At 50.8% G+C, this 71,579-nt stretch overlaps 6 protein-coding genes across 6 annotated transcripts; 3 read left to right on the forward strand and 3 right to left on the reverse strand.

Moving 5' to 3' along the window:
* The first annotated feature begins 1,944 nt into the window (after positions 1-1,944).
* NGA_2053520 (pseudouridine synthase) lies at positions 1,945-3,113 on the forward strand. The gene has a single exon (XM_005855953.1). It carries the CDS (start codon positions 2,051-2,053, stop codon positions 3,002-3,004), a length of 954 nt encoding a protein of 317 aa, XP_005856015.1. The 5' UTR covers positions 1,945-2,050; the 3' UTR covers positions 3,005-3,113.
* A 22,382-nt stretch (positions 3,114-25,495) lies between these two features.
* Positions 25,496-27,257, reverse strand: NGA_2007220 (chloride channel 7; the record flags this gene model as incomplete). Its single annotated transcript, XM_005855952.1, has 1 exon — positions 25,496-27,257. A coding segment is annotated over one exon (1,728 nt), but the record flags the coding sequence as incomplete, so codon positions are not given.
* On the reverse strand, positions 27,241-27,498 carry NGA_2122920 (chloride channel protein 7; the record flags this gene model as incomplete). The annotated part of the gene is made up of 1 exon (XM_005855957.1): positions 27,241-27,498. A coding segment is annotated over one exon (258 nt), but the record flags the coding sequence as incomplete, so codon positions are not given.
* A 1,165-nt stretch (positions 27,499-28,663) lies between these two features.
* On the forward strand, positions 28,664-29,820 carry NGA_2054620 (n6-adenine-specific methylase; the record flags this gene model as incomplete). The annotated part of the gene is made up of 1 exon (XM_005855954.1): positions 28,664-29,820. A coding segment is annotated over one exon (1,092 nt), but the record flags the coding sequence as incomplete, so codon positions are not given.
* Positions 29,821-30,583: 763 nt separating this feature from the next.
* Positions 30,584-30,893, reverse strand: NGA_2122520 (ribosomal rna large subunit methyltransferase f; the record flags this gene model as incomplete). Its single annotated transcript, XM_005855956.1, has 1 exon — positions 30,584-30,893. A coding segment is annotated over one exon (310 nt), but the record flags the coding sequence as incomplete, so codon positions are not given.
* An 8,909-nt stretch (positions 30,894-39,802) lies between these two features.
* PYRB (aspartate carbamoyltransferase catalytic subunit) lies at positions 39,803-40,860 on the forward strand (the record flags this gene model as incomplete). The annotated part of the gene is made up of 1 exon (XM_005855955.1): positions 39,803-40,860. A coding segment is annotated over one exon (1,008 nt), but the record flags the coding sequence as incomplete, so codon positions are not given.
* Positions 40,861-71,579: the final 30,719 nt, after the last annotated feature.

The following is a 71,579-nucleotide window of genomic DNA, read 5'->3' on the forward strand; positions in this document are numbered from 1 at the left end:
GCGGCACATCGCATCCATTTCGGACGGGTACTGAGGTCCGTGAACAACGCAAACGTTGCATAAAAATTACAACTGGCGCTAAAACTTTTGACGCAATTCTGGGCGGTGGTGTTGAAAGTGGAAGTATCACGGAGGCATACGGAGAGTTTCGTACAGGTAAAACCCAGCTTTCCCACACCCTGGCTGTGACTTGTCAGCTAGGGTTTGATCAAGGCGGCGGGCAAGGAAAATGCATCTATCTGGACACAGAGGGCAATTTTCGTCCTGAACGCATCGAGAAAATTGCTGAGCGCTTTGGTTTGGATGCAGATGCTACTTTAGACAACATAATTGTCGCCCGTGCCTATGCATCCGGTACGTATCCTGAAACATGAAGGAAACAGTATTTTACCTAATATTAGCAGGAAGGAACACATAAAAAGTCTTACTTGCGTGCAAACCAAAAGAAGCGATTCTGTTGAAAGTACACGGACAATAACAATTTGATAGATAATTCGTGCGTCAGTGAATATATGCATGCTTCTTTGTCTTTGCAGCCCCTCCGCTTTACCCTGTCCTCAGATATAGCTAAACCCTCTGATTTTAATTTTACCACCCACGGCAAAAATAATTTTCGACAGATCAACAGTGCGAGCTATTAAAACCTCTAGCGGCTTTAATCGCAGAGCATGGTCCTTTCCGGATGCTGATAATCGACTCAATCATCGCCTTGTTCCGGGTCGATTACTCTGGACGCGGCGGTACGTAAATAATTCTTTGATCACCTGTTTCCCCCGTCCCCCTTTTTTTCTTTTTACCTCTGACTTTGCCTTTATATATACTTTGGCTTGAACAACATAAGTGCCCTCATCTGCGGTTAAATTTCTCGTCACAACTCGGTCGCGCTTGATCGAGGTCATGGAACAGTCAAAAAAGTTTTTTCATCAGGCTTTTTTGCCACCCATCCACTCCTACTCATCCCCCTTTCATACACCGCTCATCCTATCAGAACTATCTGAACGTCAGCAGAAGCTTGGACAACACCTTTCCGCACTGACGCGTTTGGCCGAAGACATGAACATTGCCGTCTTTCTTGTCAATCAATGCACCGCCGATCCAGGCGCTATGAGTCTCTTTGCCCCAGTCGTCAAGCCAGTAGGCGGTAACGTGTTAGCACACGCTTCATGTACCCGCATCCATCTTAAAAAGGGTCGTGAAAACTGCCGCGTCGCCAAAGTCGTGGATTCGCCGTCAATGCCCGAGGCTGAAGCACAATTTGCTATTACGGACGGTGGCATCGCTGACGAGTGAGAACTATGTGAATGAAAAGATAAACCCATGTGAGGCCAGTATGTACCTCTACGCAGATTTGGAACGACTTTGTAGCCACTCGGACTGGAGGGAACATGAATGGCCAAGGAAACCCATACGTGAAGACACATAATGCACGACTCTTCAGGGCCTCTGTCATGGGGAAAGAGTCAAGCGTTAAAGAGGATCTATCAGTCTGTGAAAAGTCTGAAGATTCACGACACAGTTTCCCTAGTTGCAATGTTTCCGTTTCCGCTTGAATCCTCATGTGGGATGTTTCTATTTGCCACGCTCACACCAACTGCCACCTCACCAGATAAGGGGAGGTTAAAACGGGCATCGCCGCAAACTTAAACGTTGAGGAAAAAATTATCGATTTACCTATGGTGTCTATTGTAACTGACCATCGGAAGGGACAGTCCTCCTTCACAAACGGAACGAATGAAAGCTGAAATCGGCTGAATGGTTGAAGATAGGAAACAAATGCATTGCTTGTTAGATTCCCAAAATAAGCATGAGTTGTCATTGTGGTTGGAAACCTCACCAATGGCTTCTGGTCTTATTACAGTTTGATTTACGAGAGACAGGTACCTTAAAAATAGATCCCAAACCGAATTTGACATAGAAAGCATCTTATCCGTACTTCCGTCTTATACAGGCAGTGTTTCCAAATAAAGCGGCCTTTGTGATGATGCACGCATCTGTGCATGAAGCGAAGAAGAGCGGGGCATAGGTGTTATTTAATTTGGGAAAGACGAGTATGTCACTCGTATTTCAGTCTTCTTTATTATCTAAACAAAAAGGCATCTTACTGAAGTTCCCCCGCTACAAGGGTGCACATTCTCGCTTAGACCGTCAGTTACATACCCTGTACCGTGATGCCCATATCATTGTCATTAGTAAGGCCGCAGGGATCCTTTCGCAGCCCGACGAGAGAAGCATTGGTGGGGCGACTGACCTACTAGGTCTTGTGCGAGCATACATCAAAAAATCTGCAGGGAAACAGAATGGTGCTTACGTGGGCCTGGTGCATCGTCTCGATAGGAATGTAACAGGTTGCATGGTCTTCGCGTTGCGATCAAAAGCGGCCGCACGCTTATCTTATGACTTCAAAAATAGGTTGGTTCGGAAGATGTACGTGGCAATGGTAGTGGGGACACTGTCTGGCGAGGGTTTGCTCACAAACTCCCTCGTGCACGGCCGAAACAACGTGGCTCGCGTGATGAATCGCGTGAATGAGTCATTGCAACCGCCAAGCGTGCCATCGAACAAGAAATTGGAGCAAGCACAATTATATTTCAAATCTCTGGGCACTTTCTACCATCCACGGGGGGGGGCACAAACATTGCTTCAAATACAACTTATCTCAGGAAAAAAACATCAGATCCGAGCACAACTATCCCATCTCGGCCATCCAATCGTAGGCGATGTCAAATACAAGGCTCCTACTCACTTTCGGGACAAATTTATGGCCTTGCATTGCTACAGTCTTACCCTCCGCCATCCATCGCAGGGAAGTAGGATTGTGAAAGAGCTAACAAGCGGCGAAGGTGTTTGTGGGGACCCCAAGGGGCGAAAACTGGACCACGAGAAACGTCAGATAATGGATTTTTATGCCCCTCTGCCCGAATCGTGGCAAGCGAGGTTCGGAGCGGACGTAGTTAGATGTGTGCACGAGTTGCCAAGGGACATTGGTGATATCGCGCTTGCATAAAATCTTGTAGCCGTGGGGTACCTTAATCAAAGCCAGTTCTCATGGCCACGTGCCCATCCTAGTTCGTTTCCGCGTAAAATCCCTTTCTCGAAAGCAATGGAGGATCACCTGCCATCCTTGAAATTCAAGCCACAAAGAATGTGAAAAAGACAATGCTCTTTACTTTATTCGCTGTCTACAGTTGTACATGGCCTTCCCTCTTAGCCTTAGTGTACAAAGCTATGGTTCAAGAGCATCGCCAAGATTTATACATTGGATAAATACCCGCACAAACTAGCATTTCCGCGTCCTTCTCGACTGGATGTCCTCAGTCTATTTACAAAGTACCGTCAGGAGCCCCTCGAACCCCCTTCCGTCTCTCGCGTACCGTTCTCTTTCTCCTCTGCAGCCCCAAGCCTCCTCGTTAGCAACAGTGGACGAGATACTAATGTTATATTGGAAGCTTCCTCACTTTCATTCATAGCTTTTTTATATAAGGATGAAGAAGCTGGCGAGATGGATGATGGATTGCCGTAAGTGACACATTGTTCAACACCGCTGCAATCTTTCCGTATCTCTGTGTGGAAATACATCAGCATGCACTTTTACCATGCGCTTGACCTTCCTCATGACCAAGAATCCGGCTACCAAAAATAGTAAGGAGCTAACTCCCAGGATGAAACAGCCGGGCTTTAAAGTAGTGACCACGTCAAAACATTTGTCGTCGCCCGCCAACTGGTCATCCATTATTTCCCGGAGGAGCGCGTTGACGGCGTCGCAACGGTCTCCTATCACAAAGCGCACGAAGAGGTACATCTCCCATGTGGATACCACCATGCTTATGAACAATACATCTGGAGCACTCCACGCGTACAGTATTTCTGCAGGCATTACCAACTTTCGAGACTCTCTCGGCTTGAGTATGAGCAGAGCAACAAGTAACGTTAGGCAGCTTATTGGTGCACCGACCACAAAGAAAAAGAATGACGCCTGTAAGAAGAATATGCCTATGCCTTTGCTTTCTGATGATGCAGGAATTTGCTCACCAAGCGAAAGGGCCGACATAGTGCGCAGGGATGCCGACGAATCAGGCGAGTCCTGGGTGACGTTGTCCAGTATCCATCCAGTCAAACCCTTAAACTGAAAGGAAAAAGCGGGCAGGACAAGCCCCATGATGAGGCATACTCCTATGCAGAGCACACCACACACCGTTGGGATCTCCCGCCACATGGAATGCTCCAAGCTGCCTCCCACGCTGGTCAAAGGTTCATCGCTGCCGCAGCAGTCGAAGCGCACTTTGTTTGACAGGAAGCGTTCGTTAATCATACATCGTGCCTTACCACAGTCTTCAGAACTGCTCCCATGGGCTTGTTCATCGCATTCCATTGGCGTAGAGGGAGCGGAGCTCTCTTCACAGCTTAGCGCAGCATGCCAGGCTTGGTCGTAATAAAGGGTCACGCGGCTTAGGAACATGGACAGAATTAGGCCCCCGAGAAATGCAAAAAATCCCGGCTGCGGTGCAACATAAGTCCACACGCCCCAACTCTCATGATTGGGAAGCCGGGCGGTAAAACTGAATGCGGTCATGAGGATGACTAAGGTGATAGTCTCGACGTGACTGAATTTTTGCAGAAAGTACGTGACTTTCAAGGCGCGCCGTCTTGTACAGGGTGAAAGATGCTTCTCACCCACAGTCCAGCATAAGAGGCACAATAAAAGCTTGACGTGTGGCCAAGCACCACTGCAAATTGCTATGAGAGTTGCCATCCAATAAGCCCCGCTCTGCCACATGTCTTTGATGGACCCCGCCAAGCTGACGTTGTAAAGGACAGGCAGCTCCATGGTCCTGCCTTGCCCGTCGTAGACCCTCGCATACACAGAGGCACCAAGCGTAAGGTTTGAATATAGCAAGAGAGCTGTGTTACCTATCAAGAGAAGCGGAAGGCCGTAGCGAATCGTAGCAGGCAATGTCACGTGGCTGCGAAGCAGTGACGGATGAGGAGCAGAAGACATCGCGCTTTCTGCTATACAGCCGTTGTGGCTATCATCATCAAAACAATAAGAAATGTCTTTTACACTTTCGATGTTTGCGACTTGCTTAGCCAGAAGCTTGTGTTGGAGTGTAGACAGCCCCTCCGACTGCAAACACCCCGCAACCATCTTTTCCTGATGCGATGGGGGAAAAGTTTGGGTGAAATATGCTCCACAGCCAAAACCTCGCTCTAGAATTACGGCTTACTTTACTCTTGTGCTTCCTTTTCTGGTAACGGGCGACACATCAGTTGGTTATTTCAAGGAAGAAATTAGCGAGCCCGCGGAAAGGGGGAGGGGAGGTAGGAGTGTCCGATTGTCTTACTGCCATGCCGCAGGGAACACAGGCAATGGTCACATCCAGGAAAAGAAAGCTGTCAACAGTGATTGTGTGGATACGGTGCACTTTCAATTTTCCTATTTACAAATTTTGTTTTACCGCATGCCTCTTCTTCGAGGTCAAAATTGGGTCATGGGAGTCATTTCACCCTCCCCTTTGTGGGTCCTGAAAAATTTCAACAAAATGGCTTTGACCCATCCCTTGGATGCTCAACACATTCTCTTTATGCTTACGAAGGACCGAAGTTACTTTCGCCGGGACTCCGCTGCATCGAGTATACTCCGGTACGGGCCGTAGTACCACCGAACCTGCGGAGATAATGACGCCATCCCCTATCGGGATATTGCCCAGCACTGTAGAGCCTGCCGCCACCAGCACGCCGCTCCCTAGTTTTGGGTGTCGGTCCCCACGCTCTTTGCCATTACCCCCCAGTGTGACGCCCTGCATGATTATGACATCGTCGCCGAGCTTGGCTGTCTCTCCTATGACCACGCATGTCCCGCTAGACAGGTAGAGTGCCTATATAATCATGGATTGAGAATCGCGTCGATTCACAGGGATTGATATTAGGTTGTTGTTCCAAAACATCAAGATCGAACTATTTCAGAACATGTCACACGACAGTGGCACGCACCCGGCCCACGCAGCAAGCTGGATGGATATCGGCCCCAAAGAGCTCAGAATTCAGGGACTGCAGGTAGCGAGCAAGAGACTCCCGACCCTGGCTGTATATGCTGTGGGCAATGCGGTAGGTGGCGACGGCGTGGTAGCCTTTAGAGAAGAGGAAGGCGGCGAGAAGGGAGGGAATGCTCGAGTCCCGCATGGTGGCCACAAGGAGGTCCTCGCGGAGATCCTGCACTATGCCTGGCTCCTCCTGAAAGACCGAGTCTATCAAAAGCTTCATTTTCGTCGCCTAGGTTGCAAAAAGAAATCGAGCGTGAGTCGTATGTCTTCTCAGTGACGGAACAGAAAAGTATAGATTTTAACAGCACAACGGTGGAGACGTTGCGAATAAGTCCCCCTGCACGGTCTGTCTTCTACAACCGCATACCGGCAAGTTGGAGCCTTGTAATTTTGTGGCCAGGAAGTCTCGTGCTGCAGATTGGATGCCGCCTCGATCTAGCACCCGTTGCTGAATTAGGCCGGCCGCCTTCTCGTCCTGGGCCGCGGAGGTCTCGGCTTCAAACTTGACGAGTTCCCAAAGCGGGTCTTCCGATGCATGCAGAAGTCGTACCAAGTCTTGAATCCGAGACGGAGACTTACTTTGCAGCTCCATTGAGAATGAGGCGCCGCTGGACTCTGAAGACACGGTATCCTTGACTGGCGCACGCTGCTCCGCCTCTTTTCCCCCCTCTGTGCCAATCTCTTCATTTGCCGCCCGCGACAACGAGGCCTGTGTTTCTCCTTTCCACAACACAGTGGGAGGAGGCATATGAAAAAAGGCCATTACGTGGCCTAACGCAAAAAATATAAGGAGAAAATGCCACGTTTTCATCGAGAGGGTCATTTGACGACAAGTCTTCAGGTGATCGGCGTCGGAGCATAAGCCGCGCGTCTGTCCACTAGCCTGTAGAACATGGTTATGGACAAGAGATGCGTCAAAATTTGTCCAGATTCCTCAAATATCACCTCAATTATCTCATAAACGGAAATCTAAGAACACACTCATTTCTTTTGGTTGTTTCTCTATGCGTGTTTCATCAAGCCGCACGTCTAAGCGCTGGTGGGACGCATTTCTCCCCCTGAAGCTCTCCTTGCTGCCTCCTCGCCTTCCGTAACAGCGACATTCCATATCGCACAAACCATCCAACACGACCTCACCAACTTCACCAGCTAGGCCGTAATTCTATCCTCATCACCATAGGTAGGGTCATTTTTATTTTATTTTTTTCCAGGCAGGAAGGGACGGATCAGGAAGTGCTCCATTGTCGTCTGGTACAAGGCTGGGAACTGGCTTCGTGTCATTGAACACTCCCACCGCCAGCTTGTCCCTCCATTCCGCCAATACCATGTTTTACCTGGTAAGGATCTTCACCTTGTTTCTCTTACTGAATCGGGGCGCCACCATTAATCTCCCATCTCACCAACCTCTGTACAGAAAACACTGGAGAAAGACTTCATGCTGGAGCCGAAAGACCTGGGCCCGGGTCTCAAGGAAACCATCAAGTACGTACAGGACTCAATACCTACGCCTTAAAGCAGGAACAGTTCACCCTGGGCTCGTATTCGGACGTGTGCGAGTAAACGGAGATAAAAGGGCTGGCCATAGGCATTGGGATGCGGCTGGTCTTCGTCACTAGCTGTGCATCTGTCGGGACGAGCAATTATTTTCTTCCCGCAAGCTGTCAGCCACGGCGTCAGAACTATCGGACCTTGCTTTATGCTCTTGAAAATGCCTGACATTTCATTCTACCCAACCCAGGCGGCGCCTCACTCAAATGATGGAGGGCACGTTGGAGCCAGATCTCGGCTTCGTGATAGCCTTGGTGGCCCTGGATGATCAGCACATTCGGCCAGGAAAGATAGAGTACGAGACTGGAGAAGTGGAGGTGTGGGTAAAGTTTACCGTCATGCTCTTCCGACCCTTTCGGAACGAGATCTTAGACGCCCAAGTGACCACAGTGACGGACATGGGCTTCTTCGCGGACGCAGGACCGGTGCAGGGAATATACGTAAACAAGCATCAGATGCCTCAGGATTACGGCTTCGATGCACAGGACAATGTTTGGCGCACATCTGACATGGAAGTGGAGATCAGGCCGGGCTGCGGGGTGCGGATGCGGGTAGTCGGCGTGGACATCACGCCCGGGAGGATGGTACGTGGTGGGCGGCTGGACGTGGTCGCGTCCGTCTCGCTCGAATATGGATTATAATGCACATTTGGCAGTTGAAAAGGAGCAATTTAGCGCGTATAGATGCCGTGTCCTTGGCAACCTCATCACCTTAAATCTAATACACATAACGCCTACCTGCCCTCATACTTCAGAACGTCGTGGGCTCTATCATGGATGATTACACCGGCCTTATTAGCGGGGAGACAGACTAGGCAGGTTCTTCAAGACACAACAAAGCATGCATCTTCACATTCTTATTGAACGTGGAATCAAGACACGCTCAGTGTCACTTTATATTATGTATACTAAAAAGGAGGTCAATCATGCACGCCCTTTAAAGCCGAAAGAAGATAAAAGACGATTACGATAACCCTAACCCTAACAGCATGACCATATCCATTTCAATTCGTTATAGTTAGGGTTAGGGTCAGGGGTAGAGTTAGGGTTGACCCTAATTTGATTAATATTAGATTAACCTTTACCTTACCTGATTAATTTTTATATTTTTATGCTAATGAACGTTCTTCAACTTCGGTACCTCTACACCTGTGAAGCATTCTGGCTGTGAAGCATTCTGGCTGATTCTCTGATGCCGTTGTGGTTTGGCGAGAGAAGGAAAGAGTGAATAAAGGAGACGTTTAATTAGCATGCCGGCACAATTGATGCTGGACTCAGAGCTCATGACATTTATGTCCAAAAGAGAAACTAGAGGAGAACCTCAGCACAACGTACGTAAGACACATCAGTCAGACAAGAAAAAGCTACCCGGAGCAAGGCCGCTAGGTGCTTTTCCATCAAGTCTGTGCAACCCTTTTTTGCAATGCAGGCCGTATAATCTAGAGTTTATAAATTTTCAATCCCATACGCGAAAGGACAGGGTCTGTCGCCTGAGCATACGTAGAAAAGCATGCCGCCAGAACGAGACTCCTTCGTGATGGTCCGACTCCTAGTCGACGCGCAATTGGAATAATATGTGGCGACGAGCTCGAGATGCTGACGGGAAGAACGGCGTAGCGGTGGACCGTCGGACTTGTAATAATATATCTATGCGTCACGAAAAACATGAACCCTCAGCTGCAGAGGAAAGGGCAGAGGAAGAGGTCTTGCTGGCGCTGCGGATGATGTGCCAGTCCGGTCTGCGGCACCCGTTGCACGGGCATTCGTACGCACGCTATCGAGCTCTGCGGCCGCGCGTCTGTTTTTCTTGCGAGGCTCCTGTATTTGGACCCTTCTCTGTTGCCTGTCACTGCCTCTTATGTGGCATCATTGTGCACCGACAGTGCGTCATGCGCATTACTAAGGTGCCGTGCGGAAACTACCGTGGTCTCCACGACCCTAGTGGCCTCCTCAGTAGCATTGCCACCCCCAGAGAATATGTACACATGGCAAGCACGGAGACAGGTCCCCATGAGACAGCAGTAGCGGATGAGAAGAAGGCTGATAAGAGGGAGTCAAGTGTTTCGCAAACACACGGTCGCGCAGAAGAACCGACGGAGGAGAAGCAGGCACGACGAGAGCGTTTCCAAAAGGATCAATCCACTGCTCGTGATGGACGTTCTGTGATCGAAGACAAGGAAGAGGGAAGAGCAGAGCGGATAGAGATCGGGGACGGGCCTGAGCCTGGGGTTGGAAGAGGGACGAGTAGCTCGGTCGAAACCGGTTTGGTCAAAGTCAATGCCGGTGCGCGTGGCATCACTTACGACGCCCTCGTGCAGGTGGGAAAATTGATGGGAAACATGATCGGTGGTGATGCCAACGAGGTCGGAGCGCGGGCAGCTGTCGCAAGCCTTCTAAAGATCTCGACGCCCGAGGGAGGGTCCTCGGGGGGGAAGGGCGCGAGCTGCCAGGAAGAGGATGGGGCCGGAGGGCAGAGGTACTGGGGTGAAAGATGGTCGAAGACTTTGAGCGGGAGCGTGGATATGGCAGTCCCGCCACCACCTGTGGCCATGGCGTGGTCCCACCTGGCGCAACGGTGGAAGAGGTCCGTGAGCTGCCGAGAACCGCCGATGAGCCTGGCCGCCTTCCTGGAGCTAGGAAACGAAGAAAACACAAAAGAGCGCTGTCAAGGTCCTCATGGGAAGGGAATGGTAGAAAGGAAGCGCGTGTCGTGTCTTATAGAACAGATTTTGCGCTGTCCCGAGACGCCCCCGGGGGGGCTATGGGCCGCCTGTCTTGATCAATTTGTTGCGCGGCATGCGGCCACGGCGCCCGCAGGCTCGGATGGTTTTCGGGGCTGTAATTCTTCATCCGTTGATGCGTCGCGCAGTGGCAGGGAATGGGAGGGAGCCGACATGCCGGTGGCGGGTGTGGCTACAGGATCCTGCTCCCAGGACGCGGCCGCCATCATCCAGGAGGTGTCGCTCACACTGATGGAGTACGTGCCCGGACTCCTGGGTCCGTCTATGGAAGCCTGCGAGGACGCCTTTGTGGCCGTGGAGACGGAGATAATGACCACGCTCTACCCCTCCGTGCTGGGAGAGTGCCAGGAGCAGGCCCGGTCTCGGAGCAGCGCCCTCGAAGGCTGGTACCTGCGGGAGCCAGACGCGCGGGAGGAGCGAGGAATGGATGGTGCGGGGGCCCAAAATGAGGATCCGTTCCACCGGGCGGTTCAGGAGCTCGTGGGGATGAGCCAGGAGGTGACAGGCCGTAAGAAGGTTGCGCGAGTGCTGCAGAGCTGTTTGGCTCTGGGAGAGGGGCGCGTGGTCACGAGCGCGGATGATCTCCTACCGGCCTTGGCGGGTGTTGTGCGGTCGGCGCGGATACCTGCCTTGCCCGCCCATTTGGCCTTCATCGACCAGACCTGCGACACTGGGGCTCTGCTCGGCGCCGAGGGCTATGCCTTGACGTCGCTGCAGGTTTGTAGAGGGGTAACAGAGTGAGAAGGGGCACTGTAATTGAGGGAGTGCTCAATGCTTTGGGTTTGATAGCCCTGACTGTCGCGGCGAGGTGGGAAGGAACTCCGACTGATTACGCTCCGATCTGCTTTCCCCCTTCAGGTCGTTGTCAGCCTCATCGTCACGCCGCCAGGCGAGATGTCGGGGACAATGTCGGACGACGAATTCGACTAGGGGTGGATAAGAAAGAGTAGAAAACAGATCCTTGCTCAGGGTGCTTCACACCGCTACAAAGTTTCTCTAGCGATGCACCTCTTGTATGAAACGTAATATTTTGTAGTTTTTTCAACCTGCTGTGAAATAGAGTCTGTAGACAACACTTTGAAATCAAAGTAAACCACCCATTCATTTGAGCGTGTCGGGCAACCTGCGGCTTGGGGCTTAATTGATACTTTTCTTCTGTGCACGAGACAGAGATTTGAAACCTCTTGAGGGAATTCCTAAAAAAAAAAAGGATTTGACTTGGGAACACCCACTTTCGTACGATGTTTTACAGAAGTTGCATGACGATATCCATGGAACCTCATCATATGCGCTCTTGAGCTCTCGTGAAGAACCGTCCAGAGGGCCTCGTGGAATATGCTGACATGTCCTCAACGGAGAGAGAAGCGAGTGCAAAGGCCCGGTACCGTCACATCCGCTCGTAAAGTCGCGAGCAGGCACTTTAATTTTAGATTATTTCTTTTAAAGACCCAACACTAGCCTTCGGATGCGCCTTACGAAAGTTGGGGCAACAGTTGTGCTTACGCGGAGCCGCGACATTTGGACAGAGCTGCGATGCCCCGTATTATGACTTTTGCCGGCGTGACCTCGAACTATCTCGCCGCATTTGAGCAGTCGGAAACGCTTCTTGGCTCCCTGATGACTTTTTGCTCCGTGCTTCCCGCGTACACAAACATTTGTGGGTAGTGAGACCGCGCCCTTGGAAGGATCACACTGGAGAGACACGTGAAGAGGGGACAAGCGAGGTACGACGGCCGCCACCACTTTGCTCCTGGCCTTTTGCCACGCCCAATGCAGCACCGAAAAGGACATAGCACTGTATGAAACGAGGCGTAGGTGGTTGAAGGGAGTTATCGCATGAAAGGAGGGTATGATGGAGAGTCTGCGCAGGTGGGACGACTCGGCTGATGAGAGGGGCCTGGTCGCCGAGGTCGCGGAGGCAATCTGCACGAAGAAATGATTTCGATATCTCTCTCCCACATGGAAGCTCACGGTAGCAAACAAATCATGCTTATCTCCAGAGTAGGTGTCCGTGCTGCCAAAAGACGGGGGCTATACAGGGCCTAGCGCGCAGGAGGAGGCGGCGGGGTGCTCCCAGCGCTCTCCCTCCCGTGCTAGCCCCCCTTCCCACCATGACCGAGACCTCTCCTCTTCATACCGGGACGTCGAGCAGCACGGGGACAGGGCTATGTCTGGTCGGGCTTGCGCCCTATTTGCAATCCAGTAACATATATGAGCGCCTGTACGCCAAGCAGGCGCTTCTACACGTAGATGCCAAGGTAAGCACTGAAAAGGGGCAGGATTCACGAACCCTAACCCTAACCCTAACCCGCCCAAGCACTTTGTGTCAGTTCCTCAGATGTTTACTTACTGAGAGCGCTCTTCCGAAAAAAATTTGCGAGAGCCTTGACCAAAATGTCTGATGCCTTTGAAAAGGTGCTCTCATCGGTATCGATAAGTGCGCACTACAAAATACTCGCATCCGACTCAGAAGTCACGCAAAGCACTCATCGATTCCATGTTTGGAACCTCAGGTTCTGGTCAACAACATGTCGACCTTGGTAACGTTATTGGATGGTTCGGGCGCCTTATCCAAGCGCTGTGCTCTCTCTCTCCTCCAAAAGCTTTCCCCTGTTGGCCTCTTGACTGCCCTACTCGGCCGCATCACCGTGCACCTGGACGATGAAGATGCCGACGTCCGACGCGGAGTGGTAGCGGTGCTGGCTCACGTGCCAACGACAACCCTAGATTCGTACGCTGATGCCCTACTGTCCTTTATATTCCACCCAGCCCCGTCCATCCGGGTGACGAGTCTGAGTGCATTGGCCTATCTCTCAGCCACCTGGACTCAGGGGCATCTACCGGACATCTTGTCCACCGCGCTTATGGACCTGGAATCTAGCGACGTCCGATGGGCAGCACTCGACCTGCTTCAGAAGAATGTGCACCGATTTTTGATTGAAAAGGATTGTGAAGGCGAAGTACCGGACGGCGGAGGGTCTAACTTCAGGCAGACGGGGACAGTTGATCCGGTTCACGGCCAAGCAGAAACTGCGGAGATCAAGAGCACCGAGGACAATGGTAGAGATAGCATAAACAGTTGGGTTCTCAAGAATGAGAGCATCTTGGAGAGAGGTCTTGCCGCCAGCGATGCCTGTAACGGTGAGGATGGTGGTGTGGAGAAAATGCTTCAGGAGCAGGCGACGAAAGCTATCCGTTGCTTTACGGATCCCGACAAATACGTTCGATGGAAGGCTGTGAGCGTCTTAAGCACCTATCCTTCGCATCTACTTTTGCAAGACACGCTTGAACACTTGTTGGGGTGCCTAAACCAGCCGTTCCCCTTCGCCCGAATCGCTGCACTCATGGCACTGTCGCGGTTAGAAGAAAAAGCGGGCCACAAGAAGAGGGACGACATGTCTGTGGAGAAGCACACGAGGGCTGGAGAGAGTTTCTTGCATTTTCATGGTGAGGCTCGTGTCGTACAAGCCATGAGCAAGCGGCTGTGGGACGAAGACTACACCGTGCGTGTGGCCTGTCTGCAGGCGCTCAGGACCGTGCCACCGGACGTGCTGGGGGCCGCACTCATTGATGGGATGGAAGAGGGGGATGGAGATGATTGCATCGTTGCCAAACTTGCCAGTCAGCTGAAGGGAAGAAACTTTCCTCCTTCGGAAACAGATGGTGACGACGGGGGCCACTACGTGCAGCAAGCGGCAGGGCAGATACTAGAAACTTTGTACGAGGTATCGTCAGGAAGCTTGGTGACGGAAGATATGGTGGAAGAGGTGCACCGAATGCGTCTACGACAAGAAGAAGAAAGCAGAGGGTGGGATGCGAGTTGAGGCCGACTGTCCATCATGGTCATCTTCATACGAGAAGAATAGTGCAAAGCTTAGTGCAAAGCTAGGAGAGATGTCCTGCAAGGCCTGTCTTCCATTTAAATTTGTGTTCAGTCAAAGTGCTCGTTATATACTTTGTCTTCTCATACATCGCCGGTCGGCCATTGGTAGTTACTGAAGTAGTCCACGCAGCCTGCGTGGGGACTGTGTACATGAACTGAGAATGAGGAATGATGAGGAGGCTGAAACAACGTGAGCGGATTGCCTCACAAGAAAAATCATGCATTGCTGTTTAATGAGATTATATGTAGTATCCATTACAATAGCTTTTAAGCAATGTCGAAAAGTCATCATCATTGGAAAGGGTGTGGAATACCCTTCGGGGATGCCTCGCATATATTGTGCATCATTTATCGTCATGTGTATCCAGGTATTGACAGTAAGGGCCTGGAAAAAAGAAAATATTGCATCTATTCACAAAGAATATACGATGGCAAATCAGGGTATTGCGGACCCACATGGCATGCAGATGGCTTTCAAAATGTTGTTGTCTGATACCAGTAAAATGTGCGTTTAGGCTTTTCGCACTCGCCGTTTATGGGAGAACGTACGATCGTCCAGTACCGGGCCCAAATGAAGGTACTTGTTATTATCAATCCTTCGAAAGCGCGCATTTATCTACATTTGACTGTCGCGGCACCAGTGTGTTGGAACGGGCAACTGGTTCACACCGGAAAGACCGTTGACCTCCGCTGGACATGCTTCTGCACATACACGCATCACAAAGCATACTATCACTGATTTTTTACATAGAAATTTTCCGCAGTGTAGGCCCGTGCTCATCCTGAGTTTCATATGAGAAGAAAGTTACAGCTGGAAAATACTCGCGCAGGTTTAAATGTAAAAATTCAGGCATTCGACAAAAGGTCGGCATACCTCTTGGCTCACTCAAACAGCACACATTTCCCTCATTGATGAAGGAGCCGTCCTCGTCTTCCTCGTCGTGGTTATCATGCTCCGCAGCACGCGGGCATTCATTGACCACCACGTTGGCTAGCGTCGGTGGAGCTGCGCCTGACGCTGCTCGGGAGCTAGACAAAAGCTGATTGTAGAGAAGAGCGGGTCTTGCGACCTCACCCCATCTCATGATTAAAGCATTTTCGAGACGAGCTTGCTCCGGAGGAGGAGCATTCACAGGCCCGATCCAAAGAGAAAAGCGTCCGTCCCACTGCTCGTGGGGGCCTCGCAGGCGCGACTCGTAATGCTGCCGTATGCTCTTGTCCGTCAGGGTCTCGAAGGTCCATAAAGGAAAGGCACGAGAGGCGCTGGTAAACGAAATATAGCGTACGTCATAATCACTCTGGTTGGCTATGAATGGTGGCGAATAGAGTGAGGAAGGCGTGCGTGGGAGTTTGGCCTCAACACGAGCCCATACATCACCCACGTCAACAGCGGGGATTGCCGCCGCAGATACCAAAGTCCGAGTGTCTACAGAAGAAAACAAGTGATCGTGCGGCAGATGGAAATTGTTCTGACGAAGAGGCTTGATAAATCCTGTATATGAGTGGCTTGGAGGGAAGATATCCTCTAGGCGGTTCGTGAGGCCGAGAATATATGTTTTGCTCCAGAGTTTTCCGCCAGGGCCTTGGCGCGTTACGCAAGACGGAATCTCACGCCACGACCCTTGGCGCATCGTACGACGGACAGACACTCGAGGCGGCGGTGTCCAGCCCCATCGCTGTGGTTGTCGGGCATCGCCTCGAGACAGATGGGCCCACGGCGCCATCGGATGGGGAAAATCGCCGACATCGTAAATGCGGAAAATGAGAACGAAGAAGCCGCTTTTCTGCCCATATTTGAGGGTTTGCAATTCGTTTGGGTATCCCTTGGATCCATCCGGTGTTAAGTAAAGCGTGTATCCACCTTGCTTCTCCCCGCCCGCAGCTGCACTCATATTTGCGTATAGATTTGGGCCGTTTTGGGAAACAATCTCAGCATCTCGCAGAATTCCGTAGGACGTTTTACCGTCGAGGGAGTACGTTTGAAAGGAGAAAAATCGAGAGTAAGGTAGCGATTCGCTTTCAACTGTATACTCCTCGCCTTCATTTAGGAACATAACCATGGAATGGTGAGAAGCTTGAGTATCAGTCCATGCAACATTCAAACTCTGGGAAAGCCGCCAGCTGCATAAAGGTGCCGGGTTTCGCAAAACGAGTCCAGTATATTTTAGAAAAATAAACGACATGAGAATAAATACTAGTACATGCATGGAAAATGTAAGCCATCCCCGTGTCCTCTCAGCTCCAGCGCGTTGCCACTTATTGCACCGCACCTCGCACCAGCGAAAGCCTTCGGAACTTGAGGGTGAGCTTCCAGACATCAACAATCGATCTTCAGATGCCTTTAGTGTCTATGGCGGCTGCATGCATGCAACTTATTCGTGCAACAAATTCCTGCTAGTCCGAAGCCCGACTCTGTCGAACCCGTTTGATAGAAAGTTGTTCTTTGCTCGGCTTTGGGGGGATTACACTTTCAGAATGCGGCGTTTGTGTTGTTCTTGTTGGTGGTCAATTATTGCTTGTACCTAAATGTACCTTGTTACGTTATGAAAGTGAAGTGTGTGACCGAGTTAAATGTTTTGCCAAGGTCAAGTCCGGCCCATTTCTCTTCCACCGGACGACTGCGCTCGGAGGCCCAAAAATTGCGCGAACCAGGGCGTCGACGGTCGCCCCGTCTGCGGTCGGCGGTAGAGACTCTCTGTGCTCGAACTCGGCAATCCGATGCGAGTGAGCTACGAGCATCTGGTGCTTTCTTTTTAGCACGCCTACCAGTTTTGTAGTTGGCAAATAATAATTGTCCGATGTCATCACTGGCCCTTTTGTCGTCGCCGCACGCTCGTTCTCGACCCTCTTTTTTCGACCTTGCTTTTGCTTGCAACCCAGCATTTCCTTTGTCATCGTGCTGTTCGCAGTTGAAACAAAGACTCATTTCTGGATGATTTCCTTACATGATTGCTCTACGCATTACATAGAGGCTCTGCAATTATGCCACAGTGGGTCAATGGCAAAGATGTGCAGCATATTTGAGTTGAAGCCTAATTTCGTCTCGACTACAAGGTAGAGCACTCTTCAGTGTTACCACAAGTTCCCAAGAAACTAGCAACCACGGACGACGACGCCCGCTCTAATTACAATTACGTATGCGTTCTCGGTCGCTTGCTTCTGCCATTCTCATGTTCGCAGCATCTGTCTCGGCCGTCTTGAAGTCAGCGCGAAGAGGTGGTCGTTTCGGTTTTCATTTACAACCTTGGCCTCCATCATTTGTCCCTACACTTGCTTTAAACCCGCGACTCGTGCCAGAAAGGGGTAGCAGATGGACCTTGCAAGCCGCCCGAGGGCTCAGCAAATTTTCGAGAGATGGTGGAGGTGGAGCCCGGAGTATGCGGAACAAGAAGACACGCTTGAGTGTCAAACTCTCGTCAAGGCAAGGTGATGGTAGCGACGACGACGGGATTCCTCGTGAGCCCGAAATTCTTCGGGACTTCGGCGGTGGGAATGGTGAGAAGATGGGCGGTGAATCACAAAGCATATCAGCTGCCGGTGGGGATAGCGGGTACGGGGACAAGGTCCTGCCCACTGAGCTGAACTTGGAGCTTTCCTCCTCCTTCATGCAGTATGCCATGTCCACTATCCTAGGCCGAGCCCTTCCCGATGCTCGAGACGGCCTCAAACCAGTTCACCGCCGCATTCTCTTCGCCATGCACGTCCTAAATTTGCAACCTGAATCCTCATACCGCAAATGCGCGCGCGTGGTTGGCGAGGTCTTAGGAAAGTACCATCCTCACGGGGATGCCTCAGTCTACGATGCTTTAGTGCGCATGGCTCAAGATTTTGTTATGAGCGCGCCATTGGTGGCGGGGCATGGTAACTTTGGGTCCGTGGACGACGACCCGGCCGCAGCCATGCGTTACACGGAGTGCAAGCTGTCGCTCCTCGCGCGAGACGCCTTGCTAAAAGACATCAATTTGGACACGGTCGACTTCGCACCAAATTTCGACGGCAATGAGGTAGAGCCACTGGTTCTACCGGCACGTGTCCCGATGCTTCTGTTAAACGGTGCCACGGGCATCGCCGTTGGCATGGCAACCAACGTACCACCCCACAACCTGGGCGAGGTGCTAGACGGGACCTTGGCGTTGATCGAGGACCCATCATTATCCGACGACAAGCTTTTGCGTCTCATACCAGCGCCCGACTTTCCCACCGGCGGGGACATCATGGGCTTGGAGGGCCCTCGTAAGCTGTACACGAATGGTTCAGGTTCCATCGTGATGCGGGCCAAAACGCACATGGAGACCATACCCATGGGGGGGGGGCGGCAAGTACGCAACGCAATTGTGGTGACAGAGCTTCCATATCAAGTCAACAAAGCTTCTCTCCTGGAAAAAATCGCAGATATGGTGAATGAGAAGAAAATGGAGGGCATTTCCGACCTGCGAGACGAGAGCGACCGGGAGGGCATCCGTGTTGTCATTGAATTGAAGCGCGATGCCATGCCTAGCGTGGTGGAAAATAATCTCTTCAAAAAGACTGCTTTGCAAAGCTCTTTCCCGGGCAATTTTCTGGCCCTCGCCAACGATGGGAGGCAGCCGCAGCGCCTGACGCTCAGAGAATCGCTTCAATCCTTCATCGACTTCCGCTTCAAGACAATTCGACGGCGCACGCAGCACGAATTGAGTAAGTTGGAGTCGCGTGATCACGTGGTCGAGGGTCTTATTCGGGCGCTAGATCGGATTGACGACGTCGTTGAGCTTGTTCGCCGAGCGAAAGACACAGCGGCCGCCAAGGCGACCTTAATGGGATCGCAGTACGACATGTCCGAGGCTCAGGCTCAAGCAATACTGGCCCTTACCTTGGGGCGGTTGACAGCTTTAGAGGATGCCAAACTTCGGGCCGAGAGGGAACAGCTCCGGGGTCAAATCGAGGACTTCCAGGCCATGATGCGACAAGACGAGAAGGTGTTCGATGTCATGAAACAGGAGCTCCGGGAAATTCGCGCGAAGCACGCGGTGCCCCGTCGGTCTTCTATCCGCGCCCATGCCGGCGCTTTAACAGAGCTTGACCTTTTGGCCAACGATCGCTCAGTCATGATGGTAACCGAGGCTGGCTACATAAAACGCATGCCTCTTGATGATTTTGAGCAGCAGCGCCGCGGAACTCGAGGCAAGGCAGGGGCGCGTATGTCCCAGGACGATCTGGTCAACCACTTTTTTGCTTGCAACGATCATGATCACGTCGTTTTTATTTCTGAAAAAGGGGTTGCCTTTGGCATCAGGGCTTTCCAGGTCCCTGTCGCCTCTCGTGTCTCCAAGGGCGTGCCCCTCCCCCAGGTGCTGCCCCTCTCTTCGGACGACCATGTCTCAAGCGTCATACCTCTAGGGGAGAGTTTTCAGGCGGACGAGTTCCTTGTTCTACTAACTAAGCAGGGCTTTATCAAGAAGACTCCAGTGGATGCTTTCAAAAAATTAACTTCACGTGGCCTCATCGCAATCAGTCTAGGCGAAGGCGACACTCTCGGGTGGGCTCGGCGTTGCACTGACCAGGATGACATCCTAATATCTACACGGAAGGGCTACTCCATGCGTTTTGCTTCGGCGGATTTGAAACCTACGGGACGCACCTCTCGGGGTTGCAGCGCCATCAAGCTTCGTAAAACGGACGAGATGGTTGATATTACCGTGCTGCGTCCCGATGCTGCTGTCGATGTCGATGGGCCCGGTGATTGTGGAAGTGGATCAAATGGACAGTATTTATTGGCCGTGACAACAGCCGGGTACGGGAAGCGAGTCAGTGCTGACAGTTTCAAGGTACAGAGGCGTGGCGGTATGGGTGTTATCGCCATCAAATTCAAGGCCGGGAGTGGAGACTCGTTGGCATGCATGCGCGCTTGCTCCGACGACTACGAGGTTGTGCTGTCTACTCAAAAAGGTACAATCGTGCGTCAACGCGTGGCTGCTATCGCTTTGCAGAGTCGCACGGCTACAGGTGTCCGTGTGCAACGCCTAGACGAGGGAAACATTATCAAGAGCGTGGCAATGCTACCCGCGGATAGCGACGACGATGACGAAGACGGCTCCCTGGCAAATAAAGCTGATGCCGTTATGAAGGATCTAAGGTACGAAAACGAAGCAGCTGTTGTCATGTCCATAGGGAGCCAAACGGGGGTGGTGGATGCGTAAAGATGACGTATTTTTTACAAAAAGCACTGCTGAAAAATAAAATTTGTCCGTTTTATGCGAGAAGCTTATTCGTTTCGTAGTTCGCTTCCAGACATTCGGGTCGGGCTCAAAACCTCTTCATCCAAAGTTAACGATTCTCAAGCACACTCCCCACCCCATTCCGCCTCCGCTTTCGTAACAAACCCAACGAGTGTGAAGACAACCGTGCGACTGATTGCCTTGATCGTGCGTTACTCGTATAACCTTTTCTTTGCTTCATATATTCCCCGCGACCTATACCCAAGACTAGCGATCCTGGCTGTAATCATGCGCAAAGGGAGAGATGAGGTCGGCGGCATCCAACACGCATCTCTGCGTCGATGCCTTAGAGCGCAACAGGGGCGTTCGACTTCATGGAGGCCGCGGCAGCCATCGCTACCTTCGTGGCGGCACGCCCCTCTGCGACACCGCAAGGGGGTTTTGAGCCGGCAAGTGCGCATTTGACGAACTCCTCCATCTCCACCTTGTAGGCCTCGGTGTAGCGGTCCATGAAGAAATTGAAAGGCAGGTCCTGGTGCACGGACTCTGCCGTGGCCAGCGTGCACATATTAGGGCGCAGGTTTTCAGACTGAATCATGCCCTTCGAGCCGAACACTTCCACGCGCTGGTCGTAGCCGTAGGTGGCCTTCCGGGAATTCGAAATAGTGCCGATGACGCCATTTGCAAACTTGAGCACTACCAGCGAGGTATCGATGTCGCCAGCCTCCGCAATTGCCGGGTCTATCTTACAGTCGCCCTTGGTGAAGACCTCGACTATATCGGACCCAGTGATGAAGCGTGCCATGTCGAAATCGTGGATGGCCATGTCGCAGTGCAAGCCTCCCGACTGGGCAATATAGGCGACCGGCGGCGGGCCCGGGTCTCGCGAGGTGATGGCGATCATGTGGACGTCACCAATTTCACCCTTTGTCACCGCAGCTTGCAGACGGCGAAAGGTGGGATCAAAACGGCGCTGAAATGCTACCATACACAGAGCACCCGTCTCTTCAACCACGTTGCACACCTCATCAATGATCTCCAAATTTAAAGAAATGGGCTTTTCACAGAAGATTGTTTTGCCCGCACGCGATGCTTCGATAATTTGAGAAGCGTGCTGATCCGTAGGCGAGCAAATGAGTACGGCGTCTACATCCGCGGCGGCGATGAGATCCTTGTAATCCTTCACGTACTTGGGGATGCCGTACTGCTCGCAGACTTGCCTCGCCCCTTCCTCCCAAATATCGGCAACCATAGTAACTACAGCATTCTTGATGGATTGGATCGTCTCGATGTGAACGCGACCGATTCGCCCCACTCCAATCACACCGACCCGAAGGACCTAGGATGAGGCAACAGGATGACAAGTCACAAATCAGTGAAACCTTAGTACCAACGCACCAGGCCAACCACTCAGGCTCACTAACACGAAACGTCGTATTGCTTTTCCCATGTCTCCGAGACCCGGGTACATGATGGCAAACAAAGATTCATCATTCGAAGTTTTCTTGTTCGGTGCAGAAAAAACCCCAAACCATCCCCATTCATATCCACGTACCTCTCCCGGCATGATTTCCTTTGGTTTCGACTGTTGTATTGGACAAGAAAGAGTAGTTCAATCAGTGCGCGGACAATTTGGTAAGGACGTGCGCTCTATTCACAGGAAAACAGCAAGACATGGTAGGCGGTGCAAAGGATACGATCTCGAACCCGCTTCACGGATAAGACCAGCTACATCTCCGTTAATTAATGCAAAGACCGATGGTTCTACATACCGGCAAGATATGCTCCTGCAGCTTCCACAAACGGTGGGCTATATTTCCTGTGCCGTGGCCGGAACAGCGGGCATTTGAGCGTTGGAATACCCTCTCCTAATTCACCCCACGGGGGGCCGGCGGAGCTGAGGCCTCGTGAGGGAGGGCGCGAGGAGCAGGCCTCCTCCTGCTTGCCAGCCTTCCCGCGTGCTGGCACATTTCGTGGGGTCTGACACGATTGTGATTCGTGGAAGTAGCCTGTCACCGTAAGCTTGTGCTGCATGCAGACCGAAGGACTGCTGCCCCTTACTGATTCTATTTCCCGCCCCCCCCTTTTTTGAGCCACGGTGCTGGAGGTAGAGCGGAGGAGCCGAGGACACGCTCAGTCGCTGAGAGAGGGTAATGAAGACAGCGAGAAAAACAACCATCCGTAGGAAGACACAATACAGATCAATGCAGTAAACGTTTCTCATTTCCGAGCGAAGTGCACGTGCGATATATTTTCCTCGCTGTCAGATTATTTCTGATTCATGCTTGCCGTCTTCCGGAGCTCTTTGTCATCTGGACCGCCCCTCACTCATGTATCTGTCTTTTTTTTTAATTTTTTACAATTCCACCAGGAACACGAACAGTAGTTATGACAATGAGTGCACCGCTTCCCCAATCCCGCCAAAGCCACCCCTCGCCTTTGCCCGGTCAACATCAGCAACAAAACCCGCCCGCCTACTTTGTAGATACCAAGAAAGGAGAAGTCAGTGAATTGAAGCAACTTCTGAAAACGCTGGCCGTGGAAAAGGACCCGAAGCGAAAACGGGACGTGATTAAAAAAGTAATTGCCTATATGACGCTGGGAATTGACGTTTCACGGCTCTTCACGGAGATGGTCTTGGCAATAGAAACGCCAGATCTTGTTGTTAAGAAAATGGTCTACCTCTACCTGTGCAATTACGCCCATGCAAAACCTGATCTTGCCCTTATGTGTGTCAACACATTACAGCGAGACTGTTCTGCGGACGACCCCATGGTTCGAGGCCTGGCTCTGCGGGCCCTCTGCTCGCTACGACTGCCGTCCATGCTGGAATACATCTCCGCCCCTCTGCGGCGGGCATTGACCGACCAAAGCCCGTACGTGCGCAAGACCGGAGTGATGGGTATCCTGAAGCTCTTTCATCTTGCGCCTGACGTAGCCCGTTCCGCAAACTTCGTGGATCTGCTGTACAACATGATCCAGGACCCGGACCCGCACGTGGTCACCAATTGCCTGATAGTGCTGGGGGAGATGCTGGCTGCGGAGGAGGGCGGCATGGCGGTCAACCAGCCCCTGATTCTGCACCTTCTCGGTCGGCTTGGGGAGTTCAACGAATGGGGTCTGACGCAAATTCTGGCGCTGGTGGCGAAGTACCATCCTGCTGACGAGGAGGAGCTCTTCACCATCATGAACTTGCTAGACCCCGTGCTGCGGACCTCAAACAGCGGGGTGGTTCTCAGCACGATCAAGTGTTTCTTGCACCTAACTACAGCAGTACCTGATCTTCAACCGCAGGTGTACTTGCGAGTCAAGGCGCCTTTACTCACGCTCATGGCCGGAGGGAACCCGGAGGTGGAATATTGCATTTTAAAGCACTTGGAGGCGATGGTGCATCGCGCCCCTGGTGTTTTTGATGACGAATATAGACAGCTCTATGTACGGTATAATGAACCTACTTTCGTGAAGTACGAAAAAATCGATATTTTGGCCATCATCGCTAACGAAGAAACGGTCGGTGACATTGTCGCAGAGCTGGCCGAGTATTCAACAGACGTGGACCAAGAGGTGTCGCGACGGTCGATTCGCGCCATCGGAAACATTGCCTTTCGCTTGCCCAGCGCGGCAGGCATGGTTCTGGAGCGCTTGGTAGGCTTTTTGGACGTGGACATGAACAGCATGCGGCCTGAGACAATCTTGGTAATGAGGGACATTCTTCGACGCTATCCCGAGCGGAAGGCAGAGGCGCTACCCCGCCTCCAGCCTTGCATGCGCCGCGTTGATAATCACCCAGAAGCTCAAGCTGCGCTAATCTGGATGACTGGCGAGTACGGTGGAAAGAATTTTCCGGAGGGTCCGTACCTTTTGGAGCCGTTAATTGATAGCTACGCTACCATTTCGTCGGCATTGGTCAAATTGAGCTTGTTGACTGCCGCAATGAAACTTTTTTTTAAGCGTCCTCCGGAAATGCAAAGCATGCTAGGTCGCCTCCTGGCAGCTGCGACCAATGATTTGACGTCTCAGGACGTCCACGACCGGGCTCTACTGTATTACCGTCTCCTAGTGGCAGACGTAGAGGCGGCCAAGCGTGTGGTTCTAGGCGAGCACGAAATGGATGTCAACCGTACAACGATCGTAGGCACTTTCGCGGAGGAGCGAGATATGACCAGCTTGCGTGACAAGCTTTTCGGTGAGTTTAATACATTGGCTGTCATATACGGAAAACCTTCTTCTCAATTCGTCAGCCCTTCGTATCGGATTAAGCCTGCAGAAACCAGCCTGACGCCTTTCATGATGGGTGTCCAAATTGGTGACAGCGGTAATAATGGAAACAATCTCTTGGACCTGCATGCTGATGACAGCTTGTTGCCTGGGGGCGGCGTAGAGTGCGGCGTTGAAAGCGAGTCGCCCTCACGCGCAGGCAGTACAAATCCTGAAGGTAGCACCGCCTATACAGGTCCCTCCTCTGATCTCCTCGACATGAGCGACATGGGTGTTTCTCTCGCGGTACCAACAGATCGTATAACAACGCCGAGTGCATCGCAACAGGATTTTTGTACATCTACCCTAGCGCTCATTGACTCATTTCGAATGGAGCCGGAGACCTTTCAACACTTGTGGGCAGAACTTCCTGAAAGTATATCTTACAATGTAGACTTGACAGTTCTTCCTACGGACGGGCTATCAACACTAGAGACATCACTTTTATCGCGGGGTATAAAATGCTTGGCAAGCGGGGAGGTGACTGATGTATTCAAACTTTTCCTGTACGGGCAACATGAATTGGGGCGTTTGTATTTGATTCAAATCGTAATACATAAGTTGTCGAAACGATTGAATCTTACGCTCAAAATTGGTAGGCCTGAAATGGAGTCGGAAGGGGATGACGGAAAAGACAGGTCGGCGAACGCTGTGGTCGAATTGATTACCCAGGTGTTGTCCTCCCTGCACCTATTGTGATGAAGCAAAGGAGTTCTGCTCGACGCCTTATTTCGTAGCTTAAGTAATCAATGGACAGGAATGGCCATATAGTATACTCGACGCATGTTTTCCACCAGCCGTTCACGATAGATCACAGTCAATACAATCGTCACATACTTGTCTAATTTCTTTAATTAGATTTCCGATTCTTATGGCATTGAAGGCGATACAGAAGGGCTTTCATGCGAATGATATGAATCTAATTCACCGTCTTCTTGCCGCATCAGTGCATCCTTGGTGATTTTCCACACCTTGCGACTCAGAAGCATCGGACTGTGAGCCAAACTCGCCATGAGATGTTCTTCTTCCAAATCGTGTCGCGTCAGGATGCCGGATAGATGCCCATTCCGACTTATTACCAATAAATGTCGTAATCCTAAATTGCGAAAAAGACGATAGGCGCGGGGGACGGCGGTGGACTCAGTCACGAGGTATGGTGCTGTGTCGCAGTATGGTCGCAGATCGATCCATGAAATTTTTTCGCTTTCCGTCAAACATATGGTAGCAATGCTTGGAAAATGGGGGAAGAACTGTTCTACCTTTTCGTAGGGCAAGACAGGTGTAACCACGGCAGCACTCGTATCGCGCAATACAGATTCTGATTTTTCACCGCTGAAGGCTTTCAAAAATAGAAGTGAACAAAGTATGTCACGAGAAATAGTTCCAAATACTGTACAATCATCTTCACGAAGTGGAAAGCAGTGATGCGCAGTTGCGGCGAGCAGCTCGTAAATCCTCCCAACTTGGTCAACAGGATGCAAGCACAAAGGCTCTGTTGCCATGATCTCACACACCCGCAGATCACTAACACGGGCTTCTTGTGGACATTGGGGCTCCAAAAATGGAATTTTACGGAGGTGGATATGCATTTGGTAGATACTTTCGTTGAATGCATTTCCGACCCATCTTGACAAAAATAGGCTTATGCTGAGCGGAAGAAGCAAATTCATATTTCCTGTCGCCTCTAACAGAATCAAAGCCAGCGAAATAGTCATGCGACACATACCACCTAACACAGCAGAAGCCATCACCAATGCGTAAACACCTGGTTCAGCAAAACCTCCCAAAGGATGAAGGGCTTGACCAACGACGCGTCCCAATGCAGCTCCTGACAATAAAGAGGGAATGAAAAGGCCAAAGGGCACGGAAGCTCCAAAAGTCATGAATGCCATGAAAAAGTATGGACAGAAGAAACACAATAATGCCGCAGTCGAGAAAACCGGCTCCCCACTTTGAAGATGCATCGGTAGGTGAAAAAGTATTCGAAGCGAGTCGTCCCACGACTGTAAATATAAGGAAGCGAGTTCGTTGTAGCTGTCATCTCCCGCACACAAAAATGGTCGCAAGGTACTGGCGTAACTATAAATTCCAGTAGTTGTGTCGAGCTGGGGACGCGAGCGGCACCGGCCGGCAAACGGGAGGCCGAAAGACAGAACAGCCATCAAAGTCGTCAGGCTCATGAGCTCCAGCATTTTCTTACGAGGTGTGGTAACATGAGCCAAGCGAAAGACAGTCAGGCGCCGATTCATTTGATTGAAAGCAGCCCCTAGGAGTCCTCCTAGTACTCCCATGACCGCAAAAATCGACAAATCTTTTTGCTCGTATAATGGGCCTGAATTAGGAAACGGATCCAGAAACGATAGCTGATTCACAAATTCTGGAGGCAAGACGCTAAGTAGAAGATATCCAGTTAGCGCAGTTCCTATTGCACAGAAGAAGCATCGCCATGTCAATTTCAGTGTCATGAAGGATGCGCCTTCTTCCAATGCGAAAAATACACCTCCAATCGGTGCTCCAAACGCCGCAGCAACACCCCCCGCTGTTGCGCAAGCGACAAAATCTCTTCGTTCCTTATCGTTACGGAAATCTTCAAAAGAAAGTCGACGCTCAAGGCCCCAAATTTTGCCTTGCGAAAACAAAGAACCTAAAATCGCGCAACAAGAGACAATGGGACCTTCGAATCCCAAAGGCAATCCTGAAGCTTGCGCAAATATTACCCCAACAGCCTTGCCATATAAAGTGTTGAAGTGCATTACGTGAGGAAGATTCACGCCATTTAAGTAACTCTTTACCTCTGCCATCCCTGAACCTCCTACAGCTGGCTGCAAAAGCGTCACGACCCCAGCAACCACCGCAAATAGCAGAGAAAATGTAAGAAAAAGAAAGAAAGCTGCCACGCTGGTATACCACTTGCGATGAGATGCGATTTTGAGCGTTGTGTCAAATTTTAGAGCCTGCAACTCGACGGTGCATGCAATGATTACGACGCACAAAATCTCGCTTAAAATTGCCAAAAGGGCGGTAAGCATCCATCGAATGAAGGCACGTTGTCGGCCGCTCTGCGGGTCGATAAATTCAACCTGCCTCCGTTTCCGCTCATGTATTCTCCATACCTCACTGTGATGTGGTTCAAAGTTGTGACTCTCCACTTCAGAATCGGGGCTCATATTTTTTTGTGTTGGACTTTTAATGGGAGTGGCCATAGTCTCAAACGCTGTGGCGGCCTCGCTGCACCGTGCTCGATTACTCCACTTAAATAGTAGCTTGTTCGATATTTTTTTCCTTCGAGGAGACGGGCAGCGAAGACGTACAGTAGGGCTTGTCACGTTTCTCACCAATCCCTCCTTTTTTCCGGTCCGAAAATTGTGCGACTCGTCTTGGTGATCAGGGGTTGCAGGGCTTCTCATGATTTCTGTTTTTAAGACAAAGGCCAAATAGTTCAAAACAAAGTGCTTCATAACGCTGCTGAAATCAGTCCGTTAGCGTCCACGTTCTGGGATATCACGCATTTCCTTGCCCTATCTGAGAAGATGGGCCGGACGAACGCAACGTACCATCCTTCTTGGGAAAAGTTTCAAGTCCTAGGTACAAGCCCAAAGTAAGAAAGCGTTTTACCACCTTCCCATTCAACGAATGTTGGAGACACATGTATTCGGTATAGATGACGGCATGGCCGCAGCTAGCTTGGCGCGACGGGCAGCGCGACCCCGTGGGGGCCCTACTGGGCAGAGAGAAGAGTATCCTTGTGAGCCTCCGGGGACGGTCCGGGCGATGGAGAGGGGCCTCTTCCAGCGAGACTGGTCAGCGCTTTCTGCGGACCCGGGGGATCACGAGGGCTGAAGACGAACCATTACAGAGCGCTAATTGATCAGTGTGGGCGATCACACGCGAGAGATTGTCGTGCGCGCGCTTCAAGCTTTAGAGGTGTGGCATTTTAACGCTTTGCAGTATGGCTTTGAGTAAGCCGGTAATGCCTCTCATCCTGGACTTCTCAATTCCAAGCACAGGAATGTCCTGTTTACAGGGAAATTCATTTCTTAAATTAGCATTGATTACGCTGGTATTATCTCTTGAGGGGTCGCCAGAGATGGTTCAGTCTTTCCTCGTCTCAAAAGGGTGTGTTCAATCGTTGACTGTCCAAACTATGTCCTTATCGTCGCACGAGGAAAACGGCCATAACTCTCGCAAAGTAGACAAACGGTGGCAAAAAAAGCGACGCCGAGTAGAGCTGGGGCCTGATGGCTTGCCAGTGCAACCTATTCACGCCCCACGCCAAATAAGAGGAGCCGGCGACGCCCGCAAAATACATGAGTTGGGGGGCTCTCAACCTTCTCGCAGCAGAAAAGAACAAGGGAAAGCATGGGATTTGGACACAGTTGGAACGGCGGGTGGTCCATCACGTCTCCGTATCATAGGAGGGTCGGCGCGAGGCAAAAGACTTGACTCCCCCGAGGTCCATCTGCGCCCTATGATGAGCAAAGTCAGGGAGGCCCTATTCTCGACATTATTTTCCTTCGATCTCTTCGGTAGCAGGCCTCCTCGAGTGATGGATTTATTTTGCGGAGCAGGTTCGGTCGGTTTAGAAGCCTTGTCTCGAGGAGCGGGAGAAGCGGTGTTCGTCGACATGGCATCCGAGTGCTGCGAATGCGTTGAGCGAAACTTGAAACTGTGCAACTTTGATGCGGTTAAGGGAAAAATCGTGCGGGCCAGGGCTGAAGAAGTCTTACGGCAGCCAAAACGACTGGGTGTCATTGGTACATTTGACTTGATTTCGATTACACCACCATATGAGGAGGTAGTATATGCAGATTTGATCCGAGACGTGATGGAGAGCCCTGCTGTGGCCGAGGACTCTCTGATTGTGATCGAGTATCCTGTGGAATTGGGCAGTTTACCGTTCAATATAGGTAAAGGACGCCTTCTAGGCCTGCGGAATCGCCGCTATGGGCGTACCGTCTTGGCGATATACGCGGTGCGACCCACGGGTAGGCGGTCTGGAGATCTGCGACCTGAAGAATTCGATTTCGCCCCTTCCCCCTTAATGGACGAGGGACTCAGGAAATGCAACTTGAGCGATGGTGAAAATGACTATTGATCGAACGGCATTTTTCACGGATAAAGCATACGTCATCACGACGAAGGAATAAATGTACATTTGGAAACAGAACACGTCCCAACGGATGTTCATCATTTAATCGCGGAGAAGGGCGTTCTACTTTCCTCGTCCGATACTTTTCTTGCTTTCTCAATGTATGATCGTTTGAATTCCCCAAATGTTGAAGTCTTCTTAATTCCTACCCAGTTTTTTGGCATCACCAATTTGTGGATTCGACGCGGCTTCATTCTTTTTTTCTTGAAAGATAGTCTTGCGCCGCCATTTCCGATTAGTCCGTGAAACTTCCCCCGGAAGCAAATTACAGAGCTTCCAAAACGCTGGGCGGTCACCACCCGAGGTCATCTCAATGTTCACTTCCACACTGCACTCCCCTTCTCTCCCCCTCTCGCCATTCTCTATGTCGTCAACGTTCATTTCCTCAGACACGAGCGGCTGCGGCTCACGCCCTAGGTCCGCGGTCGTCAATGCTTCATCATTTGAGTCTTCATGACTAGCCCCAGCTAAGACGGTGATCAGAACCACGCAGCGCATCTTCCAGCCTGGATCCGAAGGAGGGACAGGAGGCGCAGCGAAGGCCGAGACAACAACAGGGGGGGCTTTCGTCGGCGTGCCATGTGAACTCAATTCAACCACAATCATTTTACGGAATAAGTCTTCGGCCGCGCCACAAGTGATGCCAACGCGCAGCACGCATAAGTTGCGGGTAATACTGAAGTATTCGAGCACCCGGTCCAGCACTACTGCCTCCTCTGACGACCCTTCTTCCACGTCCGCGGTTTGTAACGGAGGATTAAAGCGCACAGAGAATGAGAAAGAAGTCTCCCGCTTCTTGACCATCTTTCTTTTCCCGAACACTTTGTGAGCGCTAGCCCCAGCCCCTTTCACTTCCGCCAGTCCTGCCTGAGAGAAGCTCCAAGCGATGCCCCAACGAGTGGTGCGACCCTGAGCAAACTGCGTGGTGCGGACATTTTGCACTCCTGCTTCTCTGAGCAAACCCAATAGCTTTTTCAAAGATAGCTTTTTACCTACCATACTACTATACCAGCGTACTCTATCCCGAAGTGCCAGACTATCAAGTATCATTGCCGTCACAAAGGCAAGTTCCCCACCAGGGGTGATCATCTCGTCCGCGCAGCCATGCGGATCTGTGGAAATTCTCTTGCTTGTTTTCCTCCCACTTTTAAGCGAAAAACCCGAATGAATTTCATCCAAAGATGCAAAAAAAGGCGGATTACACATGACGAAGTCCAGCTCGTATTCGGATCCCATTCCAGCGGCGTCTAGGGCAGTTTGGATGGGTCCGCGGACACTCCCAGCTCCTGTTTGGAGAGCTGTGAAAGAGAATGAAGATAGCTCGCTGTAATCCACGCGCGATACAAGCTGTAGGGAGATGCGATCTTCCATATGGTTTTCGCGAACATTTGCCGAGGCTGCTTCTAAAGCCTCCGGGTCAATATCCGTTCCCAGAAACGACCAATCATGAAGCTTGCACCCAAGCAGCGGGTATATTGCGGAGGCACCAGTACCCACATCTAAACCTCGAATACCAGTTCTTGATTGAGATGTATCGGAGCCACCCAAGGAGAGGAGATCCTTCACCCAGCAGACGTAATTCAGACGGTTTGGAACCGGTGGACATAGTCGCTCAAGCGGAATATCCCACTCGAGACCAAAATCATGGCGAAGAAGTGTTTTTGTTAAAGCTCTCGTTGAAATTGGATCTTTCCAGTCAATAAGCGCTTCACTTTTGTCGTCATTCAGGTAAATGACTCTGTTGCGTGAAGGGCCGAAACATTAAGGAACGAGTGATCAATATGCATTTGAAAGAAGATTGCGGAGAAATTGTAATTTCATGCGTGAAATGAGCTCTTTTGTAAGCACGTACAGGTGTCCAAAGGTGTCGGGATACAGGCGAGCTAGTGCTGCAAAGTCCGGCCTGTAACCTCTGTACTTCGAGTCTTGATGGAATTTGGCCTCGTACCCAACCCGCGTGCGCTTGATGCCCGACCATCGTCCCTCGCCCGCATAAGGCTCTAACCTGAGATCCTTGTCCATCTACCTGAGACATTTATGTTTGTGAATCGAAGGTGAAATGAACCCGGGTACACAGGTTAATAACCACATCCTCTCCAGTCTTTCTCGGTTGCTAGCTTCCGAAGGATCGGAAAGGACAGAATTACGAAAGCTCCTCATAGATTAAATTAATTCTTTCGCAAAAAGGCAGAGCACAAATTTATGCAACGGCGCCTTGTTATTGCTCAACTTTGGACCGCGCGCCTACATAAAGCTGTACAATGCACTGCCCCCCCGGAAAGTTTAACCTCCTCACCACCAGTGTTCGCTCAATACAGGAAACGTTGAGGTGGCTTGTTCTCCTCCTGCTTGGCATCAATGCGGGCTTTCACCTCAAGCAATGCCTGGACGGTGGGGAGTCTAGGCCAGTCATTCACAAAATCATATTCGTAGATCCACTTTATAAGTGTCGCGCGACAGGCAAAATCTTCGTTATCACCTTTGTCCGATTGATGGTAGTAAGCTTTACCTACCATAACTTCGAGAAATTCCTCCAGCCCCTTCATTTTATCTTCATCTTCATCCTCCCGAAGGATAGCGTCTAACATGGCTCGCATTTCCTCGTTTCCCCGAAAGTCAGGTGGGAAAGCAAGCTCTCGAAAGCGTTCATGCACGTCTTCAAGGTTGATGTTGCCCCATTCATCAAATTTGTAGCCAAGTATTATTGCCATGATGATGTTGGCTTCAGCCCACGCTTCATCGTGGCCATCCAGAAATTTACGGATAAAATCGAAGCGCGCGAACTCGTCGACGTATAGCTCGGCTGAACGTAGGACCGCGTCCAACGTAAAAAATGCAGGGGGGGCTTGAGGATTCAGTAATTGTGGTACATCTTTGTCCTTGAGCAAGGAGCTGCCACCACTCCCGCCGCCAAGGGTAGCTTTGCTGCCAGGAGCACCGCGTCCCAGGAGGCCGGACGCCATGATCTCCCGCTCTCCGCGACCCTCCGTCATGAGCACACGCTGCTCGTCCGTAAACTCCGGCTCCGGACAGCAGACTTCGCGGCCCATGCGCATAAGTAGAAGGTCTGAGACTTTATTGGCCACCATCCAGGCGTCCACAAATGCGTCCCCCATGTCCATGTCCTCCAGCTCGGTGCCCACGTGCAGTAGGACTCCGCCAAGGTCGGCGATGCCCTCATCACGGGCCTTCACATAGGCCTTGGCAGCAACTTTTGCAACCTCCTGATGACAATCCTGCGGTATCCATTCGTTGTCAAGCCATTCCACTACCTGCGTTTCCAAAAATGCGGCATCGGCTCCCAGGTCCTGCAGGTCCTTGAGAGAGACCCCGTCCTCGGCCACCTCATTCGACCCACCAGAAGGGGATGCGGAATTCACTGAAGATAAAGAGACAGGCCGACAGGAAGACTTCGACGAGGAAGAGCTGTCTTTTGTCAGGCCTAGATCTAACACAGAAAAGTCGGAACGTGTGTTTTTTTTAAATGAGCATTCCGAATCGACATGTCGTTTCCCAAAATTCCTGCGCTCCCTCTCTCTATATATATTAAAGAGCATGGAATGGCAAGATTGCTAACAGCGGCAAAAACATATTTGTTCAAAATAGATCCGTTCATGAAAATTTCTGCAAGCTCCTTCAGTCCGCTGTCAAATCCGCATTTCCTCAAACGCCGAAACGATGAGCCAAGTTGCCTTGTGAGCGGAAATGCACTTTACCGTACATCTACTTCCAATGCGCTTACCAGGAACATGACGCACAACGGACAATGAATGTGGCAACAATGGCGAAGAAGCTCGCAGGACGGGCAGGAAGGCTTGAGTAAGTTCGCCTGCGAAGGCGAAGGCCAACAGGAAATAGACAGCCACTTTTCTTCCAACCTTCCCGATGTGCAGAAGCATGCCACTACTTTAACGTCACCTGGCACAAGGGAGCGAGTATAAGAGCGTGATTTGGTGCAAGTCTTGCAAGTGCAGCAGGGGGCAGGGCGGGAGGATGACGGAACGGGAGGCTTTGTTCTATCCTCGCCCCCGGCCACAGCGAACACTAGCGCCACCCAGGCATGTGGCTGGAAAAAGAGTGACGCATCCTGCACGGAAAAGGCAGGCGTCGGCCCCTTTCTCGTAGAGGGTATTGAGCAACGGGCGTGCAGCACAATATGTCGGGCGACACATTGAAAAGCATCACACGCGCTCTTTTGACGTCCATCAGTGTTTGAGAGCACGTTTTGTGGCATTGGCGCGGATGGACTCGCTGGCTTCTCTTCCGAGCACTGTTTCATGTACCCATGCCTCTTTCACGTCGTGCCCTATGAACCGCTCATGATGCATGAGACAAATTGTGCCACGTTGCCTCTCACCACGGCCCCAGGCAGAGATCTTTCTCTGCCTATCATGTTGTCTCTGTCTTCCCGTTTAGTGTCGTACTCTTCTCATGGAGTATTCCCCACCGATCTTCCAATTGATGCGCAGCATTCGCCCCGCGACGACCATCTTCTTAGGCACGCAGTGTGATGCACAGCACAATGGAGCCAATGGCAAATAAGCATGTCTTCGCGTCTTATATTCCTTTGTGTGACTTCTTTTTAACCATACAGGTCCGCCTTAAATAACGTCACCGTTCGAAAATGGGTCTCAAGTCTCGCCGGCCACCAAAGAAGGGGACTGCGGCTGCTGCAGCCGCTACTAAAAAAAAAATGGAGGAAGATACCAAGACAGAAGCGACCTCGGAGGCGTCTGCCTCGACGTTGAGCCTCGAGAACCTGCGGATGGATGACGGGCCCTCGGCAGTGGAAAAGCTGTCGGCTGACGGGATCATCGCGACGTACTCAAGCACAAGCAAGGAAATGCACCGCAACACGAAAGACATCAACGTACAAAATGTGACGGTCCAATTCATGGGCAAAATTCTCTTGGATGACAGTGAGATAGTGCTGAACCATGGAAACCGCTATGGCTTTTTGGGCATGAATGGTTCAGGCAAATCTACCATCATGCGGGTACTCGGGGCACGCGCCGTACCTATCCCAGATGGCATCGACATGTTTCATCTTACACACGAGATAGAGGCGAGTGACCTAACGGCCCTCGAGGCTGTGATGTCTGTCGATGAGGAACGCGCCAAGCTGGAGAGGGAAGCAGACCTGCTGAACAACATCATGACGGAGGACGGTGCGGAGGCTCGAGATGACTATGATGACATCGTGGACCGGTTGCAACAGGTCTACGAACGCTTGGAAGAGATGGATGCCTCCACGGCAGAGGTCCGCGCTTGCTCCATTCTCTCAGGTCTGGGTTTTACGAAGGCCACTATGAAGAAGAAGACGCGTGAATTCTCCGGTGGTTGGCGTATGCGCATCGCCTTGGCCCGGGCACTCTTCTTGTCGCCCGAACTATTGCTCTTAGATGAACCAACCAATCATTTGGACATGGAGGCGGTTGTGTGGCTCGAGGACTACCTTTCAGCCTGGAAGAAGATTTTGTTCTTGGTCTCGCACTCGCAGGACTTTTTGAACAATGTTTGCACTCATATTGTCCACCTGTCGGACAAAAAACTGAAGTACTACACCGGGAATTATGATTCCTTTGTTCAGACGCGCGCTGAATTGGAAGAAGAGCAGATGAAGCGTTACCACTGGGAACAAGACCAAATTAAACAGATGAAGGAGTACATTGCCAAGTTTGGCCACGGCAGCGCCAAGCTTGCACGTCAGGCTCAGAGCAAGGAGAAGACACTAGCTAAAATGGTACGAGGTGGCCTCACGGACAAAGTAGTGAGAGAAGCGAGCTTCAACTTTCGCTTTCCTGATCCGGGCTCGCTTCCTCCCCCTGTGCTGCAGCTGGTGAACATCACGTTTGGTTACCCTGGTTGCGAGGTGCTTTATCGGAATGTAGACTATGGAGTCGACCTGGACTCTCGGGTAGCTCTTGTAGGACCCAATGGTGCTGGCAAATCGACTTTGCTGAAGCTTATGTGCGGCCTGCTTGTACCAACCGTCGGGGACGTGCGTCCACACTCGCATCTGCGAATTTCGACCTTCACTCAGCACTTTGTTGACGTGCTTGATCTGACCAAAACTCCCCTTGACTTCATGTGCGACACGTACAAGGAAGCGAGTAGGGAGGAACTTCGGAAATTTCTCGGCCGATACGGAGTCTCGGGTGAGGTCCAGACTCAGGTCATGGCAAATTTGTCGGATGGGCAGCGGACGCGTGTCGTCTTCGCAAAGATGGCTAAAGACGCACCACATTTGTTGCTTTTAGATGAACCCACCAATCATTTGGATATGGAGTCCATCGACTCTTTGGCAGATGCTATCAACCATTTTGCAGGTGGAGTTGTCTTAGTTTCGCACGATATGCGCCTAATATCTCAGGTCGCGAAGGAAATCTGGATGTGCGACAACAAAACAATTTCCAGATATGAAGGGGACATAGGTGATTTTAAAATGATATTGCGAAAGCAAATGCATTTGAAAGGTGAACAGAAAAAGATTGGTATGGCAGATATGTCCACCAGAGCCTCGAATGCTGGCGGTGTAGACAATTAAATTGACGGATAAGTCGCATTACGTCTAATAAAATTCAGGACGTATTCAAAAATCGGGAACAAATCTTCAATGCGTACGTGTAATGGTTGCAGTGGAGTAACATCGTAAATATACGAATGTGAGAAAAACTAAAACGAAGGTAGAAGAGACGTATTGCTGTCTTATACAGTTAAAGTTAAGAACGGGCCATCGTTTAAACTTAGTTGAGAGGAACTGATACTAGAAAGTCAGTCCTAGGGATGATGGCGCAAATTTGAAAGAGCAGAAAAGTTTCAATGCTTGTGAAGCGTTCCACCACATCAAAGCTGTGAAGATTGTGGGAGAATGCTATACAGAAGATTCAACTCTTTCGATGACACCGATTGGAGACTTCATAACATTTGGCACCACAAATGAAAGTCATTGGTGTTGTGAGAAACATTAATTTGATATGAGAAAGGGCACTCATGATAAGGTCCATTTAAACTGCGTGAGCTGTGCCGAGCTATAAGCGCCCCAAAATGGCAGCCAAACATATACAGAGTAGGCCCTGCCTCTCCGGGTGGCAAACACCTACCCCTTTTCGACCTTTCTGCAAGACATCGAGGAGATCAAGCGCGCACCAAAAGTTTCACACACCTTGCTTTATATTTTCTATTTATCTCGGCTTTATGAACTCGACGAGAAATCTTTTCTGTAGACGATTAATATATCGTCTTCATCCATTTAAAAAGACTTTTCTGGCATTCACCTATAATATCTCCCCGGCTGAAACGATGCGTTTCCATGGAGTTATCAATGTTTTTAATTGCGAAAAGTCTGATGGAGCATTACATCTCAAATAACCTATCCAGCTTAAGTCTTATGCCGTGAAGGATAAAATAAAGGTGCCCTTTAGTACATGTGAACAAGAGTAATCTGTCTCCTAGACTTGATGATATTTTAATTGTATGATTTGATGGACAGAAACTTAAAAAGATCACTGGAAAGTAAAAAGCATCACTTTTCTAGCTGATTAAGAATATTTATTATTGCAGATATTGATAATCAGGACAGACCCTGGAGCTATTCAAATCATTGTCATACATCTTGCAAAATGGCTCGAGCTTTCGTCACTAGCTTGCGTACTATCACCGACATAAAGTTTGGCCTTCGAATGACCTTTACACCACATGGCAAGGGCATGTCAACGATATACGAAGCGCACGAGTCGTTGAAGTGTAATAAAAATAAGTTCGATGAATCCATGCCGAAGAGTACTTAGATTGCATGTCTTGGAATATTTGTTATACACGTAATTATACTTTACATCCTTTCTAAACAACAAACGTCCTATTTATCCTTTATGTTCATGGTGTGTACAGTGCATATACTCTACACTTGCAAGATTCACGAAAACCATAGAATTTTGAAAAAACTCTCAAATACGGGTACCAATACCTATTCTGAGAAGTTTTCAGGCCTCCGTAGCATTTCGGTGGCTGATTAAACGAAGAATAAATGCTAGACTGTGTCGTACCCTTCTCGAATCTGCGGGACAAACAAAAATATATTCACATTTACCCGAAACTTTGCTTGAAAGTATCTCCCACCAGAGCTTATCAGATTCCCTGTCGAGCACAATTTGAATGCTTGTCAGAATCTCTTCGAGCTGGACCTCTTCCAAAATACTGTGCAGAACTTTCTCAAGAACCTGGATGGCAAGCACTTCTTCTGCCGGGACCAAACCCTTCGTCAAAATCCTTCCACTCCGTAGCATGTGAGCGACAGCAGCGCTAGAATCAAATGTGGTTGAGCCTTCATGATGAAGATCTTGTGTCATCAGATCGGCAAGCACCATCATTTTGGCGGCTGCTGCACTTATCAACCCATGAGGCCTTAATTCATCATAGCCTTGCGCTTTAGCAGTAATCGATTTTAATTCATTCGGGATGGTCAATCCAGCGCCGTAGAGAAGCTTCCGTAACTGCTGACGTATCTCTTCCGGTAAGAAGTATGTCACTTTGTCGTGTGTTTTCGTAGATGAGGATGCGTTCGGCAGAGCTGTTTTAGCGAAATGCGAAATAGTACTTGATGGAAAAAGAAGGCGCGCGGTGAAGCTTTGCAGTGGCGAAGAAGTAGAAGTGTTGTCTTTCAGTTTTCCGATTGTACTGTTTGGCCTTACAACGTGAAATGTCAGCTCGTAACATTCTTCAAGATAGTGTGACTGAAAAGCGTTGCTTACAGCATGCCTACTCTGCGTACTGAGCTGTCCTCTCCCCACAGCTTCCAAGGCGTCTAAGATTCGATTTAGCTGCTGCAGTGACTGCTCATTCGTACGTTTCGCAGCTGTCGGGGCCTATACGTAAACAACATTGAAAGCAGGTGCACGTAAGTCTCCTTATCTTGTATATAAGGGTAGACGTGAGTCTTCCCATACCGTAAAGGAGACAAGATGTTACCACGAAAAAAATACTCAGTTGTTTTCATAGCACTGCTCTTCTTCCACTCGCCACCTGCGAACTTTTAGCCGAAGCGATCTTTGTTTAACAAAACCCAGGAGCCCAAGGGGAGTACTGGTGATCCAATAATTGGCACCGATGAGCGCCCATATCCTCCTTCCAAACAAGCGAGAGACATTCTTGCAAACCCCCACCTTTCATTTGACAAGTCACCCTAACGATTCTGTTGATAGCAAGCCATCGAAGCTCGCCACCACAACCATCATCATCATCATCATCATCTTTTTCTTCTTCATCATCATCTTCATCATCATCATGTACACCCGCACCATCAAACGACATAGATGACATTCCAAACACCCCTCCGGGCTTACATTCTGATGGAAGTCTGGATGGATCTGCTTTACAAAGGGACGTAGAAGCCGACGAAGCATTTAAACCTGCGTGTTGCAGGATTTGTCATTCAGTCATTCATGTACAAAGTGGCCAGCAGTATCGCAGCTCGCCGCTTTTCCCTCCTGATTCTATAAATTAGCTTACCGCGATGACAGTCCCACGACATGAGGCACTTACCACGGCTCCAATTAGGATTGATAGAAGCAGACAGCAAAAGAAGGAGATAATTACGTACGTGGAGCCTCAAAAAATGAAAAGTAGCCTGTAAATGTAGGTGTTGACCTGATGGCAACCAATTGATAGTGAGAGCATAAGATTTCTTAAAAGGCTATGGCAGCCTCGAGCATATAACCTCCTTCCATTTCCCCGGGGGCGTCAAGATCACCGTCTCTACATGCTCAGGCCGGTCACTTGCACTGTCAGACACACCGGGCACATGCTTGTTCGCATGTTGTCCGTCCTCCATCTCTGTACGCCAAAGCATTTCTATCTACATTTAAAACTCAGACACGGAGAGATTAATCCGAAGAGCAGTCCCGGATGCGTGATATGGCGAGGCGAGCCATAAAGTTTATGATCTTATCCCTCACGTTCTCGTTTTTCTTTTAATTCATCCGTGCTCAATACTTGAAAGAAAGCGTCTCATCCTCGACCATGACTCGAGACGACTGTACTGTGTTCAGTAGCGATCCACAATCCTGGGTTGGGCAGCACTTCTTGTCAGCTACACAGATTACTTTACCGGCATTGGAGCTACTTCTACGTGAGGCGGAGGCTATGAAAGAGCTTGTGAAAGTTCATGGCGGCGATCTACGGTTGCAAGGACGCGTTTTAGGAAGTATATTCTTCGAACCCTCAACACGGACGACGTCATCTTTCCAAGCGGCATTTCAACGGCTTGGGGGAAGTTGCATACACGTGAATGAGTCCAGCTCCAGCGCGCAAAAAGGAGAGACTCTAAGTGATACCGTGAGATCCATGGCATGCTATTGCGACGTTGTGGTCTTGCGGCATCCTGTCCAGGGAAGCGTGCGCGAGGCTGCAATGACCTGCCCAAAACCTCTTCTGAACGCGGGCGATGGAACAGGAGAACATCCCACGCAATCACTGCTGGACCTCCTCACAGTGAAGCTGGAGGTCGGAGAGATAAGAAATAAGACAGTTGCCTTTGTAGGAGATTTAAAACATGGACGCACTGCGCATTCTTTTGCGCGCTTGTTGTGTTTGTTTAGTGGCATCCGGCTGATCTATGTGAGCCCCCAATCCTTGGCGATGCCGGAAGAAGTGAAGAAATATGTAGATAGCCGTGGGATTCAACAGCATGAGTACTTTACGCTGGATGAAGACGTGCTCGCGACCATGGATGTGCTCTACATGACCAGGGTACAGAAAGAACGATTCCCGAGGGCTGCGGACTACGAGAAAGTGAAGGACATCTTTCGTGTAACGCCTCAAACCATGCAACTATGTAAGAGCTCGCTAGTCTTGATGCACCCTCTCCCACGCGTTGGAGAGATTGACGACCGAGTCGACCAAGATCCACGAGCCGCTTATTTCAGGCAAATGGAAAATGGCATGTATGCACGCATGGCTCTGATCGCTTTGATAATGGGTGTATCGGGTGTTTCAAACCATTGACCGACGCATCCGCGAGAAACAAAGGAAAGTATTGAAATTCAAAATTTTAATTAGAGAGAAAAGGCTGCACCATGACATGATTTCTTTCCTCTTATGGATGGAAAGTCGGGGCCGCATGTCGGCTTGCGGTGAGAATCGAGGAAGTCATTCTCCTCAATTCCCCCCCTTGGCCATCAGCACTTTCCAATTAGCGCATGATCACAGATGTGATCATGTGAACCTGCCTCGTAAACAACCATAGCGTCAAATTAATGTTGTTCGAACGATGTAGATTTCCTTCACTCATACATTTATGTCCCTCACGAGCGGTAGGAATGCCTTCTCGATGAAAAAAGTAAGTACTTTTTTTTTAAAACTTTACCCATGACTGTAGAGTATCGCAGCATTGCTTGGTTTGTTATAATCTCGTCTATATGGAAGTACATCGTACCTTGACATTGCTGTTCAGAAGAATAGGTAGCATCAGCGTCTGGAACGGCAGGAGGTTAGCGAGTGGAAGGCGCATTCGTACAAAACATCATTGAAGCCGTTAACGTCACTTCTTAGGCTTTCTATCAGTGAGAATAGAGCAATCATACAACTCAGGTCTCATGAAAGGTTTTGAGCGAATCAAAGAGATGATTGAAAAAAGAGCTTCAAAATCGACAAGACTACCAAAAATTTACACAATCCCTGTAGAAATTTACAAGCCTTCAACATTCTTCCAACAGAACACAGCTTCGTAATTGGGTATTATTGTCATTCAATTATGTAAACTCTGGCAAATGAAAGCAAGAAAATGCTGCGGTAGAATTCAGCTGAACGCAAGCTCTCGCCCATGAAGTCCTTTAACTCAGTCTTTCATTTGGCGATCTGAGGCAGAGCGAGGCCTGCCCTGCCACCTGATAACAGCGCGTAGATAAAAGATAGGATCGTACTCACTCGAGCGACGCCATGTGTGCAGATGAGCCAACACTCCCTTGTAATAGCGCCAGGCCCCTATAAAAGGTCCTGTATATGATTGCTGATGGTTAATATGGCCGCATACCCAGGATTTTCGGAGTTCTCTTGCCTGATGGTCGTAAGAGCAGCCATCCATCTATCAGTGGCATCTCATAACGTGCAATATGTCCATTGTACATATTTTGGTGACTGGTGTGCATTTTTCGTGGATATGTGCGGAGAAATCAGCGCATAGGGCACGCTTTAGGCTCCAGTGCTTGACTATAATCTCAAACTAATCGTCATGTAACACATGTGACTCGGAATTCTGAACACGGGACGATGGCTGACCTGTAGCAGGAAATATTTAGGTGTGTAGGTGCCACACTTCATGCTTCTTGCATCACATCATGGCCATCACGCACTCGTTCTCCGTGGGTCACGCATGGCTTCTCAATTTTCCGATCACTCGCCATCGTAACGTTGCACCTCACGATAAAAAATTGACATACGCACATGCGTATCAAAAGCGTTCGTGGCAGGACATTTCATTTTATCTCATGTAGATGCCCCCTCCTTTCCCCCGGTCATCAAAGAAGAGAGCGTCTCGGTCGCCCTCACCACATCTAACCTGAGTTTGCTTTCGTTGGCTTCCGTCTCGTCGAGAGCTCGTGAAACTGTGCGGCGCTGAAAATGGCAAAAAGAACCGAGAACACCGCGGCAGTACATTTGAAGTCTCTGGTCGGGCCAATGCAAGATACTCTAAATCAGCATTGGGTTGATGGTAAGCAGTCTTGGATGGAGGTCGAAGAGTTTCAGCGCTTCAGACTGGTGACGGCGTATCTAGATTGTGCTTTATGACGCTTCGCTTTTGCACATCGCTCAACTTATGCAGGTAAAAAAAAGAACTTCGGGTTCAAAATGATGATGAAGATGGGATGGAGTGACGGTCAAGGCCTGGGCAAGGAGCTGCAAGGCTGCGCAACGCATGTGACCGTGGCTAAGAAGGTAGATAGTGCTGGCCTAGGCAGCGTTCGAGATGAGACGGGAAATGCGGGTTGGACAGAGGCATCGGCAACATTTGACAGCGTTCTCTCCAAGCTTAACGAAACCTACAAGCGTCAAGAAGTACCGCTCAAAAGAAAAAAAAAAAAGAGCCCGAGGAGAGAAGCTTCCGGTTGTCCCAATCAAGGTGGCACGGCCTCGATGCTGTTGCGGCATCCCAAGCTTTTGCAAAGCAAAAATATTAAAAAGTATGGTACAAAAGACATGCAAGCTATTCTCGGCGTCAAGCGCAAGGATGGTGTCTCCAAATTTACTGAGGAAATTAGCTCATCTCGATCCTCTGTTTGGTCAGCCTTGGCCGGATCAGCAGTTGGATGCACCACAGAGGGAGCGTTGGGTATAGGAAGCGATTCAACGAATATAGACAAGAATCGGAGAAAAAAGAGGAAGAGGCAGGAGGGAGTAGAAGTGAAAGAGGGCAAAGAATATGCACCGTCAAGACTTACAGTGGAAAGTCATGACGGCCCGCAAGCGAATGTGCGGGACCCAGGTCAAAGAAAGAAAATGAGAGGGAGAAGAAAAAGTGGAAAATAAGCGACAACGGGGTCTCGGCTGACAAAGCAATGTGAAGAAGAAAATGGAAGATGTAATCTTTATAATTATTGATCATTTTTGTACGCAAATTTTTATTTCTCTGGCGGAAATCGATTACATCCAAAAAAAAGGAAACGGATTTTTTTCTAGAAAAGATAGATATTTTTTTGTTTCTCACAACGCTCTGAAAAGAGGCTCTTCCTCTCATGGAAAGGAGATACAATGCCGTTGCGCGCGCTTCCATAATCCTTCCACAATCCCCCGAGAAGGCCTGTACGCTTAAGAAAGCTGGCCGCAGTCGGCGATCATGACGGGCACGGAGGTCTTGCCCACTTGGCTGCCTACCGCCTCGATCTTCTTCAGGATGTCCAGCCCCTCAGTGACCTGTCCGAACACCACGTGCTTACCATCGAGCCAGGGGGTCTCAACAGTGCAGAGGAAAAATTGCGAGCCATTTGTATTGGGTCCCGCGTTGGCCATCGAGAGGATGCCGGGGCCGTCATGCGTGAGCTCAAAATTTTCGTCGTCGAATTTCGCACCGTAAATGGATTTTCCACCCCGCCCGTCCCCGCTCGTGAAGTCACCACCTTGGCACATGAATCCTGGAATCACACGATGGAATGCGGAGTTCTTGTATCCAAAACCCTTCTCACCCGTACACAGAGCTCTAAAATTCTCTGAAAGGATGGAATGAAGAAGAACGCCCCATTAGAGAATTTGTGACTTACGTTGTTGGATACGCTATGACATGGAATATGCGAGTCGCAAAGGCATTTTGATAGAGGGGGCCAACGAGCTATTAATTTTCATGGAAGACGTACCAGCCGTCTTGGGTACTACATCCTTGCGCAGCCTGCACGTGATTCGTCCTGCTCGCTCGCCCCCGATGTCGATGTCGAACCAAACTTGCGGATTGATGAGGTCACCAAGAGCACCCCGGTAGAATCTCATTTGCACACTCTCAGATGGGGCATTCCCCACTGTGGAAAGCACGGCGTCCAAGTCCTTGCCGGTCACCATTTCGCCTTGCACGGACACAAGGTGGTCCCCTGCCTGGATCTTACCGCTTGCCGCCGCTGCTCCTCCTTGGCTCAAACTTTTCACATACACGCCTTGCAGCTTCGGATCATTTTCTTCCAATACAATCCCCATAGGTTTTTGGAGCATAACATCGACAAATTCCATTGCCAAAGCCTTTCGCGCATATCGGCTCCTAATGCTGCTTCGCGTGACCGAGATCCTGCGAGATTATGAGGGAGTGGGTCCAGCCAGAGGAGTTAAAGCCTTCAAAGACTCAAGTAACTTAGCATCTTGAATGCCATGATTAGCTAGAATTGAAGATGTGATGGCAATTTACAACGACATAGCATGCTGACTGTTCAAGGCGACACACACAGGTTTGGAGTGATACAATTACTGTGATGAGCACATCTCGAAAACAACGGCGAAGGGGCGACACTTGAAGAAAGATTCTCTACCCGCTATTCGGGGCACATTAAAATGTGACCGGCCAAAGCATACATCATGTCTCGTGTTCCACTCATACTTGATGCAAGGCTACGCTCAGATCTTCTCCGTCGTACCTGGAATGTCCCGGAAGAAACCCAGCAGCTTGGCTAAACAGTGTCACAAATAGTAAGACTTGCTTCCACATACCTGTAGATATGTTTACGTAGGTTGTGCTCTTTAAAAAATCGAACAAAAGGGAATCGTGAGGTGGTATCGAAAGGCTCCTTGCCCCACGATCATGAGCGAGAAAGGCTGACAGCTGACGCGATCATTGTGATGGAAAAGGGAACACGGCTCCTCAGGGGCGGGAACGCGGGGAGGTGGGCCCATCGAGGAGAAAGCTGGCAAACGGAGCGGGAGACGGGGTGTCCAAATAGGTCTGTGCGATTCAATTGCCGCTAGAGGTTGACGGATCGTGTATTCACATACATTGAATGTGATGCTGAGTTGTCTTGCTATGTACTCTCATTGTGAGCTCGTGCTACTTCCAAGCCTCTCATGAAACGGGACACATATCACACAGGTCGCGCCCATGATGAAATCAACACGCTCAGTTAATAAGGATACCAATGAAATCAATAAAATGAATTCATGTAAGGACGTCAAAGGAGCTGCTGCGAGCAGGAATATCCTGCAACATAGGTTAATAGGAACCAAAAAAAGCGAATGGGTCAAGAACTTGCACGGTAGCCTGGCGATCATTGTGGTGGGGACCCTCGGTGCCCTTGCAAGTTATTTGGCGGGCTATTTTTGGCGCAACGAGGCTGCAAAGCCTCTGGATTCCTACGAACGTATCCTCTCTACTGTATACCCGCATGATTCGGCTTTTCGAACCGAGCAAAACTCTACGGTGTCGGGCCCATCCTTGGCTGGTTGCAGCATCTCTACCCTATTCGCCGACGAGCCAGTGCACGGGATGCACCTGGGTTGCATCCAACACACGTACGTACCACTTAATTGCGTATTCCATCAGGGGCACATAAGTAATGTCATATAATCTGTACGAGTAATCAAGTATCATTTCTTCGCATGCGTGCCTCTAACAAAATTAAACGGGTAGCCCAACAGGTTTATATGCCACCATGTTTATGGATGGCCAGAATCACACCAGAAGAGAAGTTATCGCTTCGATGAATGACTTCCAAGGTTTGCGCACACTGCTTGGAGACCGTCTAGGGTTAGCGCCTGTCGGTCGCCGCAATGGAGAAGGCCCACGGGACAAAGAGACACCCAACACACAGAAGCCTTGGAGCATGTTCTCGCCTCAAGGTATCGCCATTGACAGCCTGCTAGACCTACAGGAAGGAGCCAACGATGTGCTGCTCTACGAGGGTGGAAGATTTATTTGGCCAGGTGTCCGTGAAGGATACGTCACGCAGGTGACGGCGTTGGACCGCCTAGGGTCCGTGAAGATGCAGACCCTCTCTATGTCACCTCTTGTCTTCTCTGTCGAGAATTTCTTGCTTCCCGAGGAATGCACTTACATTCGGGATGTCGCTGAGCCCCACATGCGACAGTCGGGGGTGAAGCTCATGGACCACGACAAGGGCAAGGCGGCCACGGACTGGCGGACGAGCTCCACGCACTTCCTTGCTTCCAAGCACCATGCCCGCATTCAATCAGTCGACCGCCGGGTGGCGGGACTCACTCGGCAGCCTGTCTCGCACCAGGAAGACGTGCAAGTGTTGAGATACGAGTCCACGCAGCGTTACGATGCCCACCATGATTTCTTCGACCGTCGCTTGTACGCGAGGGACCCCGACACGCTCAAGCTCATCGATAATGGGAAAAGAAACCGTATGGCTACAGTCCTTTGGTATTTGAGTGACGTATTGCAAGGCGGTGAAACGATATTTCCTCTTCACAACGGCGGGGAAATCTCCTACGACAGCCGCCACTGCGAACGTATGAAGGGCGCGCTTCGCTGTCCACCGAAGGAAGGAAGCGTGATTATCTTCTATTCCTTGCTCCCGAATGGCGATCTGGATGACCGCAGTCTTCATGGTTCTTGCGCTGTTAAACATGGGGTCAAGTGGGCAGCCAACAAATGGATATGGAGTGATGAAATCGCACCCATCCTGGGGCGTGCCTAGAAATTTGAATGTGAAGCACAAGTGAACAGCCGTCCCTTCACATCTTGGATTGGTGGGACAATCAAAGGCTGAAATTTAAGTCAACCTCGGCACACTTTTACGTTTTAATATTTAATTTTAATTTTAATACATGTCCTCACGAGATAACGTACAACTGAATAGTTGGGAGTCATCTATCCCAGCAACATCCAGTCCTTTGATTTTATCATTATTATATTATTATTATTAAAGACATTTGCTACTTGCTCGTGCAGAATTCGAGAATATTTTGAAGCATATGTCGGGCTTTCAATTCAGCCACCTATATACTGTCATCGCATCACTTCGCATCAATCAAGTGAGGCTTGATGACGGCTCGTCGATTTGGAACCGCAATCAAGTATGTACACTCGGCGGGACAGCCGGCACGTCCACTCAGAGCGAGGCCCGTATATTGGACTAGTCTTTCCTTGCAACGAGAGAGAAAAATACAGATTTCCAGCTATTTTTGCACCAGAGCTAGCACAAGAATCAAGAACAGCGCTGGTGGCAGACGACATAAGCATGATTAACAGTTTTTTCTGAGTGTCAATTTACAAAACATTAATGACATACTAGGTGCGTCATTCTCTGTACACAGTTTACCCTAGTCGGCACATATCGGTGCGCTTGACAGGGCCTGCTCGTCGGGGCGGGAGGGAGTATGAGGGTGGCGCGAGACCAAGGAAAACAGAGAGCCAATCCAGGGAGCATCCAAAAAGCCCGCAGAGCATTGAAAAGCGCTTGCGAGGTGCATTAGTGCGCAAGTTCATAAACATAAACATTTCTCTCGCTCCTCCAATTTAAGCTCGCTCGAAGTACGCAGTGCGCGGGGGGCAACTGCTCCAACTTACTTGAAGGAGTTCACTAGCGAGACGGGATTTTACCTCCTTGCGCGTCTTTCAGTTCTTGCGCAAACTGGCCAAGACTTAAGCCGTCTTCAGCTTACTTCTCCTTTCTCCTCAACTCCCCATGTTTGAAGGAAGTTTACACACCAGGGCAGGACCTGTGTAAAAATGAGCTCCACGCCTCATTCGAAGCACGTCAGTACCGAGGGCAGGGAGAAGGTCTCGACCGCGCGACATCCTGAAAAGGACAACGGTATGCACATGAGATACCACATTGCCCTTCCTGACATTAAGAGCTGCTTATGCATTGAAAACATACCATGCATATACGGTCAATCCATGGCATTTATGTCGCAAAACATGCTTGCAGTCAGTAACACAGGGTATGCCAATAGCCCGTGAGAGGACCAATTCCATCTGCGATGTACCATATTCCCTGTGATAAAATGCTAAAAATGTCCCAGGAAACAGAAAGCTGTGGGGTGGGGTGCAAGAATGGTCAATTAAATGTGTGAGCAAATGTCTAAAGCCAGAAAGGAAGACCGATGATGAGAGGATGATCAGTCTCACGAGCATGCTGAGGGTCCCTTCACGAAGTCTCCAGATGCCCCGTTCACTTTTCCCACCCTTTTCTCATGTTGATCTTTCAAGGGCATCACCATCAGCATGAGCACCACCACTCCACCTCCCGTGGCGATGAGCATTGCGACGCGCACAATAAAGTTGTAGAAGACCAACGCAAGCATATCCACGATCATGATTACCACCATCACCATCATCACCATTACCATGACAACAGCATGAGCGCTCAGCAAAAGGGCGATCATTTACCATCCAAGAGACATTCACACAATTATGATGAGCACGGTCATACTCACGAGCCGATGGAGTCTCCCGGCGCTTTCCACACGCGCGACCAGCCCTTGAAAAGGGATTATTTAGAGCGCGCTTTTACAGTAGGCGTGGGTGGGCCGGTAGGATCTGGTAAGACAGCTTTATTGTATGCTCTCTGCAAGGCACTTCGTCATGATTACAGCATCGCCGCGGTAAGCAAGCGCGTGGGTGGGGAAAATGCAAAATTCACATAGCGGCGGCAGGGAGGACCTCTACCTCTCGGACCGTGTTGACAGACGTGAAGCTTGCCGAGGATCCGTCAAGAGGAATCATTTTCTTGCAATTTCTATAGACAAAGTGGTCGTCATATGGAAGCGAGATGCACCCAGCAAAGTTCTTAACCTTTGGGCCCCTTTCCTTGAACAGATAACCAATGACATCTTCACGCAAGAGGACGGGGAGTTTCTTTTACGGCACTCAGCCCTCGAGCCTGATCGTATCCTGGCAATTGAGACCGGTGGTTGCCCCCACGCGGCGATCCGGGAGGATATTTCAGCGAACCTGGCCGGGTGCGAGGGTATGACCGGCAAGCACAACGCAGATATAATTCTCGTGGAATCAGGTGGCGACAACCTAGCCGCCAACTTCAGCCGGGAACTCGCGGACTATATTATCTACGTCATAGATGTAGCGGGTGGGGACAAGGTGCCCCGCAAAGGGGGACCGGGTATCACCCAGTCGGATCTCCTCGTCATTAATAAGACCGATCTGGCTGACTCGGTGGGTGCCGATTTGGAGCGCATGGCCCGTGAGGCGGCTGTGATGCGCGGGGACGGGCCTGTTGTTATGGCTCAAGTGAAGTTTGACATTGGCGTTCAGGACATTATCGCGCACATCCTCAAGGCGTGGAAGTTAGCTACTGGAGTCATACGCCCCAAGAAAACATCAGGAATCAGGGACGTGGCGGAGAAAAGCTCCTGAGGTGCAAAAAGCCATCTTGCTTGAGATGGAAGATCGGTCAAGATAAATGCATGCGAGTTCAAGTTGTCTTTATCAGTCAACATGCTGATTCACAGAGAATGAGTCGGTTGAAAGTAAGGCATCTGACTGGGATAGGTCGAATAAATTGGGGTAGTGCTTGTTAGTACCGCGTCATGTCGCACGTAATGAGTGGTATGGAGAGCTGAGTCCGCGTGCGCTTAAACTCGGGGCGCGATCCAATTTGTTATCCTCTATCGGCGTATTTTCTATTGTAAATACTCTGCTAAAGATCAATCTGGGGTCGAGGGTAGAATTTGGTGAGAGTCCTTTTGAAACACATCCGAGCAATCGCCTGGCCCCGACTATCCCTCTCACTGAGAAATGGACAAGGTTTCAGCTTTCTTATGTCGTTGCTCGCAACGAAATGCACTATTATGCAGGAAAGGAAAGAAGGGCTCGATAACGAACAGGGCAAACTCTAATCAAGGAGCATTCGGGAGCGAGAAGTCATGGGAATGAACCAGAGCATTTTTTTTCAAATCCTTGAGATTTGCTTTTTTTGTTAAATGGGCTCCTGTATGCACATATGTACTATTCATAATCACGCCAGCAGTTAGGAGGAAAAGTGCAGTAAGGTAGGCTGCCACGCAACATGGCACATGAACTGAGACAAGAAGCCGCGAAAGTCCATCCGTATCTACTGGCACCCGACCAGGACAACATCGAATAGTGAATTGCACAGGCGAACTGAGATAATGGGGCCTGTTTCCAGACATTCGTGGGGCACTTAATGTTGCAAGTTATCCCTGTCTACTTTTGCGCGCATGTTAAGTGTTGCTTCCAGCGAGCGGACTCCGAAAGGCTCGGGCTCGGGACCCGGACACCATCATGGTGATGTCACGCCCCCCATCTATTAGATCACTCTGCCTCCTTCACTCTTCCACCTGCCTCTACGAAACTTTGTGGCATTAACCTCACAAAAACTCATTTTTTTCCGACGTGCTAGGCTTATAATTATGCTGCCATGCTCGGTCACTGCTTCGACAGCTCTAACTACTTCAAAAGCAGACTCTGTGCAGGGGATCAACGGTACCAGTCCTGACGACGATGGCTCTGGAACGGACACAGAACATGACAGAAGTATGGTGCGAAGTGGGTCCTTGCTGAATCATAGTGCGCATCACTTGTATGAGAAGATCAAAGTGGACGACGAAAAAGAGGGCGCAAATCAACAACTAGAAGATCAGCAGCAGCAGCAACGCTCACATCACTGCCAGCAAGCTCGAGAAAGGAGCGAAAATCTTCCGGGCGGTCAGTCTCGTATTTACAGCTCTGTGGTGCCCTTATGCCCTTGGGGTAGCATGGTAGCACATACCACCCTTTTTGTCCACCCTAGAAAGGTTCTGGTTGAGTCCAAATCATCATCGTTATGTTCAGGAGATATGTTGTCGCATGTGCTCTCGTTTATGATTCAGTCAGACCGCCTGCGCATGGTGTCAACCTGTCGCTGGCTTAGACAAGAGCGATTGTATGTACTCCGGGAGCTTGACATGCGTCAACCTCAGCAGGGCGCCGCCGCCGACTGCATTCTGTGGGAGAGAACCGCCACTCTCGGTGAGAAGGCGAAAAGCAGCTGTAATACCGGTAGTAGTGTTTCGCAAAGTTGTGCCTCTAAGGCAACTGGCATGCTCGAGGCTCTTGAAGTAAGTGAGGAAGATGTAGCCCAGCAAGAAGAAGTCTCAATCCAGGAACAAGCAACGGCAGGAGGAGAGCTTCTTATACGACAGCGCCATTCAAATGGTAAGGCGTCTGAGCTATCGGTCTCTCCTATTCAAGGATCAACACTGGAGCGGTCCGCGGTTTCATTATTGCAACATACGCCCCTTTTACGGCGGATGCGCTATCGGGGCGAGGTGCACTACCTTACACGGGCCCTCACCTGCCCGGCGACTCCTCCTCTGAGGCAACTTTTGGCGCTGGACCTCTGCGAGACGAGCATGAATGCCCGCGGGGCAAAATGTTTGGCAGCAGCGTTTGCTGAAGGTGTATGCCCTCAGCTTGGTCATCTTGACCTGAGCGACAACCCGGAAATAGGGGAGGCGGGAGCGGGGGCGTTGGGGCGGGCATTGGAAGATGGAGCGTTGCCTCACTTGCAAGGGCTCTTGCTGTTCGGCGACAGGATTCAAAACGGGGGACTAGCTATCGCGCGTGCCATGGCGAGTGGCAACCTGTCCAACCTGGAGATTCTAGATCTGTCCGGCGCCGGACTTGGCACTGCATGCGTCGTGGAGCTCTCGAGGACGCTGGAATCCGGGCACTGTCCGCGCTTAGAGCAGTTGGGTTTGTCAGACAACAATGTGGAGGAGCTTGGAGTCCAGTGCTTGGCTCTAGCACTGGGGGTGCGTGCCTCTGCAGGTTGCTCTCACCTGGAAAAACTCCACGTTGGCGGCAACGTGGTGGGCTCAGGCGGCGCCCAGAAGCTCGCCCAAGCCTTGCGTCGCGATGGGTGTGGTTCACGCCTATCCTTGCTGGAGCTGCACAGCGCGCGATTGGGCGGAGAGGGCATTCGCGAAATCACTGAAGCCTTGAAGGCCGGGGCTTGTGGAGGACTACGCGAGTTGTGGCTAGATGACAATACGGAAAATGGGGAGCGAAGAGATGAAGCGGTGCACGACATCATGGAGGTGCTGGCGAGTGGCGCTTTACCAGCCCTTCAGGCGCTAGGACTGAATTGGACAGGTTTAGGGGGTAGTGGGGCTGCTGCGTTGGCTTTGGCTCTCACAATTTTTCCGCGCCCAAACCTGCATCGTCTGGATTTGAGATCCACCTCCATCACTGGCCTGGCACTTGCACCTTTAGCGGATGCCTTGTCCAGGCATGTGTGTCCGTCTCTTCGATGGTTGGATCTGAGCGGAAACGCTTTGTTTCTAAGCGGAGCGCGAGAGCTTGCTCGGGCCCTGAAAGCCGGTGCTGGCAGTAATTTACGGCGGTTGGATTTGCATGCTGTCGGACTGGAAGGGACAGGAATACGGGAGATTGCAGGTGCCTTACAGCAGCGCGCATGCCCCGAACTGATGGGACTGGGATTAGCATTAAATCGCATTGGTCACCAGGGAGCTGTCATGCTAGGAGAAGCCATAGCAGCAGGGGGACTGGCGAAATTGGTGGGCTTAGAATTGCATAAGAACGAATTGGGCGATGCCGGTGTGGTGGCGCTAACCGATGTTTTGGCGTCTGGTTCCTGTCCCATGCTCATGTATCTAGGTATGTCAACAAGCCGTGCCACGGACGTCGGAGCGCAAGCACTCGTGGAGGGCATCAGAAAAGGGCCCGGCCTTGCCCGGCTGGAGCGTCTCAACCTTCAAGACAATTGGATAGGGCGACAAGGACTCGCTCGTTTGGAGGATATTGTGAGTGTTGTGGCAGCCCGAGGGGGTCGTCTTCGCTTGGAACTATCAGGAAACGGGACACGGCAAATAGTCAGCCGCGAAGCAGGATGGATCCTGAACAGTACGAAGCGAGCATGTGTTGGTTTATTGGTAGGGGGAGGGACAGTCATAGGGGCGTTGGCAATCAATTTAGTGACGAAACGGCCAGAATATCGTCTAGCATTGCCTCTTAGGAATGAAGCATTGCAATCTACCATAATGGCGATCCTGTACTTTCTAGGAGCGTTGATTGTTGGCATAGCCCAAGGTCATGGGCTCCTCCGGTCGTGGGACCAAGGCAGTCCCGCGGGCGACTTCAGAACCAATAGGTGGGGAAGCTTTGAGGTCGGTTTAGCAGGACAAGATATGACATTTGAGAGGAGAAGGGTCCCTGGTTACGTCATGGGTGTTGTGATACTCGGAGATGTGGCCGTGACCTCTACAGGCATGCAACGTTCCGCGGAGGACTTCTTTCTACTGCTGGAATGGACTATCGGGATAATTGTCGGCATTGGCCTGACATTTCAACTCTCAAGGTATCGATAAATTGAAGCTTTCAAGACCTCTCGAATGTGAAAATTTTCCAAAACGGAAAAAAAGCAATACACCAGCTAACGTCAATTTCTGCGTGATCGAAGGAAGAGGATCAAAGATTATGCCGGGCCAATTTTTTAAGTGTCCAAGCTCAATGCACTCACACTACCAATACAAACGTGTGAACATAATTCATTACGTGGTCAAGTCAGACATCCGACGTGCCAAAAGTCCCACCCATCTACATACTTTGTCATCTTTCCTTCCGGAAAAAAATCTGATACATGCGCAATGCTTCTTATTTTGATCCGGAAGTCCGACTGCCGCGGAGTGATTTACTCTGAGGCTTCGGGGGCGAGTAGGAAAGCACACGCATACTCCCCAAGCCAGCAGCCATGTTGTTGCCTCGTGCCGCCCAGCCTTCAGCATTATTAACTCGCCTTAACGTTAACGCAAATACCTTCTCCATTCGCGATTCGCGTAGAATAGAGATTGTTTGGTTGACCGAGTGGACAGGTGTACCATTCACCTTCAGCAATACATCTCCCAGCTTGATGCCAGCCCGCATCGAGGGATTTGTCAAAGTTGCACTTGTGCCGTTGCCGCCTGGCCCTCCACCACTTGCTCCGCTGCCGACCCCAGTCAGATGCTTTGGAGATCGAAATCCACCTACAACCACCTCTCCACTTTCGTCTCGCAAAAAGATTCCGAGGCCAAGATCACTCACAGGCAAAACAACAACGTACTCATTACCTGGAGTGCGGTTTGATGACAACGCCGAGCAACTCGGAAGGGGAAGAGGCGCGAATTTGGAGACAGGGGGTGAAGATCGGGAAAATGCTCCACCAGATTTTGCAGACTCAAAACGCGCTGGAAGCGAAGGAGGGGACAAAGAGCCTTGCCGAGGAGAACGAGGCGCCTTGACTGGACGACTACCTCCCACTTGATGATGACGAAAAGACTGTGGAACGGCATCACATTTGCGAGCCTCTTCACTTGTACTTGTATTCCCACCAATGTGATTTTTTCCTCCGGTAGAGCCTCCCCAAAAGCTCTGGGAAGATAGAGAGGCTGCTTCGCCTTCAGCAAGTGTCTTCGCAGAGTGTTCCCCACCCGAATCACTAGATTGTCGAAGACTGCTCACACTGGTGCTAGGATATGGCGCGAAACTTGATGCTGAGGATGGCAAGAAGGGCAAGTTTACCGCTTCCTGCGCAGGGCGTGTTAAATCCTCATACGCGCGTCGAGGAGACAAGGGGGCCGACAAATGTCCATGACTGGGGGACGTCGGCTTCGTCGGACATACACCGCCACCGAGGGTCACGTTGCGACCCACATCGACGGATTTGACGCCTACAGGCGCGGCCACGACTGCCGATAAAGGAGGCGGTGACGGACGAGATTCTCCGGTTTCATTCCCATTTTCTTGGTTGTACGGAGCTTGAAGCCCCATCAAACCCATTGTACGCTCTAGTGCAGCCATGTCGGAGCGTTGCTGGTGGTCAGCGACTGGCCCCGGGGACGCTGAAGATGCTCCTTTGGGTCGTAGACCGTGTAATATTCCGCTCCACTTCCCACTTTGCCTGAGAAAAGGGTGTGATAGTGATTGACGTGTAAATTTACGAGTATAATGAATGCCAATTTGGTGACAAGAAGCAAGAATGCACGCGTCAACCCAAGAACCTTGAAGCACGCACGAATACAAACCATTGTCCTTGCCTTCAAATCTGGAAACGCACACACACACGTTTCTCATCAAAATCTTAATGGGATGCTGCAACGCATCGCATATTCGGGCGCAATTTTATCACACCACTCACCTCCCGTCAATGAAACCGGAGGTAGTTTGAAATCCTATGTCATTCAAGGGCGCAGAAGGTACTGCATCAACGCTTCGCGATCTTGTCGCTGAATATGCATCTAGTCCATAATTTGTCCGAGCATCTGATAGACCCAAATTCTGAGGAGAGACCGACGCGGAGCTGAAAGGCGAAAGAGCATCAGCGAAAGTAGATTCGTCGTCCTCATCTGACTCTCCCGGTTCGTAAACCTCGTCCGGCGTGATGTGCTCACAGGGCACAGGATGCTCCGACTGGACCTTAAAGTTAAACTGTGAAAGACTGGCACCGCGGCGCATTATACGGGACAAAACCCTCTTGCCCATGCTCCCGCGGCTAGGGCCCTGAGGGTCGACGACGAGGCGTAAATCTCGAAAATCAAGGAAGCCGTACATCTTGTTCTCCTGCAACTGAGGCGGCAACAAATAGCTCTCGCGCAGCATCTCCCCATCCCTGACCATCCATAGCCCTACATGAGTCAAGCGTTGATCTTTATTCAAGACGCGGCCCTTACCATACAGCACCGTCTTTTCCATCTCCGCAAAGCATGCGGCGAAGGCCGCCATCCAAGTCTTCTTGTCTGACATGTCCGCGCATTGTACGACAAATGATTTTGCACGTGTGGCTAAAATGAACGTCTTCTCTGCATTGCCCGAATCGACGACGAAGAGCTCGCTCAGGTCTACTTTTCGGTGGAGAGTGCATTTCTCGGAGGATGCAATTTTACGCGCGCCGTAAATCAGAAGATCGTTTAAAAGAACAAACTGACGTGCTTTAGGTCCCTTTCGACATACTTTTACAAGCATGCCTTCTTTCTCAAATTTCCTAGACGCAGTGACCAGGTTCTTAAGTGAAATGAGTTAAATCGGCAAAAAGAAGTGAGTTCGGGCACGACAGTAGGGCTACAAAGAGCAAACCAAAAAAATCGTTCACGTATGCGATACCGCATCGGATCGACGACAAATCTGCTATCAATTAAAATGCTGCTGCACTCCTAGCTCAACCATTACCTCATATCGCAAACAAATACGCACCGTATCCCATCGCTCTTGAATTTCGATGACCTTAAAGCGCTTCTCTTGCCGTTTAATATCTTCATTTATGGCACCGACAACGCCGGAAACCAATTTGACGGCTGCCTCCAAATCTTCAAAATCAGGATGCTCCTCGGGTGTATGTTTTAATAACTCGGTCAGGAGCAGCTTGTAGCGTGGAATTCTCTGTATAGGCATTATCAGATAAGCCCGAAGATTCAGCCCCTTGCAACCTTCTTGAAGCTCGCACGCTGGAATGGGGAAGAATTAAATTGACATCATGAGAAAGAAAAGCCAATGCCTACACTATTCGAAGAAGTAATCGTGTCTATACGACCTTTCAAGGACATGACACCGGACGTTAGTAGATCCATCCTTCGGAAACCTGCTTACCTCTTACGAAAGCGGCAAAGTCTAACCGCGTTTCTATTAAATTAAGGAGCGTCTCCATGGCACGGTCATAGTTGCTGACATAGCTTGAGTACATTTTAAAAAACGGAGCAGCTTTTTTGAAGAAACCACCGAAGGCCTGAGAGCCGCGTTGGAGCTCGGAAAACTGCTCTACGACGTGGCCATTGAAAATGAGAAGCTGCTCGATGTTCGAAAAAATCTCCTGAAGGAAAGAATTTGGGAGAGGAGGATGTGTCGACTCCGCGTTACCAGCGATCTCTGCGTTCCAATACCGAAGCGGCTTTATAAAGGTTTTGGTAAGAACCATCATTTGCTCCACGAATGATTTCTCACTGTCCAAAATTTCCCGTGCGACTTGGTCGCGGCGGCGGCTGCGAGAGCGTGGAGTGAGTGGCAAATTACTGGCACCATCGGTGACTGGCGGATTAGATGGGGACCATGATGGCACGCGTGTAGGTGTGGGGGGGTAAGTGTCTTCCCCGGCCGGCATTATGCTGGCAGTGGAGCAGACGCGCTTAAAGGGAACCGCACGACTGTCCTAGGCTCGCTCCTGATCACACCGCTGCTAAAACTGTCAAGGAAGGATACACAGACGGGAGCACTTCATTTGTGCACCATCTGCCCTGGGAGCTTTATGTCTCGTTCACGACATGAGTCGGGCTTCCCTTGCGCTGGCGATTTCATCGTTTTACTCGAAATGATTGCTTTAATTGTCCTTTACCAACGCGGCCTAGAGTCATTAAAGATATAAAAGGCGTCACATGAGATCGATTTGCGCGAGACGCGATTTGAAAGGACCCCTAATACCCACTACACACAGAACACATCCATCCCCCAACTGACCGCTTGCTCGAACCGCCAGGCTCCTCCGGGTATCAAAGCATAATGTTATTTATATCGTCATGTCCGGCATCTTGTCCCCAGGCACTGCGTCCACGGACAGTCCAAGGCGTGAGGTGAAGCAATAAAAACATATCTCACTGTTACTAAAACTTACTAATTATGTATTCAAACAAGTATTATTCCCAATATTCGATAACATGGATTCACGGATTGGCTCTTTCCAAAATTTCAAAGATATAAATTATCCTTTACGGGTCCAACCAAGAAAAAGACGACACAATACAAAGCAGTAACAAATCCCCTCTTCATATTTTTTGTGTGGATTTTATGAATAATGAGTGCTAGTGAGACAAAGTACCGCTGAAGCGCTTTTGCTTACTCCTTCATTTCTCATACTATCCTCACCTCAGCTCTCAGTCATGAGATTTGAACACTACTACTTTTACGAATGAGTTTGGACAAAATCAGGCCAGGCCTCCACTTAACAGCACCGAAGTCAATCTCACCCTGGCCGGCCATCGAAGTGTCATCCGTACTTTTTCTCCCAGAACTTTTCGTACGGTTGAATTCATTGCTCGTGGAGCAATCGCTTCTTTCATCGCACTTCTCAGTATCTCCATTATTACCCTTCCACCTTTCACTAGTGCTTCTCCTCCCAAAACTTATCTTACGGCTAAATATGTTGCCCTTCGAGCTATCACTTTGTTGACCGCGGATTTCAGTGTCTTTGCTATTTTCTTGTACCCTTTCGCTTGTGCTCCTTCTTCCAAGACTTTTCTTACGACTAAACACACTGACTTTCGAGACATTGGTAACTCGATCACGAATTCGAGCTTCATTAATCAAATCAGCTTTGTCTGCAGCGGAGAGTGCAGCTATGGGATTCAGATGTGTCTCCGCTCCGTCGTATTCTGAGGTTTGTACCGCGTCAAGAATAGCTTTCGCTGCTGTATGCTTTGAACGGTAGGGCTCATAATCATGAATGTCCATTAAATTACTTTGTTCCTTCACAATTGGATTGGGCAGACTTGTTCCTATCTGATGGTTTGTCTCTCGCGGCGGAGCAAGGGAGGCCTCAACACAGCGCGATATGCCCTTTTCGTCTATTCGTGTGTACTCGTACGATAAAGAGTGAGCCAAGGGAGAGCGCCTCCCACTTGGTCGCAAAGCTTTAGGACTAGCCATCGGACTTGAAGATATAAAAGGCGTCAACAAGGAAGTAGGACTCTGCCAAAGCTTGCTATTTCCACTCTGTGATCCGCCAATCGGGCGGAATACGGCTGCATCATCCAAGTTAGCGTTCAATTTTTTGTCTTTATACGTTGGGCTGGTGGGAGAAAGTTCGCGGGAGTGCTGCCGCAAGATTTCTGACAAGGGCATGTCTCGGGAGGATTGCCGAGCGATGAGTGGTGGTGGCGAGGAAACACCACTTGCACCAGATGGTACGAAGTCAAGTGAAGTCTGACGCATGATGAAAGGTGGATTTCCGTTTTCTCCCCAGTTCGACGTCGGGGAAGAGGACTGGCGCGCAATAAATGGAGATGACGGGGAAATAACTAGATCCCTAGAGACCTGTCGCATAATTGAAGGACTCCCGTTGCCACGCGACTGGTCTTCGAGACCGGCGCCAGTTACAGCAGACATAGTCGTAGCTTGAAATTCCTCGATTGTCTTGGCAGCCCGCTCATCGTCGTAGTTTCGCCCATGAGCGGCATAAGTAATCTTATCTCCGTGAGAACCCCAAAGTCGTCCAGCAATGCGGAGACCATTGAGAAAATCACGAGTTCCCGTGCTAGACATCTGCAGCTATAGTTCGAGGTAAATTTGTAGGGAAAACCCAAAAGATCTTAGAGAGCCGTGCGTGAGAGTTGAAGTGGCAAGCTGGCTAGCGCAGCCAGGGATCTGCATTAACGGTATTGCGCGGCGGCAGCCGTCGTATACTGCTCTTGTCAGGTTCCAGAGCAGAGGCTCCCCGGCGAAAAGAAAAAAGTCTATAATAAGTAAGGAAATTTTGTTTTTTTTTTTAAAATGCTGTGATTCTATATGTGTTTAAATTCTCATTTACCGTGAGGATGTTGCAAATGCCACCTACCAAGCCGCTGTCCGAATTCAAACATTTAAATTAATTTGTCCGTGAACATGACAGGGGACATATGTCCGACTACAGGGAAAGACATTTTCCTGAAAAGTTTCTAGACTTCTTCTCACCAATGTACGAGGATTTTCCATACACATTTTTTCCCCATCAGGATACGAGCTCCAAAAACAAAAATGTCTGGGCAAGTAGCGTTGCGTTGTAGCATATTCCCTTTTTCAGCCATCTTAACCTCTTTTGTCTCACATTACAATCCACATTGCTAAAAACAAGATGACGCTCCTCTCTTTAAAGACGCTGAGTTAAATATCGATCATTCAGTGCAGCATATCCCCGCCTTTGGCTCTCCTCGCGAACGATGGATGACACCTCACGTAGCTTTGGAACCACCCCTCCCCTAAACTCCTTGATAAGTTCCACCGAACCATCCGGCGTGTCTAGGTAGACCTTAAACTCATGAGGGTATGCCCTAAATACCCAACCTTTCGTGACACGTTTGACAACGTAAATCGGCTCCCATTTCCCACCCTGTGCAATATCATAATTCAATGAAAAAGGCGCGTTGATTGCCACCACCGGTGCATCCGTTTTTAACCCGCTTGCTTTGCTCCATTGAGATCCCGTCCCCGGGGAAAGGGCGAATATAATATCATTTGCGCGTGATGCGGCCTCCACGTCCAGAGCATTAATGCGCGTAAGCATAGCCTTGCTAGATATTTTTATGATATTTGGGTCCACGGCCCCGTCGTATGTCAAGATCAGCGTACGTTTGCCCGTCTTGCCAGCAACTCGGCTGGCAATGTCCACGTTTGCGTAAGCCACACTTTGTCTCCTCAAAATGTTGTCAGGCCCTTTGAGACGAGCTGCCACCGCCTTATTATAATTCACTGTGAATCATTGCGACATAGGAACAGGTAGAAAAGAAACATCAGTACATATTCTCAAAAATTTGCCCTGAGGCTTTTTTTAAAAAAGAAAGGGGTCCTTCAAAAAGAGTGTGAAGGAGGACATAAATGGATACCACGAGATACTAGGAAGCTGAACGCAAGGTGGAAAATCCCAAACATTGCACTTACTATTAAGCTCAGTCCCAAATTCACGCTCTTCCATGTTAGGAAGGGGTGGGAAAAGCACCTCTGAAGTCTTGACACCTGAGTGACGGTGTGTTATGCGCAAAATGTGAAAAACATCGATTAAATACAGTGCCATTCATTACAAGTACCTCTTACCGTCTCTGACCGCCGCATTTATGGCGGCGGAGGCTTGATTGACAAGGGTGTTATCAAACCATCCGCCATACAGCTTGGGCAAACTGGGCCCTTTATCCACAAGCTTCGAAGGTGGCGGCGTGGCAAGGGTACTGCGCGATGTGCCTGTTGACGACGTTGAGGCCTGAGCTTGTGTGGCCCAATTTCCGAAGAATGCCAGACTGTGAGGTCTCATGCCCTGGATGCTGTTGGAGCTGCCCGCCAAATGACAATGCCCTCTCAACGTCACTGCTAGAATCACTCCTAACTGCAAAGGTAGAGATATCCAGCCGCTACTGGAATGCATGCTGCGGGGCAGAGGAACAAAATAGCCGTCGATTGAGCGATGCGCCTGTGATAGAAATTGGCGCCCGTAGACACAGGGACAATGTACAGATCAAAAACATCCACCGCCCCATTTGCGACATTGTAAAACAAAAAAACAAGAATATTACCGACGGGAGCGGACAGTGGTGGCAGCTGTGTGCTCATGCGCCTTCTTTATCTTCATCCCTCGCTGCATTTCCCCCGCCGCATGCGCCCCGCTGGGAGGGCTTGCTTCTTGACTGCGTGTCCTTGCTCCCGTCTGGCTTTCCTTACCCTCAAAATGTATCACTTGGATGTTTTGAGACTTTAGGCGGCTCTCTTTATATCGTCGCTGTATATAGTCTTGTAGTGGCGGGGGAAGTGCTCCGACGACAAGCTCTCAGGCTAGGCTAGTGACACAGACGCTGGATGTCTATAATGGCAACTCGGGTTTCGCAGAAACATCCACGCCCAAAGCTTGCTCCTGTTCAAGCCGGGTGAAGTTTTTGATTCGAGGCTTCCCACATTTTAGAAAATACGTTTCACACACAGGTTCACATGCGGTGATTCAGCGGATGTCCAACAAGTACCTGTCTCGGGTGCGATGAGCAACTTGATTCCGCCACAAAGCTTTGTGTAGGCTCAAAGGTCCAGGACGCATCTTCACCACTAGCTCTCCATTGCTCTCTACCTTATTGGGCCAGCGCTGCCTGCTATTCTTTGCATGAGCTCTGGTCGTGTCCGAGCTCCCTTCTCCTGTTTTACTACTTGCATGCTCACGCTGTTCTGCAGAACAGCAGGAGCTGCAGCCCACGTTTCTTTCCTGACATCGTCTCAAAGGCCGTTGTCGTCCTCCCATTGTAACAGTCGGATTTTGTGCGGCAGCAGCCGGATGCTCAACATGATGAAGGCCGCTGCCGGGGACTCGTCTCAATTGAATCGATTTGTTGACGTGCATTGCCATATTATCCATGAGCAATTTGCTGGAGAAGAAGACGCCGTGGCTCAAAGAGCGAAAGAGAAGGGACTGGAGTACTGTGTGGTTAACGGATTGGAGCCGCAGTCGAACCGAGCCGTGCTTAAGCTTTGTGACCGTCACCCTAGCAGCCTCTTACCGGCCCTGGGCATCTATCCGCTCGATGCAGCCTGCAATGTAATCAACCCTGAGGCTTGGAGAAACCCTTTTCCACCCCCCGACAAGTTCGATGTAGACGCAGAGGTGGAGTTTATCGACCGGATGTGTGCAGAGGGCAAGGTGGTGGCCGTCGGGGAGTGCGGTCTGGACGCTTACTATTGCACAGATCCCGTCGAGTTTGCGGAACAGGAACGCGTGCTCCGGAAGTTGATAGTGGTTGCCAAAAAGCACGATCTGCCTCTGATACTGCACACACGCAAAGCTGAACTTCGGACTTTCGAGATTTTGCAGGAGATGGGTGTAGTCAAGGCAGATTTCCACTGCTTTTGTGGAAAAACAAAACTGGGAAAAAGGATAGCTGAGGCTGGATACTATCTCTCGATACCCTCTGTGGTTGCGCGAAGTGAGTCCTTCAAAAAGCTCGTGAAAGAAGTCCCCTTAGATCAACTCTTAACAGAGACCGATTCGCCTTACCAGGGCCCCGAAAAGAACGTGCGGAATGAGCCCGCCACTGTCCCTATCGGCGTGCAGGCCATGGCTGAGGTTAAAGGCATTTCATTGGAGGAGGCCATGAACTCTATACGGGAAAATTTTCGACGTTTGATGAGGAAATAAGTTTGCAAGAGCAACTTCCTACCGTGACGCGGATTTCAAAGTTATCTCGCGAGCGGAAAGAATATCGAGCTCCCGCTACTTTTTGTCTATCGCATTGCTTGAATCTAAGAACAATCTTTGTTTTTTGAAAGGAAAAACGTCGCGTCGGAAGTCCGATCGTGCTTCTTGATTCAACAGGAGCGATAAGTTTCCCGCTCCCTGCAGGTCCCGATTCCTGAAGAAGCAAACAATAAACCTCAAGCCGATCAACCCACAGCATTTTCTCAGGACTAGTAGATACATTGAAAGTGTGCTCAGTCAAAATCACTTACACGTGCCTTGATCTGTTATGTCTAATCAACTCTATCTTAAAGCCCACGACTTACACAAAGGTCAGAAAGATGGGAGTCTGGGTTCTCCTTTTACCATTTCAAACAATTCATGCCCTATGACTGTGGTGACTTAATGCTGTCATTTCCATCTTTACCATTTGCTATCTATATTTGGCCGATGCGAACCCGACTTCCGCGGTCAAATCGACCTCGAATGGGATGCAATCTCTCTGAGGAGGGCAAGCTTGTCATTCCCCCACGCCTTATGACCCCTGATCCCTCCTCCCTATTCTTTGCCTGGGGATTGCCCATGTCTGTCAGTGCGGCCGACGGGACGGCCGGTGCGGCGGCAGCTTTCTCAGCTGCGGCAGCGGGACCACGGAAAGGCGCACTTTCGCTGACACTAACCGAGGAAAGATTTGCGTAGGGAGTGGGCACGCTCATGTCTTGGGCATGTAAGTGCTTTCCTTCCCTATCATTTGTACTGCTGTCACGCTTGCCATCGGTCCTGCAGGAGCTTCCCTTGCTACGCCCAGAACTTCCCTCCTCCTTCCCTTCCACGATCTGTGACAGCGACCCCGCCGAGGCCGACGGGGCTAAGGGCGGGCGTTTCGGTCGATGCCGCCCTGGAGGAAAGACAAGCCACACCACTGTGGCAAGCACTATGTAGTGGAAGAAGATGATCTCAGGCCGACGCTCGTGGCCCACACGCTGGAAAATCTCACCGCCGTAGAGGGGGGCCGCGATCTTGACGAGCGACTGCAGCGCACTCATGGAGCCCAAGGCTGCGCCGCGGTGTCCCGCAGGGATACTGTCCGTGTAGATGCCCTGCAAGGAGCAGTCAAAGAGCGAGAAAATGGCCACGATCGCCGGAGTGGTGAGAAAGAGGAAGACCAGCCTGTCCCGATTTAGGACCTCGGAGTACTTGAGGAACACGCCCAGGACGATCGCGACCCTGGCCGTGGCCTCCTCTGAGAACGTATGGTGCCGCACCACCGCGCTGACAAGAAAGGTCTGCGCCAGAAAGGAGAGGGTGGCGCGATAGGAGTGGAGGTATGCGACCTCGTGGGATTTGAGTCCGTACCGGGCCTCCAGGTATCCGATAAAATTTGTGGGCATGAGCGAGATGATGGTGAAGCTATACAGAAGGCGGATGCTGACGATGCGGATGATGGTGGGGTCGTTGAAAGCCTCCTGGAAGTTATTCTTCAATGTGAAGAGGAAGGCGTGGAGGCTTTTGGACTTGGGCTTGTACTGACTCCCGTTACCCTGGCCTATCATACCTAGGAGGTCTGGGGAGGAGATGGAGGTGGAGAGAGGGGAGTAGCCCGGAGGGCCGCGGTCGGGGTGGTTGGGCACGCCTATAAGGCAGACTAAGGCTGCCAGGGTGAATATGAAGGCGGCGACGAGTGGTGGGAGGCGCGGGGAGAGCCAGAAGAGATAGCCCCCAAGGGCAGGCCCCAGGATCCAGGACACGGTCACAGCGGCGGTCAGGTGGCTCATGTGCTTCGTGCGACGCGATCGATCGAGCGGCAGGTCCGAGATGAGGGCCGTGGTCATGGTCATCGTCTGCTTGACGAGGCCGACGACAATGCGAGAGAGGATGAGGAGAGGGCGCGAGGAGGAGGCGCCCACCATGCCGTAGGCGGCGGCGGACCCGAGCAGCGAGGTCATAAGTATCGTCTTCCGAGTCATGATACCGTCAGAGACCCAGCCTAAGAGGACGCCGCCCACAAGCTGCGCAAGGCTGTAGGCGGAGGAGATGAAGGCCAGCTGCTCGTTGCAACAGCCGGTGCGAGCAAGGTACTGCGGAAGCAGCGGCACGACCGTGGCTACTGCCAGGAAATCGAGCGCGACGATAAATTTGAGATAAAGAGAGACCGTGTCTGGATTCGTGGAAGGCTCTTGCTCGATTTTTTCATTAATCAGGTCCAGGAACGAGCGAGACCTTTTCATACCACCACCGTACAGGTAAGCGGTGCCTCCGACATTTTCGCCGCCGTCGCTGTGAGATCGTGGACTCCTCAGTAATGGTGGAGAGTCCTCTATGACATCAACTTTGCCAAACGTATTACTATTTTTTCTGTCAACGGTGCTTTGCGAAGGAGAAGTCGTATCTGTGTGCGGAATATATGTAACAGCGTGAATTGATGTGCCGTGCTTGCTCTACAGAAAGCAGCGTGAAGAGTTGAGAGACAAGACAAACTTCTGCCAGCGCTCGTTATTTGAGCATGCTGCTCATGATGAAAAGAAAGTGGTTTAATTGAAGCACAGTTGTCCGCTAATAATTTGGAATACGAACAAAGGTCTCGGAGTTGTGCTCGCTGGTTTGGGATGTGACCAATGCGAAGAAGGAAAGATGGATACGGGCTGAAAAATGATATTGAAATCGTCTCGGACTACCTCATCATATGAGCATCCTACAAGATTCTATTTTACTTTACACGCACCTTTGCAACTCGCAGACTCCGAGACATAGTGTGCTACCAGAGGGGACACGCCCTCCTCCCGTCGGCGCGAGGGGCGTTGTCGCAGCGACGCATTCATGAGGATAATGAATGTCTCTCACCGGCCTCCGACTCAATTACTTCTCCCAGCTATACGTTGATGAGCCTGTCTGGATATTGCCAGTATTGTGAGCTCACAAGACAAAAATATTCCGTCCGAAAATCCCCCGTGCGCAAGTATCCTCCCTTCGAAGCGAGCCGCCTCTCTCTGCGACGTCATGCCTCGCCCGCTCGCCCAGTCCATGGACCATGGCCCCTGTGCAACCTGTCGTGCATCACAGTCGCGGACCAGAAATTTCCCCCTGTCACCCCTCGCACGCCCTGCCCTCCTTCAAGTGACGACAGTTTTCGACATGGTCGGCCGCTTCACTGTGCCTGCTCGAATTTTGGAAAGCCGTGGGGGGCAGAGGAGACGACGATACGCAGGGCGGAAAACATTTATGTGCCTTCAACTTGGACGATTAAACACATTTTTCTTTGGGACCGCCGTATCGCGCCTCTTCGTCTCGGCACTAGTGTACCTTGTCTTTGCTGGGTCCATTGTACAAGCATTCTTGGTGCCGCGTCTGCCTTGTCCATTTCACTCGCTTTCCGCGCCGCTTCTGCGTGACAAAATTTCCGCGCCATCATCTGCCTTTGTCCCGAGATTGCCGTATGCAGCAGACTATACATATTCAATGCACAGCAGCGTGCGTTGGTCCAAGCCTCAAAGATCGCAAGACGACGTGCGGTACTCAACAAAACAAAATGTGCTCGAAGATTTCGAACAACGATTGAGGGGCAGCAACGCACAAAGTGAGGAATCTCCAGCTTACGTAGCTGAAACACCCAGAGGGAAGGTGAGTAAGCATTGCCATGTGATAGCAGACGTATTCTGTCATCAAATGTGCTTCTCTCTGTGCTGGTAATGGTACATACGTCTTACAGTCAGTGGAGGCGGTACATCTAATCTCATCTTATGGCCCGTTTATCTTTCGTGCGCGCATTTCATTGATGCCTCAGAGCGCCCTCCTAGATCCTTAAGATGTGCACTTTATTCTGCCCCTTTCCCATTCTTTCAACTCATAATTTCAATCGATACGGAAAGGGGAGGAAAGTCAATGCCTCTTGCGCCGCGTATTGTTGACATTTTCGAAATCCTCTGGTTGCAATTTAGCAACGCATTCCACTTCCTCCAGGTCCAAATCGGTTGCTCATCCTCTTCAGCATTATCATGGCAGCAGCTCTTGCGGCTCTGGGTGTGACAGTTGGTCAGTTTGTGGACGTCTCCCCCCTGGCAACACTCAGCCTCCAACCCGCGATGTTCCTCTTGGGCGCCGTCTTGGCTATGCCTCTCTTTGGTATCGACGCGCTGCTGCAGAATGTGCAAGAAGACACGGCCAGTGAGGTCTACAGCCTCTCCATCTTTGGGACGACGACACCCGTACTCTCTGTCGTGGCTCTCGCCGCGGCCGTGACACTGGCGACCGGCGTGGGAGAGGAAACTCTTTTTCGGGGCTTGATCCAGCAAGGCATCGCCTCCCTTGCGGGCCCCTGGGTAGGTCTTGTGGTGGGTGCAGGAGTCTTTGGTCTGGCACACAAGATGGGGCCGTCAGACGTCTTGTTCATATCTCTGTCGGGGGCCTACATGGGCTTGGTGTTCCTGCAGTACGGCGACTTGACCGTTCCAATAGCCACGCACGCCACCTATGACTTCTTGATCTTGTGCGGGGCATACTTCCGGGCAAAAAAGCGCATGTCTCGGTCCTCTGTCAATTTAAAGGAGCATCAGGGCAAAGGACGGGGGAGGTAGAAGGCATGGCTGGGATGCACAGGAGGATGATAGTCTGTGGTGAACTTTACTTGCTACGAATGAAAGCGTTTGTTTTCTAGGAAAGCATACTGTGTTCGAATCGGACCATCTGTTCACCTTTACAATGTCTTTCCTCTTGGTGTGCGCCTCTGCATGGCGAGATGTATACCAGGTTTGAAATTGTCGTCATGTACAGGAGTGTGAAAATTTGTGTCGAAGAATCATTACAGTGTGAGGGAAAGAAATATGAGGTAAAGACGCTCAGTCATACAGAGAGGACAGACCACACTTGCAAGTTCACTTCAATAAGTGCAGATAAGCGAGTATGATCCTATCAGTTCTGCGTTGTAATGCTGTCGATCGAGCAGGAAAAATGATACAAAAACCAAGTCCGTTTGTAAATTATTGCATTTTTTTTTTCATAGAGACTTAAGGATCGTCTGTTCATCGTTTGCAGCACAGGCATTAAACCCGGACATCCCCCTCCGTGCATTCTCGAGACATCCTCCCGGGGCCAAGCAATCCTCTGTCTTCGCACATCCTCCCAGCCACGCCACTCACATGGATCCAGGTCTCGCCTCCGGAGAGATAAGCCAACTCGAGAGCAAGATCCTATCACTCTTACTTCATCGACTCATTGCTTGACGCTGACTTTTCGATCCAAGCTCCTCATCTAATTCCTTTTTCCGTTCATGTTTCTGAGGTCTACTCATACAAGGGCGGCTCTCTGCAGCCTGCAAGTGCGCGTGTTCAACACGACATTTCGCCATTAATTTGCATGTCATTTATTTCATGACTCTCTACATCGGGTATCGGGGTTCTAGGATGAGTTGCTGCAGACCGTGATGTCGCTCTAATCCATTAGGAGAAGAAGGAGTGGCCCCCACCCCCTTCCCTTCCACCGTTCCCGTCCTGCACGGCCTCCGCATCCTTCGCTGCCTCAACCCGGGCTAAAGTGCTCTTCACGCGGAGGGCCAGGGTCTTGAACCCGAAGCGCGTGCAGAAGTCCGTCAGCCTTTGTTCAGAAAAACGGGCCTTGGGCATCATCGTCATGGAGGGAGGTTCAAAAAGCTTCTTCAGTCTTATGAGCCTCCGGGACAGCAAGAACTTTTCCACGTTATCCTCCACGATCTTGCGAAGCCGTGGCGACTCGACCTCGTCCTTGAACTCCCAAAGTTCCTCGAAGCTCTCAAACTCCTCCAAGAGCTCCTGCGCCGTCTTGGGCCCGATGCCTGGTATGCCCGGGACATTGTCTGCGGCATCGCCCACCATGGCGAAATAATCGAGCAGCTGAGCAGGCTCCAAGCCGTACTTTTCGAACACCTCGTTGGGCCCCAGCCTCACCATGTTGAAGGGGTCAAAAACTGTGATATCCTCGCCCACCAGCTGCAAGAAGTCCTTGTCCGACGAGACGATAGTCACCTTCAGGTCGGAGACCTGCTCCACCGCCACCTGGGCAAAGGTCGCGATCACGTCGTCCGCCTCCAGCCCCTCCGGCGCCGTCACATTGATGGCCCCGAACGCCATCGCCGCTTCCTGGGCGAGGGGAAATTGGGCCACCAACTCCTCGGGCGTGGCGGCACGATTGGCTTTATAGCTGGGGTAGAGAGCCGTCTGCCGGTAGGCCGGCGCGTGCCCGTCGAAGACGACCAGCACGTAGGGCCGCACCCTGCTCCGCGCCAGGGCCGGAAGCAGAAGCTTGTTCAGGACATTGCAGAAACCCAGGACCGCATTAACGGGAGTGCCGTCGGGCCCCGTCAGCCGGGGCATGGCGTGGTAGGTGCGGTAAAGGATGCTGGCCGCGTCCACGAGGACCAGGTTGTTGGCCGCCCCCCACCCTTTGTCGTACAGGCAGACGGGGGACCCGCCCTCCAAGTTCTCGGCTTCCTCCTCCTCCGCCTGCATCAGCATCGGGATCGGGGCGGCCAGGTCTGTCTCTTCGAAGCCCCCTTCCTCCGGCACGAAGCTCTCTTCCTTAAATTCGGTGGCGCCCCCCGCGGTTCGCAGCCCCCCCCCGGTGCTCATCGTCTGCACTCGCTCCATCACCTTCTCGATGTCCACACCGACTCTTACCATAGTTCGGTCCAGCGCGTCGACCCCTGAGTCTTCCTTGAGCATGCTCATCATCAACTTCTCCTCCGGAGACATCCGTTCCCCCCGGCCTCCGCCCTCCGAGCTTGCCTCTTCGCCCGAAGCGCCCCCCTGGCCTTTCCCTTCCCCGGCGCCCTTCTTCTTTTTCTTCTTCCCTTGCTTGCTCCGAATCAGATATAAAAGCGCTCGGTAGTCTAGTACCTTGGCGGGGAGCTCGTATCCCATGGCAGAGAGCTCGTTTAGGACCGCGTTGGAGGTGGAGTAGTACCCCCCCAAGACCTTATTGCTGGGTTGCTTCACCACGGGCAGCTTCAGGTCCTCGAACAAAACCCGTGAGAGCTCCACATACGAGGTGATCTTAAACTCACGGCCGGCCATCTGAAAGATAGTGCCTGCGAGCTCCTCCAGACGCGCCAGTTCCGCTGAGAGATCCGGGCTCTCCCCGTCCTTGTTTTCTCCCGACCCCGTCTTCTCCTCCACTTCCCGGTCCTCACCGCCCCCTCCGGAGTCCTCTTCCTGGTCAGGGGCCAATAAATTACTATTGGCTACCTCGCTCTCCTTGGACACGCCTGATTCCTTTGCCGTGCCAGGGCTGGGAACACCCACAACGACTGGCGCTGCAGACCTTCCCCCTCCTCTCTCCTCGTCACCACGCCCTGTTTTCAGCCGCTCACCCCTGCCTTCCACCACCGAGTATAACGGCTTTATAAATAACACGCTCCTGCATTCTCCGCCAGGGGTGTTTGCGGTGCTTTTGCCGCTGCTGCTCCTAAGAGACGAGGCCCCCGGGAGGCCCTGAAATGATATCGGCTGGCGGGAACTCCGTGCGGGCGCAAATGTTGCGCCATGCTGTTGATGGTTGCAATGTTGTATACATGTGAATCAGTCAGACGCTCAAGCATAACCAATCAGTGCATGCGCAGTATTGTCGGACACTATTTTCTTACCGTGACTTGTCGCGCTGCTGTTCTCCAACACTGGTTTGCTGAACTGAAAACAAATGCTGCTAGCCCAGACATTTGTTGTGGGCTCCAACCCGCTATGCCCAACACACCTGCATACCAAAGACTTATTGTCCGCATGTATAAAATGGCCGGCGACGCTGCTGCTACCTTGCTGCTGGATGCCGCCTATGTTCAACGCGGATGCCCCTTACCTGGCCTCCCCCACTCGCACCCACGGCACCCAAGCGGACAGAAGCCGAGATCTGTGTGGCTGTCAACCGTGGGATCCCTACATCATTGAGAATACATGTTGTTTAGATTTGCATGAAAGGCACGTTGATTGCAAAGCTACTGCACGTCGCCTGTGCGCGGCGTGCGTGCGAGGCCGGGGGAGGAGAAAGCCCTCCTTGACGTTGCGGAGTGGGTGGCCGCTGGGCCCACGGCGAGGACATGCCGCCGAGACGGGAGGGGCCGCGCCGTGGCAAGCTCTCTTCGCCTATCCTTTGCTCGCAACGCACACGCCTAGGGTATTCCGGCGAATCTTTTTTTTGTTGGCCGATGGCGGCACAGCAACATAACGAAAAAGCCTACGGAGTCGTGTTACGAGACTAGTAGAACTGCGCGGGGAGGTCACAGGACAAGATATTTAAGGTCACCATGTTGTTCGTGAAGCGAAGAAATTCACACATTGATTTGATAATGAGTTCCGTTTTCTTTTTTTCGACTCACACCCCTTTTTTCTAAACCAAAGACACGCCATTCCATTCTTTTTCTCAAAGGAGTAGAGGCACGGACGCCTACCAATACAGGAATGCTTAAAAATACTTTATAAATA

This window comes from Nannochloropsis gaditana (genome assembly GCF_000240725.1).
Source record: "Nannochloropsis gaditana CCMP526 unplaced genomic scaffold scaffold068, whole genome shotgun sequence".
In the NCBI taxonomy this organism is placed as follows: Eukaryota; class Eustigmatophyceae; order Eustigmatales; family Monodopsidaceae; genus Microchloropsis; species Microchloropsis gaditana.

Coding starts and splice junctions, on each gene's coding strand:
- NGA_2053520 (XM_005855953.1), top strand. CDS start 2,051: ATGTCACTCGTATTTCAGTCTTCTTTATTATCTAAACAAAAAGGCATC.